The sequence below is a fragment of the Calypte anna genome, chromosome 20 (genome assembly GCF_003957555.1).
Source record: "Calypte anna isolate BGI_N300 chromosome 20, bCalAnn1_v1.p, whole genome shotgun sequence".
Classification (NCBI taxonomy): domain Eukaryota; kingdom Metazoa; phylum Chordata; class Aves; order Apodiformes; family Trochilidae; genus Calypte; species Calypte anna.
Genome location: NC_044265.1, coordinates 5,674,622 through 5,744,006, shown reverse-complemented (window position 1 = coordinate 5,744,006; position 69,385 = coordinate 5,674,622). Strand labels below are relative to the sequence as shown.

General features: G+C 49.2%; 4 protein-coding genes across 5 annotated transcripts in view; all 4 read right to left on the bottom strand.

Moving 5' to 3' along the window:
• MYBL2 (MYB proto-oncogene like 2) overlaps positions 1-3,760 on the bottom strand; it is an 11,747-nt gene extending 7,987 nt beyond the window's left edge. The window contains exons 1-6 of the mRNA XM_030463281.1: positions 3,664-3,760; positions 2,924-3,017; positions 1,706-1,777; positions 1,231-1,323; positions 592-812; positions 259-442 (exon numbers count right to left, since the gene is read on the bottom strand). Coding sequence (XP_030319141.1) covers positions 259-442; positions 592-812; positions 1,231-1,323; positions 1,706-1,777; positions 2,924-3,017; positions 3,664-3,683 — 684 coding nt within the window. The 5' untranslated portion in view covers positions 3,684-3,760. The remainder of the gene's footprint in view (positions 1-258; positions 443-591; positions 813-1,230; positions 1,324-1,705; positions 1,778-2,923; positions 3,018-3,663) is intronic.
• A 5,933-nt stretch (positions 3,761-9,693) lies between these two features.
• IFT52 (intraflagellar transport 52) lies at positions 9,694-19,326 on the bottom strand. Its single transcript, XM_008506271.2, has 13 exons — positions 19,003-19,326; positions 18,077-18,164; positions 17,687-17,816; positions 16,737-16,812; positions 16,578-16,649; positions 15,599-15,725; positions 14,623-14,709; positions 13,873-13,941; positions 13,022-13,176; positions 11,915-12,002; positions 11,266-11,374; positions 10,608-10,753; positions 9,694-10,033 (listed from the first exon to the last, which is right to left on the bottom strand). Exons 1-13 carry the CDS (start codon positions 19,119-19,121, stop codon positions 9,986-9,988), a joined length of 1,314 nt encoding a protein of 437 aa, XP_008504493.1. The 5' UTR covers positions 19,122-19,326; the 3' UTR covers positions 9,694-9,985.
• Positions 19,327-20,821: 1,495 nt separating this feature from the next.
• Positions 20,822-38,384, bottom strand: SGK2 (serum/glucocorticoid regulated kinase 2). 2 transcript variants are annotated; one of them, XM_030463283.1, is made up of 16 exons: positions 38,334-38,376; positions 35,434-35,543; positions 34,792-34,935; positions 29,680-29,749; positions 28,440-28,497; positions 27,599-27,648; positions 26,942-26,999; positions 25,846-25,929; positions 25,406-25,537; positions 24,853-24,965; positions 24,281-24,317; positions 23,638-23,724; positions 22,148-22,243; positions 21,725-21,880; positions 21,249-21,338; positions 20,822-21,051 (listed from the first exon to the last, which is right to left on the bottom strand). In XM_030463283.1, the coding sequence occupies exons 3-16, from the start codon at positions 34,841-34,843 to the stop codon at positions 20,896-20,898; spliced, it is 1,239 nt and encodes a 412-aa protein (XP_030319143.1). In that variant the 5' UTR covers positions 34,844-34,935; positions 35,434-35,543; positions 38,334-38,376; the 3' UTR covers positions 20,822-20,895. The 2 variants fall into 2 exon arrangements, with proteins under 2 accessions (XP_030319143.1, XP_008504494.2); XM_008506272.2 differs by lacking the exon at positions 35,434-35,543 and having other exon boundaries at positions 38,334-38,384.
• A 4,963-nt stretch (positions 38,385-43,347) lies between these two features.
• On the bottom strand, positions 43,348-45,741 carry SLC32A1 (solute carrier family 32 member 1). The gene is made up of 2 exons (XM_008506273.2): positions 45,364-45,741; positions 43,348-44,535 (listed from the first exon to the last, which is right to left on the bottom strand). The coding sequence occupies exons 1-2, from the start codon at positions 45,739-45,741 to the stop codon at positions 43,348-43,350; spliced, it is 1,566 nt and encodes a 521-aa protein (XP_008504495.1).
• Between the last annotated feature and the right edge of the window lie 23,644 nt (positions 45,742-69,385).

Genomic DNA, 69,385 nt, shown 5'->3' with positions numbered 1-69,385 from the left:
AGAAATCAGTCTCCAAGTCAGACTTGATGCTGGGATTGGCAAGATAACAGCACCAGCAAACTGCTGTCCTCTGCCTAGATAACACTTAGGCACATGATACACCCTCTGGGCTTCTGGAGGGAGAGATCTCCCAAGAGTCAAGTGCCTTCAAGACAACCAGGAGAAGGCACTGACTGTCTGTGTAGGTACCAGGCTGTAGCACAGGCAGAGAGAGGTAGATGAACAATTCTGATATGCACAGTAGAGCAGGGGACTGACCCTGCTGCAAACATCCTGTTGCAGTACTCGGCTCCCAGCTTTTGTTCCACTTTGGCTTTCCTTCTCATCCACCTCCACAAGCAAGTACAGTGACTTGGACTCCTTAGTTTCATTAAGGAAGCCTCCTGTGTCCACCTTCCTCTTGATGGTGGAGTTCCAATGATTCTTCACAGCATTGTCAGTCCTGCGGAGGAAGGAGAAGAAAGCGGAGGTTACCACTTACAGCAGCCTTAAAGCACAGCTAACAGCTTCTACATGCTCTCCAGCCCCATCCTGTGAGCCAAACACATGGAACTCCACAGGCCACCCATCTCTGAAGCAAAGAGGCCCTACCTGCCAGGCAGCAGCTTGGCAATCTCTGCCCAACGATTCCCCAGGACTTTGTGAGCCTCAAAAATGATGCGATCCTCCTCCTCTGTCCACGAGGACTTCTTCACCTCAGGGTTCAGGTGGTTATGCCAACGCTCCCGGCACTGCTTCCCTAACCGCCCTTTCAGGTGCTTGGCTATCAGGGTCCACTGTTTGGTGCCATATTTTTTAACCAGTTCAATTACCTTTGAAGAGAGGGGGAGGGAAATGAGGAAATGGAATAAAGGAGGGGAAGGTCAACAGAGTCATCTTCAGGCTTTGCTCTTCATCTCTCTTAGGAGTGGGGAAGGGCAGACAGAGAATGGCCCCTCAGGGAAAAAAGTTGGAGGGATCCAGCACTGACAATCAGGTGTGCCAAGACTTGTCAGAGCAATGATTCAGCCCAATGTCTGAAAGAGGCTGTTTCCACACAGCCATTCTGCCACATGGCACCTGTGACTGCAGACAACTGCTCACAGAATGTGGGCTGGAGACTGGCAGGTGCACCAGGGGCAGAGAGGCCCAGATTTAGAGACTTACGTCCCTTCCTGAGCAAGGGATATGACACCTCCATCCTCTCTGCAGTCACAGACCAACACTCAGATTCTCTCAGCCCTAATTCACCTTTTGGTCTTCCTCTTTGGTCCAAGGGCCCTTAACCAGGTCTGGATTCAGCACCCTCAGCCACCGGTACTGACACTGCTGGTCACTGCGGTTCTGGGGAAGGAATGAGAGTGGCCATGGGTCAGACCAGAGGCTCCAAAAGCCCTAAAGCAACAGCACTGTCCCCCTTCCCAAAAATCTGTCCCACAAGAAAGCCTGCAGAAGCACACGGAGAACACAGACTATGAGCAGGGCACTGGGCACACACAGAGGAACCTCAGTTCCGCAGCCCAGCTCCAACAGACTTGCCCTGGAAGGCCTCAAGTACAAGGATGGTATCTCCTGCTCTGAGGGAACACAACTGCATAGACTACCCTGGGACAAAGTCCCACTGGGCAAGGTGCAAGGTGCTGCAGAGACACAGAGAACCAGCAACAATGAGCACAAGAAGAACATGCAAATACTACAGTGCCCAAGTGGGCAAAGTGTCACTTACAGGGAAGTGACTGGCCAGGAACTTCCAGTCATTCTGCCCATAATGTCTCACTAACATCTTCAGCTGCTCATCCTGCAAAGAACAAAGACATCCACTTTCACACACACAGGCACCCCTGGCCTGATGGCATCAAGAAGTTAGATATTTTGGACTGTCAAGGTGTTTGTTGGGAGTTGTTTTGCTCTCTGCATTTGGGGGAGGGCTTGCACCGCCCTCTACCAGCACTCCTGCTCCAGGTGGGCTCCACGAACTGACTGGTTCAGGACTCTACCAGGGCAAGCTTCTACAGTGAGTATAAAACAAGAGTTGAGTACAAAACAGAAGCTCAGCTGCTGTAGTCACTCTCAGGCCTGACTCAGCTCTTTGGTCCAAACTTCTTGCTTATGCAGCCTCCAGCCCCAGTACACCCCTGACCACTCTGTCTCCAAGCTCAGCCACAGGTTTCGCCTGGCCAAGAATTCTGACTGGTCCAAGTGTATCACCACTGGCCCAAGTAACCTCCTGCTTTTTAGTGCTGCTGGGCCTCCACAGCATTTCTTTCACAAAACCTGCTATAGCTCAGGTTTGTGTGGTCTTCCAGTTCCCAAAAAACTGCTATTCGTGTCCTTGCCTGGGTGCACTGGCTAAGCAAACAGAAGCATGAAATAATTCCCTGCCCAATATGAACACAAAGCTTTGGTCACTGCATGAAGACCACCCTACTTGGTGTTCATACCCCAGGGGAGACAGGATATTTGGTAGTTTTCACACAGAACAAGGATGATGGAAGAACTGGAAAGGGGGAAGAGACTACCCCAAATAATTTCAGGCTCCCTGGCAGGATGACTAAGCCATGATCCCACAAGTCTCAAAGCTCCCTGTTTTAGCTAAAGATGGGATTCTGTGCAATTCAGCTTTCCAGAGGTCATCTTCTGGAAGCCTTCTTTGCTCACAAGGGCACTGCAGGCAGCAGATGCCTTGCTCAGGGTTCAGATGCTAAAGTGGCTGGAGTTCTTACTCTCCAGGCCACACTTTATACTCCCCAGAATCTCCTGGGCTCATGAAGACTGCAGCTCACACCAGCATAACAGATAAATGGTCTCTCCAGTAGCAAGACAGCAGAAGGGGGTGTTGTGACCAATGGGTGAGGAATGGGGTGGAGGCATCCAAGCTTCAGGTTCCCCAACAGATGCCTAACCCAGAGCACCTCCCCTCAGCCCGTGCCAGGCTCTCACTCACCTCTTCTTGTGTCCACTTGACTTTACACCTTCCATCCCGCTGCTCCGGCACATCCGAGTCGGTATCCTGGCAATGGAGCTCATCCTGCTCCTCCCTTAAAATGAATGAACAAGGATTACAAATTCTACCTCTGATAAAAACGCAGCAGTGAGAGAGAGAGAGAGCAACTCACATGGTGCAGAGCTCCAGAGAGCAGCCTGCAGGGAGAGCTCCAGCCCCTCAGACACCCCTGGTTTAAAGGGGTCCCCTCCCCCTCAGACTCTCGGGGCGTGTAAGCAATCCCGATGCTGCCCAGAGCAGGGCAAGCCGCGTTTCTCTTGATTTCTGCTCCCTCCTGTCCCTCTGGAAGGACTCTGCACGCAGGGGGTGGCCCCATCTCCCCTCCCCGCAGCCCTCACCCCGCGGCCGCACGGAGAAGGGAGGCGGAGGAGCAGCGAGGGCCCCGAAAGGCTCCGCACCTCACCCCCCGGGCACAGCCTTGTCATCCCCCCGCTCCCCAGCAGCCAAACCCAGCCCCGCTCCCAGCTCCCGGACAGAGCCTTTCCAACGGGCACCGCCGAACGGGGAGCCCGGGGGTGCGGGGCCGCGGCCCTGCCCCGCCGCCCGCCCGGAGAGCGGGAACGCGCCGGCCGGCTGAGCGGCGCGGCGGCCAAAAGCCCGGGGGAGAGCGGATGCCCGGCGGGGGATGGTGTGCGGGGTCGTCAGCGGAGTCGCTCTCCCTCCCGCCGCCCCTCACTCACCCGCGGCTCCGTCGCGCCATGGCGGGGCCGGGAGGAGGCGGCGGCGGCGGCGCTTTCCTATCTCGCGCCAACGGCGCACCCCGCCCGCGCGGGGCCGGGCCGCGCATGCGCGATACTGCCTCCCGCCCGCACAAAGAGGCGCGCGCGGGAGGGCGCCCGCTCGCCCCGCCCCCTCCGGGACAGCCGGAGAGGACCCACCCGCGACATCCCCGCGACCCCCAGACACACCCCCTTGACACCCCCTCTCGACCCCGAGGCAGCCCCCCCCGGGATACACACACACCCCGACCCGGAGGCACCCTCCGATCCCGGGACAGCCCCCCCCTTACACCGGGACATCCCCCTTGAACCCAGGGCACCGACCCCGGGACAACTCCCCCGACCCTAGCAAGGGGCAGGGGGAGACCCCCCCGGAACGCGGCTCTGGGCAGTTCGGGGGGGTCCCCAGCACCCCCTGGAAGGGGGTTGCTCCTGCCACCAAATTGCTGTGGTCATCTCATGCCTCATCCTGCCCTCCACCCCCATCCCCCCCCGTCGGCAGGTGACTGCTGTCAAAATGGGGCAAATAAAGCAAATTGGATGCAAGCAGCGCGCCCCGGGAGCAGCTCTGGTTCCAGGGTGCGCTATGGGGTCCCCGGAGGGGGCAGAGTGGAGAAGAGGCGGTGAGCAGGGAAGGTCTCAGCTCCTTCCCCCGCCGGGCAGTGGCGCTGTCACACCACGCAGGGACAGGGGAGCAGCTGCCCCGGTGACAGTCGGCCCCGGACAGGCCCGGTTTGGGTTCTGGTGTCGGCATACAGCACATCCACCCGCTGTGCCCCTACGGGAACCGCAGTGCCCACGTTCAGCCCGGGTGCGTGTATGCTCCCGACCACCATTTCAGAGCAAACGCCCCCAAACTGAATCAGAAAGCGGAATCATTAAGGCTGGGAAAAACCTCTAAGATGACCAAGTCCAAGCATCAACCCAACACCACCACATCAACTACACCATGACCTCAAGTGCCACGTCCACACCCGTTTTTTTAACACCTCCAGGGCTGCTGACTCCACCCCTTCCCTGGGCAGCCTGTTCCAAGGCCTGACAACTCTGTCAGTAAAGAATTTTTTCCTAATACCCCATCAGAGAGAGATGTCACCTTCCTGGGGACCCTCCCTGAGTGCTGTGTCCAGGCAGGAAGGCTCCGTGTGTCCTCCTAAAACAGGAGCACAACCCTCCCAGGGCTGTCAACCCTCCCCAGGGCTGACCAGCCCCAGCAGGACTCAGTTTACCTTCAGCTGTCACCTATGGCACCCAGTCACTGTCCCTGTGCTTAAAAAGAGGCAATAGAAACCCCTCCCTCTCCCAAACCAGCTTAATTAGGAAATTAGCCCCTTAATTAACCACCAGGCATATAAAACTGCTATAAGCACCATTTGCAAAAAAAAAGGATCAAGATCTCAGAGGGTCTCTATAGAAGCTGAAGTAAGTAGCACTTCTTAATTACTCCTCTTATAATGTACTTTTTAGTTCCCTAGTATTTCTCACACACTAATTTGCTTTAATTATCTTTAAGGAAAAAGTACCTTATACTTTTAAAGAGGACAGAAGACTCCCCTTCTAGGCTGACCATACAGCCTCCCTCAAAATCAGAAAGCTTTTCTCTCTGCTTTTAATATGCTGAGTGTAAAAATGATTTTGGAGAACAGGAGCTGCCTTCCCCTTCCCTGACTCATTCCCTCTGGAGGTGGCTGCAGGACAGCTGCTGACTGAGCTGGTGGGGAAAACCTCCTCCCAGGTGGAGAAGGAGTATGAAGGAAACATGGTACATGGCATGAGACCTGCCATGAGGGCTTGACCCTAAGGACCTTAGTACCTACCCCTGTGGGGTCCCAGTGGGACCTCACAGATGAGGTGAGGTTTATGTGTAGAACTAAAGGTAAAATAGAGCTACTCCTCAGCCTTTCCCATCCCAACCAGAGCCTGACTTTAGAGCCAACAACTCCACTGACTGGGGTTAATGGCCCTCTGACTCAAGGAACATAGATAAGTGCCCTATATCTCTGGGAAAACCAGCTCCATCTTGGTACCACTAGTAGATGGAGAGGTTTACTGAGACTCTACACCCAGTACCAACAATAGTGGGATAGAGGCTGAGGCTGAATAAATACAGCTCTAGAGAGGCTCTGTGATGACCTCGAAGCAGCAGAGAGGCCTTGGTGCAAATTGTGGTGATTTAGAAGACAATGACAGGCTGGGTGGCTACCTACCTGTCCTGGACCCCACCCAAGTCCTTGCTCTCCCAAACAAGACTGAGACAGGATTTTGCAGAGAGCAGTCCTGCCACTCTAAATTTGCAACTCATTAGTGAACAGTAATGAACAATATCAGGAACATTCTGTTCTATTCTAACAGGAACATCCTGGTCTCCATAGGCCTGACGTGGTGGGATTCTGCACCATGCTGTCCACCAAGAAGCACGGTACCAGCATTGTCACCATAACGGAAATCCTAGAAAATGGGTTTGTGGCTGGGGCCTCCAGCCATATCCATTCTCCTCCTGTCCAGAGCTATTACATGGACTCTAGCAGTACCTCCAAACCAGACACCTGGGAGCTTCTCATGGACTTGGATAACACAACAAAAGGCAGTTCCCTGTGTGTTGTCAAGCAATCGGAGTCTCTGAGCAGCTCTGTGAAGACTGAGCTACACAGCCTGACCCAGGGCACCTCTGACCTCAGCCTTGTCTGCTTCTGCAAGACTCACCAGAGTCAGGCAGCCCTGGACCTGTCTGGTTTGCCTTGTGAGCATCTCAGCAGAGCTGTCTGCCTGACGGATCTGGTGTCACAGAACACCTCAACGCCATGCAAGAAAGAGAAGCATCCCAAACTGCTGGAGAGCCTGCTCTCCAAGAGCTCCGAGCTCACCTGTGACATCTCAACCATTGGGAAGACTTCAGCACCCAGATGGGAGATCTCAGCAATCAAAGCCTCCCTGGATACCAGCCTGTCCCTCGATGTGAGCACTGAAGAGCTGAAGGTACTGGGATGCTCCAAACTGGACACACCACCCCTGGAGACCTCCGTAGTAATTCCTTGGGCTTGGCCTGGAGCCTTCAAGAGGTTGACCCATAGGTCTAGCACCCTTGAGACCCAGCTGAGTGATCCCGATGCTGTCCCTGTGTCTCTGCACCAGGCTCCGCAGCTGCTGGGCTGCGGGATGCTCGGGGATGCTGAACCCTCTCTCCTGCCCTGAGCCAGGGGCTGCCCTGCTGCGGGCACCGCGTGGTTGGAGCTTCCAACCAGCGGCCCTCGAAGCGCTCTGGGGCACTGCTGAGGGGGGAAGCTCCAGCTACGGTGCTTTACCCCTCCAGGCTCTGCCCTGCTGGCTCCCTGCTCTCTGTCCCCTCTGTTAGCGCAATAAAAGCTCCGAACGCCTCTCTGCCTCCGCTGATCGCACCCTCCGAACCGCCCGGCCGACGGCTGAGCTCCGAAGGACGCGGGCGCTGGCCTGGCGGGTTGGGAACCCGCTGCCGGTAACCCGCCCGCCGGCAGCCGCCATCTCCGGCGCTTCCCAGCCGCCTCGGGGCCGTCAACTCCGAGCTCCGCCACAACCCCCCCAACCCCGCCACAAGATGGCTGGGCCGGGCCGAGCTCCGGGCGGGGAGCCCCGCGGCAGCCACCGCTCCGCCCACCCGCCCCCGGTACCTGGTCCAGGGGCCCGGGGAGGTCTCGGCGAGGAAGGGGCGCGGGAGAGCGGCTCCGGGTCCCGGCGCTGGGCCATGGCGGCTGCGGCCGCGCTGCCGGGACCCGCCGGGATCCGCCGCTGCGCAAGAGGAGCCGCGGGCAGGGAGTGGGAGGCGGAGGCGGGGATGGGGATCCCGATCCCTCTTCTGGCGCAATGGGAGAAAAACAGTCTGGGATCGTTGGGAGGGGAGCAGAGCGGCTGCCGGCAGCACGACCTTGGCCACCCCCACACACCCTGCCTGGATAAAAATCCAGGATTCGGGTCCTGGTCCCGGCTGCAGGAATCCGGGACAGCGCTTGCCGGGTGACTCTGCCCGCTCAGCGGAAAAGGAACGAACCCACCCCACCTCTTACATCTTCGGTTCTCCTGCTGTTTGAGGCTCCCATGCTCTGCCACTTGCTCTCCTTTTTTTTTCCTCCTTAGTCAGGGAGAATTGCTCGTTAAAACCACACTCCAGGGCATTTACAGTTTGCTGAAGAATAACACTTTTCCCTCTTCTTTCAGGGATAAAATAAGAGATGAGAATTGATGTTGCATTAGAGCACAGAGACACGAAAGAAAAAGCAGCAATAGTTGCTGGGAACCAGATTTTGTGAATTAAAGCAATAATTTCATTAATACACAAACTCCATGGCCAGCTGCGTGCTTAACCTTCCACTGGCACAGCCTCACTTCTTGAAAGCCCTCACCCACTTTTACTCCTTCAAAATTATCTCAATCAGCCCTAAACTCATTTATATCCTCCATGTGTAACCAATCCATTAGTAATCAATTGGTAACCCATCCAGTTACCAAGTAAGCACTTCTGTTTACAAAACAGTTTAAATAATTCCAGAGGTCCAAAGGGAAAGACAGATGCAAGCTATTGTCTCCACACCTATTTCACACTAGTTTCTGGCCAAAAAACCCCCATCCCTTCGGTGGAAAAAACCAACAATCTGTTCTTTTACTTCAGCTGTCAGAGGCAGAACAAGCAGTAAACAGGGAGCTGCTTGTATTCTCTGCCTGCTCAGATGATTTCTTTCCAAACCATGTTACAACATCAGTAACAGGTGACAAAACTCAGAAAAAAGACCCAGAAAAGGGAAGTAAAGTTTGATGTATAAACACAATAAAACAATACAAACCAGGTCTACAATTAGCAGAGGATCACGCGGTTGTTTGGTTCAACCAAGGTCTGTGCCAGCTGACTGATTGCTGTTGATACTGCAGAGGAAAGATTAGGTTTATTGTGTAAATCCTTAGCTGGAATGTACACAGCAATGTGTGACAAACACAGTCGTGTCCTTAAAGAAAAAACACACAAAAAAAGGAAGAAATTAAAACTTCCAAAAATGCTGCAGTGTAAAAAGAGATACAGCCACTTCTGCTAACATTATAGGACCACATCTCAACTGGTCAGTAACTTAGCAGGGGCTTTGGGGCACCTTGAGAAAATCCTGCAACAAGTTGCCATTCAAAGTATGAAGCAATGTAAACTGAAGAGATTATTTGTGGCATAAAAGATGAATGGATCTTTTGGAAAAAGCAGCTTTGATGTTAAAACCATGGCAGAGCAAGACAAAGCACAGGTGCCTGAGTGGGGGAAGAATTTATGTTTCAGTTTTGAATGCCAGACTGACATTCAAAAAATGTTGTTAAAGAGCAATCTCACTGAGTTGATATAAAAAATATTCCTTGCAAAAAAGACAAGTGGTGTTAATGATGTTGGCAAACCTTTTCTTCTCACCACCCATATCTTTGACTCTATTTTTGCTGTGCAATGAGCTTCAATGTTTCACAATCAATGACCTTCACCTGAATTTCCATTCCTGTGCATTACCCTGTTCACTGTCTCTGGGTAGATATCAAATAACTGTGAATAATACTCCTGAGTTTCTGCACAGTATCTCATTTTCTTTATAATCACCCATTAAATCTTAAAAAAGTATTTTTTATCGAAATGCTTTCCCTTCTTTAAAAAATTATTTATTTTCAGTCTTATATGAAGCAGCAATCTGCAACAATGTCATTATTGCTTACTGTTAATTCTCCCCCTCCCTTGGAAGAAATGTTTTTCTTCTACAGTAACAAACCCACCTATCCTTGCTTCTCTGGCAGGGACACAAAAGGAGACTGCCTCAAGGTGACAGATCAGCATATCTTCAGCAGTATTGAGGGCTGTGTTTTCTATTCCACAGATCACAAACCAAAATAACAATATTTTCCACAGTGCAGTTAAGGGCTACGTGTACACCAGGAGGACTCACAGTAAGTCTTAACACAAGAAAACAAATACTCAAGCCAGAAAGAAGGACCCAAACCACATTTTCTTAGTATAAGACTTTTTTTCCATATATTACAAAATTACAGTTTCAATAAAGAAATAGAAAAATAGGAAATTATCTGGAGAGTGTTTGCAAAATACAATCACTTCCTCAAAAGGCATTAATTATCCAAACTACCATACATAAATGAGCCAAACATTCAGTGAACTACTGAGACAGTCCCAATCAATGCACTGAACACAGAGGTTGGAAAAAGTGATAATAATTTAAAAAAAAAATTGAAAAATACGTCTGTGCTGAAAGGTCTATCTCAAACTGGGGAAAGCCAGGTCTCAGTTACCATTCTGGAGTCCAGCTTCACTCGTGTCAGTATCATGTTCCTAAGGTAAGAGAAAAGGAGAAAGGAGAGGGAAAAAAAAGCCAATTTTAACAATGTGGTAGAAGTACCAGATTATTGTTGTAACTCAGTGCTTTGAAAAACAGGGAATACTTGTTAGCAGAAACAGCTGATCTGCCAATATGCTCCAAACAGACTTTCAAGCATCAAACTTACTATGAAGAATAATCTCAACATAGTACTGCTTGTGAGTAACAAGGCTGGCTTCAAGTTGGCTCTGCAGCATTAGGAAGCACTGTGAACATTTGTGAGGGCTCCCCACTCTTACACAATGCACCATTCATGAACTGTATTTAGCTGAAATTACAGAAGCTACACTAACATCTACTAATCCCCCAATTAAAATAAATAAGAGATTTAACAAATTGAGTACAATCTAGAGAGATTAACTGTCACAAGCATTCTCGATCAGCTTTCACTGGTCTAATTTATTTATTAACAGTTATTAACACATCACTTTACCTCTTGCCAGTGATAATTGTAGCTGCTACAAAGATCTACCAGCCCTAGTGCTGATACTACCAACTGTTCACTTGTAGTTCTGTTATTAAAAATACCTGATTCAGTTTCTTAAACTCAACCACTTGGAAGAAGATGTGCTCCAGAATGTATTTGGCATCTTGCTTCTCCTTCGGGAGTTTGCTTGTTACTCCTAGGATATCACCACATTTCCGTACGTAAAACTCCAGGTCATCATCAGTACCTAAGGAGCATCCCAAGGAGGAAAGCAGTTGAGTATCACACATACCCATATCAGCTGGGCAAAAAACTACAAGGAATTTCATTTGTTGTTGGCATTCTGGGAGGTTAAATTCCATAACTAAGCTCAGTGGAGTAGCCACAATCTATTCTTGCAGCTAGTACTTTCTCATCGTTTCAGGTTTAAGGTACATTTAGTATAACCTTAACATTCTAACTTCAAAGCATATAAAAGATCTGAAATACATCAGCAAAAATGTGCAGAGCAATTTAGGTGCTATATAAGGAACAGAAAGTGGAAACATAATAAAATGTCAAGTAACAAAGAACATAAAATGTCTTGGTACACAAAGCCATGTTCTCAGTTTCCAAGGCCAACTTATTTCTTGACCCAGGATGAGAGCAGTGGATTTTCACAAACAAGGCCCATCTTTTAAAATTAAAGATAGCACAATTTTTCTCCCAAACCCTGGACTTTACATATAAATGTGTAAACAGTGAGTCTGCATCACTTACATTTGTTTGTAATCTCTGCAAGACGTGCTTTCTCTGAGGAAAAAGTTTCATCCAAGTCAAAAAGCTCCAGAGCGGGAGGAGCCAATTCTCTGAAAACAGGTGGAAAAACCTTGAAGAGAAGAATTAACATGGTTTCTTGCCAAATATTTTTCTCATACTTTACAGATCTCTAAGACAACACTTTTAAACTTAGATTTGGACTTAGATTGGACTTTTGACTGAAGGATATGGGAATCAGAGGAGTGGGAGGGACCAGCTCCTCCCTAGCAGCAGCCAGTGCTCCTCACACCACAGGAGGTTTCTGGAATACCACACTCTCTTCTCACAGTGGAGGCTGATCCAGCAGCTCACAGGACTGACAGCAGCTACTCAGCTCAAAGCTTGCACACACAAGGCACACCAAGCTCTCTAGGGAGTTGTGCTATGGTACTAGATGCTATATTTTCACACTCTTGTTAATAAAAAATAAAAGCATAAATAAGTGCTCTTTTCTAAAAGACAGGCCCTGCAATGCATTTGACTCTGATGAATTATTAACAGCATTTCTGACTTTTTTTTTTCCTTGAAAGAACTGTGGAAATGACACAGGGCAGTTTTACATGAAACAAAAGAGTTCTCCATGTGCTGTATAAGCAAGGACATTACTCACAGCTGGCTGGAGGACAGGTAGTGGAGTCTCAAACTGAGGCTGAATGAGTTGGAGGGGCTCATGCTTCACATTAAGCTGTTCATAAGCTCTGTGGCACAGAAAAAGACCAAGAGTGAGAGAGACAACAGCCACTTCCACTGGGATGCAATGAAACATACAGAGATGAATGCTTATGAAGAAACCAGGATCACCATTAAACACAGTCACAGCATTTAAAAAATTGGGATGTCTAATTTAGAAGGACCCCAGAGAATGGCATATCAGTAGTCACTGACTTCTACAGAAGCAAATTAGTTAAATTGATGACAGAGAAGAAGATAATGGTGGATGGATATATGAGATGACAAAGAAGGAAGTCACACCTCAGTTCTGCAAGTAATTTTGAAAGGGATGAATATGCATAAGGAAAAAGTGATCCAATTAAAAAAGAACAGACCTGGGATTTCAAAAAGGTTTTCCAGGAAGTCCATAACTTAAAATTATTTTAAAAAGTTATTTGTTATGGGATGAGAAGGGAGATCCCACTAGGAATTCACATCTAGCAAAAACATAAGAAATACAGAGTAAGAAGAAAAGAATGTCCACACAGAGTAGGGTGTCACAGAATCTGTGTTCAGACTGCTGTTACCCAACATGTTCATACATGACCTGGGTAACAGAGGTGTTATGAGGGACAGAGCTGCCAGCAACACAAAACTGGTAAAACTGAGAAGCAGGTAAATCTCAAGACAAAATTACTGGGGGATGCAAAGATGAATGAAATGCAGATTGAGTAAATGCCAAGCAATTCAAAAGTGGAAAAACAACCAGCTCTCATTATCAGTCCAAAATACCCAACATCACTGTAGACAGGTCTACTAAAAGTAGCAGTTCATTGAATTTGCAGTAGTAAAAAAAAAAAGAAAAAAACCTCAATGTCAGAAGACAGTTAGAAGAAGCAAGAGAAAACATCACTGTCACACTGTGCAAATCAATCCTCTGGTGTTTCCATATTCAGAATGCTGCCTACAGCTCAGTCCCTTCTGACCTTAAGCAGACAAAGTTACACCAAAACAGAAAATGCAGAATACACAGTGGAAAAAGAAAGAAATAACCAGAGGTGCTGACTTGATAACTGAAGGGAGGGTGGCTGTATCCAGATGATAAAGGGATGTATCAAACAGCTTTGTGAAGTCTCTTGGGATCTCATCTCCTTCCTGCAGACAGACTCGCAGCTGCTCAGACAGTGCAGCTGTATCTGGGAGCATGGTATAGTCTGAGATCTGAACACACACAGGTACACACAATGATTAAAAAAAAATACCCAACGATTCACACAGTCTATTTCTAGTTTATATATTGCCTAAAATCACATCTAGAAATAATTAGTTCACTGTTTACCAGGTATGACCCCTTGCAGTGCAGTTCTGTTCCCTCTGTTGTAAAGTTACCACGTGCATGTGGTGTTTGGACTGCTGTTAATGCTTCTAAATTACAAGTGACAGCTTCTTGACCAACTGTGCAAGACTTGTTCTTTTGAGGCACACAGAGTATGCAGTGTTATCACATATGATATTTCTAAATAAAAATAGCATTTGCATACACCAGTTTAAAAAAACCAACTGAAGTTGCACAGGTTGGTCCCTACTCCCACACAGAAAATCTGCCTTCACTTCATGGATGTTTCTCTTGTTTGAGGACTCAAAGTGAAGTTATTACACTGGAGCAACAGACAAGCTCATAAATATGGGTAACATGAAAAGAGACTTTGACAAATGAAATCAGATTGTGAGCAGCTATCTAGGGCTGACAGAGATGCAATACCATTATTTTTTATGCCTAATCCATCTCTCCACGCAATCTGAGACCCTGCAAAAAAACCAGCATCCATCAAACTGTTAACCATTTAGTGCAAAATAGGTGGTTTGCCAGAACTGGTGCTGCTGGATCACACTATTATTTACTTCCTTGTGACTTACCTCAGGGTCGTCCATATCCATCTGGTTTAAATGGATATCTGATGTTGTGAGCCATTGGAAAAGCACATCCTGGAGAAGGACAAAACAATTTCAGGGGGTTCCAAGTCATATTATTACCTAAACATTCACATTAAATATTCATATTAAAACTTAAAACAGCATACCATGAAAAAGAAAAAAAAGAACAGATAATAAATCAAATATCTAGGGAGAAAACACAAACTTCATTTGTATTTATATATGGAAGCAATAAGAAAAGGCAGCGAGCAGACTTTCTGTGAAGTGCACACTTTCAGGAATGCCTCAGCAGGAAACTCCTCAGACATTACACACAACACTTCAGAAACCACCTTACAATCTCCAGCTAACAGCAGCTACATATGTAAAGGTATATTAGTAATCAGTAGCCATAATCAAGCACAAAAAAGCTAAGAAAAAGTAGTGAACAAAAACCCCCTACTGAGTATTTAAATATTAACAACAATAAAGTGGTGAATGGAAGTAGAAGCTTTTCAGAGTCCTAGAACATTAATAATAAACTGTATCTTTAAAAAACTCCTTCCTGTTAGTTCTGCTCTAACAAATCTCTCAGGATGTTAGTATTCTGTTTGAATCCATTTCATAGCTGTCTTGCTCAAAAATCAAGCTAGTGAGCTGGGATTGCTTTGTAAGTGCTGTGAAGATCCACTAGAGTGTTTTTTAAAAAAAAAACAACACAACACAAAACCCAAACAAAACCAACAAACTTACCATGATTTTACTGTTTTCTTCTTTATCTAAATATTGATCACTGAACATGTGGGAAGATCCTAGTGCTGCCATCTTTCCACCTCGACCCTATCAATAAAAAGTACAATTCAGTAAAACATTCTTCCAAATCACAGGTTGAGGGGCAATCATTAATGGTGTCTAATTACAAAGTGATTTAAAGGAACAGGACATTTTGGTTTAAGTAATGGCAAAAGCAGTTTCAAGCTCAAAAGAGAGCTTAAGTATTTTAAGTGTATATGCTCTTACAGCTCAAAAAGTTACTAGAAGTACTGATTTGCACTTCCTAAGACTAGACAGACAATTTGCTGGCAATAAAAAAAAAACAAAACCCAGAGAATACCATCAACAATAGCTGCACATAGGTTATTTTTGCAGAAAAAAGAGCACTCTCTTTTCAACCAAGTAAAAAAGAATTATGTGAAACAAATGCATTATTAACTTCCTTCATCCTATTTTCCAGTGTTCAGAATGCAAACCTAGAGGCCAGTGATATATCTGCCTGTCAACACAGCACATCTTCATGCCAGGGAATAAGAGAAGAATTTGGTTGTTTTATGATTTGTAAGATGAAATGCAAAGTATGCAGGTCAAATTTAATTCAGCTGAATTAAAGATGCATGAAAATGCCTTCATGAAGTCTTTTTGGAATTCTTTGACAAGATTATCCATTAATCCTTCCACAAGGAATTGTAAAGTTTTAAGCAGAACAAGAAGCCCTGTACTGCTCCCTGCACCAACTGTGAACCCCAAAGCAAAATACAACCATGAAGGGTGCTGTAACAAATTCAAAGATACAAAAAAAAAAAAAAAAAAAAAAACAACAAAAAAAACAACCCCTCCAGAGTTTGCAGATACATCAAAAATAGAAGTGGGCGTGTAAGTATGCCCAGCAAACACACTCAGGTTTTCAGTGGGGTGACAGAGGAATGCCTGGCTGTTACATGCAGATTCCTACCTCGTGCTGATAGAAAGCAAGAACAGGCCTGTTGAGTGGGAAGCAGACAGATCCTGTTGACAGAACAGCCACAGCTGGTTTCATCACATTCAGTGTGGCACCAAATGGATACACAAAAGTGAGGGCTCTGCAGGAAATACAGAAACTCTGCAAGTACCTGCATGTCTCAGCTACACTGGACATGTTTATAAACCTCAGTCTGTGGCCTTAAGCTGCAAACTGGAATTGTGCCCTGGTGGTGGGATGCCAAGTGCTTGGTTTCAAAGAGTCAGATCATGCTAGTGGCATGTCAGTCTCTTTCTACAGATTCTCCCAGGTTGACAATTTATCTTAAGTAAGACAAAGATCATTCCTGATTTCTGTTTGCACAACTCCTGTACCTGAGAGACAGGTGGAGGTACTTAACTCGCAGATAAATATATATTCTGGAACAAAACTACATGACCTGTTATAACACTTAAATTGTAATCATTGTAATCAACCACATGGTCATTTATTAGTCTACAAACTAGCTGCAAGGAAGAATAAAAACTTTTATAGTTATTTACATAAAAGCTGTATTCTTTTCACTCCCCTGCATCTCAGAGGGACAGAAAGTTAAAAATTACAATAAATGCCTATCTTACCCTTGATTAAGACTTTAAAAAAGATGTAGGTTTGCTCCTGCCTGCAGCCAAACACCCCATTGTCTAGCAGTTATTCATATGTGCCTTGTTTAACCAAATTCACATCCACGGAGTGAGGCAAGAATGATCTGGTCAGGAGAGAAATAATTCCCTTCAAAACTTAACACTCCTGCTCCTTCACTGGTTATCACTACTGAACAGATTCTCCTTCCCAGATATAATCTCAAGAAATTGACATAAGAAATACATTAGAAAACCTCAACACAAGCACAACTCCTGCCAGATTAAAAACCTGCTAATTCCAAGTTATTCTGAATCTTTTCACATCAGCTTCCTCCAAGGAAAGGACTTACTGTGAGTCACGTCCACTTCCATCTTCATCTATTGTCTCAAGCAGTGTTCTTCTTGCAGCTTCACTGATTCCCCTACAAGATGTTGAAAAGCTGAATTTACTGAAAACACTGTGGATTGTAAGAGTTTACTGTAAACATTTATATACCCCAACTATTCACCTATTCAAAACTCCATCAGAGATCAGTGCTTCCTTTGGGTGGTGGTACTTGTAATACACATTTCGTACTACAGCATCTTAAAGAAAGAAAACAAATAAGAAGTTTACATCTTATCTAATCAGTGTGCTTGATGTTGCAATGACAAACGAGTTCAGGCCTTGGATTCACTTGGTGTTGGCTTCTAACACCACATGGCATTGGTTCCCAGAAGAATTTAAATCAACACTCACCAATTTCCTTTCAGACACACAGATACAGAGCAGGAATGTATTTGCAAGTTCAAATAAAAATATGAAAGATAAAGCACTCCTCAAAGGCCTCTACAAAGCAGAAGAGGAAAAAGGATGACCTACTTAAAAGAATATGTATCAAATTTTACAGGTTCAAATTCTTTTTATATACAGCTTCCAAACCCACAATGAATCCAATACTGTTGATGCAAAAAAACACATGGTATAGAAATGCCACCAAAGACCTTACAGGTATTTTATGTACACTGAGACACAGCTGGGTTTTTTTTCACATTGGCACTGCAAAACCAAATGAGTGGCACTTTATTGTCTGCTAAAGAAAACTGCTACTGTTCATTCAGGCTGAGTATGAAGTGATTCAACCATTAAAATGCATGGGGAAAATGTCTGAAATTAAAGGCTTTTTAAACAAGAAACATCACTGGAATTATTTTTGTTAGTAAATAATATTAAAACTGACAATTATGGCAAAAGAATGGAGATGGCAGAGTTGTTAACAAAGTACTGTGTCCATGGAAAGCCCTTGGTGTGCTTTGGTATTACACTGCCAGGTACATGTAGATTCCAAGAAAAAACATCCCTTAGACCCAAAGGTAATTTGTGAAAGGCATCTGCTTGGCTTACACTGACAGAGGCTGAATGTGCTCTTTAGATTTTGCTGAAAGTGTTAGAATAAAAGGTATCAGTGAGCCCCATTACCATTATTGAAAACGATCCCATATTCTTCCAACAAGAAGTTGATATTTGTGCCACATTGGGACTCTCCACCTTCTCTGAGCATCACCAGGATGGCTCCACCATCCTCCAGGAATGTCTTCAGAACTGAAAACTAGAAAAGAACAAAGATACAGAAAAAATACTTGTGAAAGAAGCTACACACAGGATTTCAGGAGATTATAATGAGATGAGGAAGTGATTCTGACTGTTTGAAATGAACTTGATCCTATGAGAAAAGCATTCAAATTTGAATGAGTGTAAACTAACATAAAGCAGTACAACTGCAAATTCTTCTGAGCTGTTCTAATTTGCATTAAACAAACCTTGGAAAAAAACCCCAACCTCATTTGCAAATAATTACTGACTTCTTACCTCAGCAGCACTGAACTTCTCTCTTGGCCCTGCTGTAATCCACAATTTCACACCAAACAGCTTCTCAGGTGTGATCTCATCTTTTAAGCTACAAATAGATTAATAAAGAAATGTTATTCTTGGATATAGTCCTGAACCACAACTTCTTTCTTTTTACAGGCCTAGCAAACAAACACAAAGCAAATCACTTCAGTCACTTCACAAACTTTCATCTCAGTTGAAAGTTGACAACCTGAACAAAAACAATCCTTACAAAATTCAACCCATTAAATAGTCAAGCCTCTCTAACAAGGAGCTGTGGCAGATCCAGAACTGGCATTACCCAGCAGAGTTGCTATGAAATTTCGCACTCAGTGAGCTGCCTCTTACTCATTTGTTGTTTCTCCTCTGGACACACTTCTGTAATGACAGACAGACAGCACCACAGACTGATTTCCTTTTACCCCAAACACTAAATCAAGACAAATTCAGAAACTTGTGCCTGAAGCTTCATCCTTATAACTTGAACTTTCTCTTCCATAGATAGCAGTGCTGGAAGCTCCAAAGACAGCGATGCAGAGCACCCAACGATGACTTAATGCCGCAGAGCATAACCCTAAAAGATATTCCATCTTACACCATCCCTTCTCCAGGACATCTCGGATATTCCGTGCAAACCACGCACAATTCCAGCCTCTTTCAAGGACCCGCCTGTGCAGGATGAGCCTTCCCAGATCCTTTTCCCGGGAGATGAAGCCGATCCCCACAGCCTGCCCAGGCCCAGGGTCGGATTTTCCCCATCAGCTGCGGGACCCCCGCCCGCACCTTCGCTCCTGCTTCGGGCAGGACCCTCCCGCAACAGGAACCGCGGCTCCAATCCCGCGCCAGGGCTCCAAAACCAACAAAAACAAAAACTGCCGAGAGTTACCCAGGAACCCACCCCTCACCTCTGTATCTTCCAGCTCCCTCGAAGCCTTTTCCGCAAGGATTTGTAGCTGCTGCCGAGGGTGAACGCCTCCCCTTTGGACGCGTTGAAGACGATGGCGTTCCGCGGGACCCTCTCCATAGGGTTACCCGGGGCTACCGCACCACGCCAGCTCCGGGGAGGCTCCACCGAGACCCCAGCGCCCCTGCTCCCCGGCGGGGGTCAGGCCCGGTGCGGGAGGGAGGTCTCGGTCCGTGGGGAGGGTCTGGGCCCGGGGGTCTCCGCCCCTTTCCGTCCGCAGCCGCCGTTACCGCCCGACACCGCGCGGGCCTCAGGCGCATGCGCGGGGGTCACGGCCCCGAGAGCGGGGCGGGCGGCTCCCTACCCCGCCCGGAATGGGAGGGGCGGGGTTACGGGGTTCAGTAGCCCATCCCGCTGGCTTGGTAGCCACAGGCCCGGGGGCTCGGGCACGGCGGGGGATTGCGGGGGGAGGTAGCGTCTGCTCGCTCGCCCCCCCCCCCCCCCCCCCCCCCCCCAGCAGCCCGCACCTGTCAGGCCCTGTCCCCTCAGGCAGCTCCCCCCGAACGTGGGCCCTGGGGCCCAGTAAAAAGTACAAATCCTGATGACTCCATTAGGCTGAAGGAGGAATTATTTAATTTTAAAAGGTTCGGTAACTTGCTTCATTCAGCCCCAGCCTAAAGCCACCCACCCCCCTTATAGACAGGAGAGAGGAGGCAGGCAAAGTGTATGCACTTTAATATAAACCATGTCAGAGTTTTGATGACAAGTCTGATAAAAAAAAATACATAATTCCAGCACAAGCTTCCCAACAGCGTGAGCATCACACGGCCTTTAGATTCCCCCCGTTTTAACCCCAGGGTGCAGTTGGAAGCTCTCAGGCCCCTTTTTCCTCCCCACAGCAACAAAACGACACTGAAAACACTAGGAAGTGACATTCAACAAATACACCAGCATGGAAATTAAGGCTGAAGAAATAAATAACTGTGGTACATCAGTGAGGGGCATTTCCACCACCCTCCCTGCCCCATCCTTGCAGGGTGCTGGTGTGCCTCAGCAAAGGCAAGAACATGCTGTGAAAACATCCCCCCACCACCCCAAACAGGTTATTTTTGTTTTGGCAAGCAGCTCAGCCCCTTCCCCACACCCATTTTCCCCAGGGTATCACACACACACACCAGCTCCTCCATAGCAGCCCCCTTGCTGCTCCAGCAACATCCCAAACCCAAAGATGGTCCACGTAACCTGGGAAGGAACTGGCCAGCAGGAAAGGCCAGGATATTGGTCAGGATTTAAAGAGCTGTAAGGTGCCTTTGGATCACCAACTGATGAGCAATTTCCAAGCCCAACTCAGTCCAGGATGAGTGGCTCAAGTGGCACAGTTTACTTAAAGGAAAGAAGCCACTGCTGGCTGTATGAAGCCAGCAGTGTATGAAGTTCCCCTCTCTGCTGGGCATGGGGACAAAGCAGCTGGGCAGAGTGAGTTCTACCAAAAAAACCCAAAAGTGGCCAGTTAGAGACATGGCTGTTCATGTGAATGGTGGTATGTACCTCAACCCTAAGTACAACCACAAAGTGAAAACAATTCTGCCAAGTAGCACAAGATACTTGAGAGGTGATAATAATAAATAATAAGTGTCTTATTTTCCCAACCAGGAGAACAGTCATTTAGAGGGAAAACCAAAAGTTGAGAGCTCTGTTCCCTCCCAGCCAGTTAGTGTATTAGTCCCAATTTCCTTAAGCCATGAGCAAAGGACAGTACCAATCCTCTCTCTCAAAAACAAAAAACAAAACAAAACCAAAAAAAAACAAACCAACAAACACACAACCAAAAAAAAATTACCACAACATAAAAACATTCAGTTAAAAACCTGGCTTCTCAAAGCCTCTATAAAACCTAGATGTCCTCTTCAGCTGGTGCATAGGAAAAGCCTAAAAATGCATCTGAGGCACTGGAGCTGCTGGCTGCTAGGTCAGGCGTGTGGGTGATGGAGGCAGAGATGGCTTCTTGGGTGAACTCTGGGTCAAAGTGTCTCAGATCAGCTGGACCAGCCTAAGCCAAGGAGCAGAGAGGCAACACGGTCATTTTGAGAGAGCAGACCCCAACCAACCACTTACATTCAGACAGTCTGAGAGCTGCTCTTCTGTTATCACCACCAGATTCACAGCTCCTAACCCTCAGCATCAGAAGAGATCTGGAGAGGATTCCTTCTGTACCACCACATAACAGAGACCAACAGAAATACTCACCACATTGGGATTAAATGGAGGAGTAATCCTCTTGTGGTACAAGTCATCCCAGTTTATTGGGCTGAAGAATACATGACTCTTTATCTCAAGCTGCATAAAAAGGGGGGAAAAAGTCAGTCTTCTGCCAATCCTCCTTTTCCAGCACCTGCCAGTTGGTTTCATGGCCTTAAGCAAGACTTGGAGCTACCACATACCCGTATAGGGGCCTATATAACAAATTCTTAATACACAAGGGTCATGGTCCAATAACCCCTTGAAGGGAGGTGATACCATCACACACTGGTGTCCTAGCTTGAGGACACACTTTGAGTCATAGTGTTTCCCTTGGGAAACTGAATTTAACCCCACATGCCCCTTTTAGGGAGCTGGAGAGACATCAACCTGCACAGAAACCTTTTTCCAAGGCTGTTATGAAAGAAAGGCTCAGCATAGAAAAGTTTCCTATCCATCCTCCCTTCCTAATGGAAGCAACGTACAAAATCTGTCTTGGCACCCAGTCTCCTCTTCTGGTCCTTGTGAAGAAGTCCCTGGAGGATGTCACAAGCTGCCACAGTCTTGGTTCCCTGAATCTGGAGTGGCTTGTGCAGAATGTTGTCATACATCTGAGACACATCCCGGCTGTAAAAAGGAGGCTAATTTGAAAGAGAGGAGAAGCAGCCAGGTAAAACAGGAGCTACCGTAAGCAACCACACATTGCAGGTCAAAACAAGCCCTGCAGCAAGTGGATGAGGGAGAACTGCCACGTCTTTGTCCAAAAGAGCAATGGTATTATGGAACCAGGCCATCTGGTTCAGGATTCATGCATCTGTGTCAGGTATCATATGAAAAGACCAGCCTCACACCACAACTTTCAAAAATAAATTCTCCACCATGTAGAGTAAACCAGTTTCCAAACTTACCAGTCCAAAGAGCATTTCATAGAGAACAGCTCCCAGGCACCACCAGTCTACTGTCCTGTCATATGGCTGCTTCTTTAGCACCTCAGGAGCCAAGTACTGGGAAGAGTCAGAAGCAAATATTCGAGTTAAATTAGAAGTAAATATTTGAGTTGGGCTTTGGAAACCTGGCTGCAGTTCCAGCTGAGCCATTAGGAAGCACACTGATGCAGTTCCTAATCTGCTTCAATAGATTTCCCACTTGTTTCAGTGCAATGGGTTTGAAAGACACCTCCCCATCCTCCTCAAATGGTTGTTCTGGACTACAGAAATTTCTCCTCCTAAAGAGGACTCGTGTAAGGATTCACTGCTCACCACAGCTCAGCCAGCAAACTCCTCCTGCTCTGACACAGTCCAACTCTAAGAGGCTCCTTCTGCTTCGGAGAAAGCTGCAGTTTTCAGTCCCAGTAAATCTGCCCAAAGCACCAGAACTACCAATAACCACCACCAAGGAGCAACAGACCAGAATTCAAGCAGCCCCCAGAACAAGCACCACATTGAACCCAGTCTCACCCAGAATTCTCTCTGCACATTATCAGCCTCTTTATCTAGGGCAGGAAAAAAAAAAGCCAAACACATACAAAAAACCCAAACAAACAAACAAAAAAACCCCTACAAAACAAAGGTCAAACATTCCTGCCTGGTTCCTGCTGTACTATTGCACAAGTGAGTCCCCACTGAAAGCCATGGGGTGTCACCAGAATTTTTCTGCCTACTTCCATTGAGCTTCAATACTGAAAGTTACCTTTTAATTTTTTTTTTTCTACAGACCCTTCTTCAAGCACCCTGAGACAGGGTAGCAAGCCAGATGTATTGCCATGTCCAAAGTGCTTCCAAGATCCCCAGTTCAGTTAGAAACGGGGGGGGGGGGGGGGGGGGAAGCCTCCAAAAGCCAAACTGGGGACAGGCTTTGCTAAAACCTATCTGAGGTGCAACAAAGAACTGGCATCTCCTCCCCTCTGGGGAGTGCTCCCATTCCTGAGAAGAGCCTGGTCCTCCCCTCTGCACAGGGTGCCTGCAGCTCCTGAGTACCAAGGAGATGCAGAAGAGCACAGCAAGGTCCTGTGTATGTTCAGTACCAGCAGGCTCCTGGTTCTGCAGCTCCAGGGCAACAGAGCAGGCAAACAGCCTGCAAACAGCCTTGCTCGTGAGGTCCAGCGTCAAGGTTGTCTCCAGAGCCACCTGGAGCAGCCCCAGTTTCACAAGACCAAGTATAGGGATCCATGCCCCTGACAGTGCAGCAAATTGAAAGCACCAATCAGGTGCTACAGGTAACAGCTCTCATTCTGCCTTATCTGGACTCCAGCTTCAAGCTGACAACCCCAAAGAGCCCCAAAGGTCCAAGTCAGAGCCCCTAACTTGAGATGCTGAGCAGCCACACAAGTCAGACTCAGACCCAGTCTCTGCAGGTTTTCACACCCCAGGTTGCAGTGAAACCCCAGCACATGCTGTACCTCAGGAGTGCCACAAAAAGTAGAAGTTGTCTCCTCTTGCTCCATTCCTTCTTTGCAGAGTCCAAAGTCTGTCAGTACTACGTGTCCCTAAAAGAAGGGAGAAACTTCAGCTTGTCCACTCTTTCTAGAGAGGAGACAGGATTTCAAAGCATCAACCTTCAACATTGCATCTCATGGATGTTTTAGTTCCCCACTGCTCATCTGCTTCCTCTCTGCCTCCTGGACATCCTGAAGTATCAGAGTCTACATAGAAAGTAGTATCTAGATTATTTTTTTAAAAGTTGTCTACAACAGCATAACTATGAAGAGATCCAGCATTGCTGTGTTGCCTCCAATTTGCCCCAAAGCAAATCTATAGAGAAGTCACCACCCAAGCAGCAGCAGCAACTTGCTCTTACCACCCCTGATCCCTGTCCACAAGTCAGATCCCAGCTTTTGGGAATGAAGCTGAGAAGGTCTCAAGTGTGCAGTTCTGCAGAGGGCTGGCTCATCCCCTCTTGCAGGGCCTGCACAGAAATGCAGCAGTGCACACATACAGAATCCATGCAGGACATGAGGTACAGACCAGCTTGCAGAACCAGGACCCTCTGTTTACAGCCCTGGTGCTTTTAAATGCAGAAAACAGCATCAGCTGTGAATATACCTGGCAATCCAGGAGGATGTTCTCAGGTTTTAAATCTCTGTAAGACAAAGAATGCTGTTTGAGCAGATTTGGCCAAATTTTTAGAAAAACCTTGATCTGAAGGACCATCCACTAAGAACAGGAACTCACAAGATTTCCCAACCCAGTTCACCAAGACCTTCCCAAGTGCAGATTCCCATCACTGTTGGGTATCAGCATATCATGTACGCAAGCAGATAAAGACTGTGCTCATACGGGATCAGATGTTAGCCTGCATTTCCCAGCATGTCCTCATAAAAATTGGGTCCAACAGGCATTTTCTCCCTTCTTGTGAAAGCTTTTACATTTTTTTCATGCAACCATTCTCCTTCCCACTATCAGACTGGGAGTTTTGATTGCCCCTGAGGTTCCATGCAGACATCCTCCCTCTTGCATGGCGAAATCCCAGCAGTGCTCTGCCTTGCCTGGCATAGCTACTCCAGTCCTCCACTTGGCATGGCCCCAGGAGAAATCCTTTCCCTCTCCAGCCCTTCCCACAGCCTGGCAGGGCAGAGCTGGTGCCCTGGCTCTCTCTAGCTACCCACATGCCTTACCTGTAGATGATGTTTAAGGAATGCAGGTACCCAATTGCACTGGCAACTTCTGCAGCATAGAATCGGGCCCGGGGCTCACGGAAGCAACGCTCCCTTTGCAAGTGGAAGAAGAGCTGCAAATGGATCATAAAGCTGATCATTTCTTCTCTGAATAACCAAAGGTTGTCTACAACAAACCTAAAAGCCAGCTAGTTGAATGAAAATCCATTTGCTGCAAGTAGCACACTATCAGCACCAAATAAGTCCAAGCCTAGTGGCTTTAAGCAACTTCTGGAAAGGTGTTTAGATTGCTTAATTTGTCCTCCTTTTATGTCACCATCTTAGTTCATTGTCCCACAACTGGTCATCTACTGATCTTGTTATGCTTTCTGGCTTGCTACAACCCAGAGGCCAATTATAGCTGTAGCATGGCAATGAAGGGTGCACAGAGCTGAACCCTGAGATGTACAGCATGAGTTCGACTGGGACAAAACACCCACATTAACCTCCCTGCCAGTTCCAGATAACACAGAAAAAGACACACAGAGGATTAAAAGCCTGTATGTGCACTCACCTCTCCCCCGTTTACGTAGTCAAGCACAAAGTAAAGCTTCTCAGAGGTTTGGAAGGAGTAATGGAGTCCCACAAGAAAGGGGTGCTGGACATTTTTCAGGAGCACGTTGCGCTCTGCCATGATGTGGTTTTGCTATCAAAAAGCAGGCAAGGCTTTAGAGCTTCAGGCAAGGGCCCAATCCAGTCTGATGCTCATTGCTGTTTTGAAAACAAGAGCTGGGAGGTCTACGGTATCATCCCCAGCTCCAAAAGGGATCCACTCTCTCTAACCTGATTCATCTCAGTTCTTCTCCATTTTCCCCTGGCACCAGAAACCCCAGGTTTAACACAGGACTTGTCCACACAAATGCTCACTCAGCCACAAGACACATCAGTTGCCTTACCAGGACTGCAGATACACTGCCCACTATTTGTAGAAACAGCCCAGGAGAGCAGACATACCTCCTTTTTCTTTAGGATGGTTTTCTTGTGCAAGACTTTCACAGCATAAAAAGTGCCATCACATTTGCGTTTGGCCAGGAGAACCTGCAACAGAGAGCCCTGGTCACAGGTTCCAGTCTGACCTTCTGCCACTGGATTAGTGTTTCCTTAGGACAGCCCAACATTCTTGTGAGTGATTATGCACAGACTACAGCTTCAGAGGCTCAGGTACAAAGTTTTAAAGATCAGCCTCCACCCACTGACTTTCCACCACTTTCTCATTCCCAGAAAAGGGCACAAGAGGTCTCCACATCCATCTCTTTCATACCCAAAAGGTAGGAGTTTTGGAAGACATGGAGATAGTCTCACTTAAAATTGGTCCTGACGGTCTCACAAGGTAGAGAATTCTCTAGAGATCCTTTGCCAGCAGGTAAAGTCTGAAGCTTATTTTGAATCAAGCTACTACTCCTCACCATCACTACCCTGAGCATGAAGCACCCCACCCTTCTGTCCTTGGAAATGCTGCAGAACAGCTCAAAGTAAGACTTGACTATGAAAACAGCAGTTTTACAAAGACAGACAGAGAGTTGGGGTTATTCAGTCTGGAGAGGAGAAGGCTCCAAGGAGACCTTATTGTGGCCTTCCAGTATCTCAGGAGGGCTACAAGAAAGCTGGGGAGGGACTTTTTAGGATGTCAGGGAGTGATAGGACATAGGGGAATGGATTCAAACTAAAGGAGGTGAGATTTAGATTAGATATTAGGAAGAAGTTCTTCACCATGAGGGTGAGGAGACACTGGCACAGGATGGGGTGGAAGCCCCATCCCTCTCTTGAAGTTTTTAAGGCCAGGCTGGACAGAGCTCTGAGCAACCTGAGCTGGTGGGAGGTGTCCCTGCCCATGGCAGGGGGTTGGAACTGGGTGATCTTAAAGGTCCCTTTCAACTCTGACAATTCTATGATAAAACCCTGTCAGTTCTCATCTGGTTTCAGTCCCACTCTGGCCAAGTCCCTGTGAAGAGGTACAAGCAAAGGACACAGCCAGAAACTTCTTCAGTAAGGAAGTCTCTTTCCAAGCTGCCTCTAAAGACCTGCAGCCCACCGGTGCAAATCCACTTACTTTTCCAAAGCTTCCTTTGCCAATAACCTTCAGGAAGTCAAAGTCTGTTGGCTTGGCACTGTTGGGCAAGATTGAAACAGGTTAATGTTTCTGTGAGTAAAACATGCAACAGCAACCCCACCATCAACATGGATTTTCCTTCTTGGAAACACGAGTGCTTGTGAAAGGGATTAAAGGGCACTGGATGGGTGATCCTCACTCCCAGCAAGCAGGGAATTCACACCCTGGGTGGGTGCACCCAGCAGAGGGTGAACAATCCCTCAGCAACACCCCTGCTGAACAAGGCAGGAGGGGAAAGCATGAGTGGGGACCAAGTGGCACCTTCACGTGGGTAGGGGGGAAATTATCCCCATTGCTACAGAGAAGATGGGGAGCCAGCTTTGACAAGGAAGCTCTTCCCTTGCCATCTCTCAAGAGAAGTGGGACAAGGGGTGCAGACATGGGCAGCAGGGGATGATTATGGGCACAGGGACCAACTCCAGCTCTGTGTCTTGGAAGCTGGCACACTGGTGGCACACAGGGTATTAAAAGCCAAGTAATGGAATTGTTTGGACTTTTGCAGGCACCACCCATGGGAAAGATGGAACCAACTGCACTCCCCAGTCAGATTCTTCACTACAAGCTCCACACCCTACCTGGCTTGTGCAGAGAGCTTACTTTGGGTTAGCAGAAGGTCCAAGGTTGATGTTGTCTGTTGGTGTTGGAGGCTATGGAGGACAACAGTAACATTAGTCCCAAGGACCTCACCCCAGGTTGTGCTTTCTCTTCCCCAACACAGATCCCTTTGAGCAACTCCCATCAGCAAAACCACAGTGAGTGCCTTGGTAAACTACATGATGAGGAAAGGGAAAATGGAGCAATGGTGCAACTAGAGGCTGTACTAAGCTAGAACCTCATCCTGTACTCACACAAAGAGCACCAAGGGGCTGCTTGGCTCCAGACTTGAGGCTTCCAAGTCCTGCTGTGCTGCCACAGAAGAAAGGCACTGCATGGCACAGGTGCCCACAGCAGCACTGAGACAACAAGGCACTCACTCACCACTGCCTCTGCTAGGCAAGGAGCCCTGTGCACAGCCCTGAGACAGGAGCATTCCTGCAAAAGGACATCAGCATCCCCCCAAACCTTGCAGCCCCCTGCCCACTCCCATCAACCCCCAAAGCTGCCAAGTCTGGAGCCTGGGAAGGGGCTTTCCACACACCCAGCACCCCAGAGGTGCTCATCCCTCTTCCCAGTGACAAGGAGGGACATATATAAACAGTCTTCCTCCCATTCCTGCTCCCCTGAAATCTTCTCCAATGCTTCTGGGAGCATTACCCCTTGTCCAAAAGGCGACATGGGGCCTCTCTGTTCTTCCTCTCTACCCAGAATCACTCATAGGGATAAGGTAGCAGTAGGTGTCCCATGGGGCTAAGACAGGCTCTCCTTGCCTTTCTCCTACAGATACCACCCCTCTCCATCCCAAGGGTGAGGGATTGCTGTCTCAGAGCCATGAGCTCACCTGGGTGCTTTTGTCTGGGCTTCGGGAACGATCCATTAAAAAAGCAACTCGTTCAGCACTTGGGAAGAGAAGAACCCAGTGGTGAAAACACAATCCAGGGGAAACACCTTCACAACATAAACCTGCCAAGGACCAGCACAACCCCTGGGGCATGGTCCCCTCCATCACAGGAGGCTCCAGCTGAGCTCTCCAGCTGCCCCCTTGGTAGCACTGCTGCTCCCAAGGGGTGGGAGTAGCACTGGGGGAGACAGAGGAAAAGTGGGTGCATGCTGGCAGGAGATCCAGGGGAAGACTCCTGGGAGGACAAATGATTTAAACAAGCACATTAAAAGCCACAGTTAGCCCTTCATCTGCAGTGGCAGTAACTGGTGAGGGTCCTGCCACGTGGAAACAAGCACAGCCCCAGCATCAGGGGCCAAACAAGGCTGCAGCCCTCCTGACCATGGCCAGCCCTCTCCCCAAAACACAGGGATGCTGCAGCACCCATCCCTGCAACCCAAGGAGTGTCCCCACAGGGAGTCCAGTTGCGTCCAACCACCACACATCATCCAGGCTGGCAGTAGTTGGAAGCTGTTCCCCCAGGCTGGGACAGACCAGGACAGTTTGGAGCTGTTGATATTGCAGGGAGGAGGGGCTGGCCATGGGAATGAGCTGAGGCATTAAAGCAGGGGCCTCACAACTGCTGCTGGGAATGGAGAACTTGGACTTGAATAACATTTGTTGGTCCTGAGCCCTCCTGTTCACTGTCTAGGGATGGATGAACGCCAGAGATTTCTGCCTTTGGTTTTAATGGTTCCTCCATGCAAAAGCCAGTATTAAAGAAATGAAAGAAGTAAAAAAAAAAAAAAAAAGCTCTACACCCTTCTCCCCTGCCCGACAGACCTTTGCCCATTCCCCCTCAGCCCCACCAAACTCTTACACCCCAGGGAAGCTCTGAAGGCTCCCACCTCCCCAACCTTTTCCAAAAGGGGGTGCAAAGACCCCCTCTGACCATCCCCAGATCTCACCTGTGGGTGCTCCCCCTCTCCACCCCCACACATCACCAGGTGCAGACCCGTGGCCATCCCAGAGCCCCCCTCCTCCGTGCTGCCCCTGCCAGGAGATGCTGGTGGCTGTCCCCAGGGCCTGCCCACAGCTGGCCGGTGCCAGCCAGCTCCATCCACGGCTCAGCCAGCACAGGGGTTTGTCAGGCTGAGCCTTTTAAAGGGCTCTCATCCCACTGGGAGGGTTTTGTACTCACTAGGAGCAGAGCCTGGAACCGGAGGCCTTGATGGTGTTTCCTATCCTCTCCCGGCTGTGCTTGATGAGTTCTGGGAAGGAAAGTTGGAGTAAGGAAGCCACCGATCAGCTGGTGGCACCATCACAAGTGCACAGAGGCATATTTGTTCTTCTTCTGACCTTGCTCTTCCCTCCACAGCCACCCTCCTCCTCCTTCCACCCACATACCAAAATAACTGGGAAATTATAGGAACCAGGACAGCTCCCCTCCCACCCCAGCCAGGAGCCCTCAATAGCTCACAGGACAGGGATGAGCACCCTGACCCACAGCAGGTGTGTGTGTGTGTAACGTGGGTTAAATCACTACCATTGATCCTCCCTGAGCCACCCCTGGGTCCCCAGGAGGGACAAGGAGAATGCTCACAAGGAGGAGGTTGTGCTGGGATAAGTCACACCCTTGGCACATCCCCTGCCCCTTTCATTCAGCACTTAATTAAGGACATGAATGAAACCTTTCAGGGCTCTGCAGGAGGTAAAGCCAGCACACACACAAGCAACTTGCAGAAGGACATGCAGTCAGTGCCAGAAGCTGGGATTCCCACCAGGGAGCATCCCTGCTGCTCAGCCCTGCAGGCAGTACCCCCACCCATCATCACCATCACCTCTCATCACCATCACCTCTCCCCTTGCAGAGAGGCAAAGCCCTGAGCCTGCTCCTCCCAGACCTGCCTGAGCTAGGGAAAAGCCTGAGAAGTGCAACCTGTATGGAGAAGTCTCTCGTTCTGCTTGCTGTAGATAACAAAAATATTCTAAGACTCCTTTTTACCCCCTGGCTCAGCCCTGGTTTTGCTATTGAAGGGAAAGAGAAAGAATTAAAACATTCACAGAAACATTTATTCCTCCCCAAAACCACATTAATTCCTCCACCTTTGTAAACACAAGCATGTTGCCATCCTGGAATAGCTCTTCTACAGCCCAAGGACTTAGCAACACCAACTGCCTGACCCCATCTCCCTGAGCAAGGAGTTTGCAGGACAGCAGCAAACTTTGAAGTAAACACCAGCCCGTTCACAGCACCCTTCCCACACAGCTCTTGGGATCTGGCAGGTTGCAGGAGCTCCGTGCTCCAGGGAGCACCCAAACCAGGCACTGCAGCAGTTCTGGGACCTGGGTGCACATTGGTAGCTTGGGTGGCTACCAAGAGAATGGAGCCCTCCATGTATAGGAGTGACATGGAAAGGACAAGGAGTAATGGGTGCAATTTACCCCTGAGGAGATCCCAACTGGACATGAGAAGATTTTTCACTATGAGAACAACCATGCATTGGAATCATCTCCCCAGGGAAGCAGTGGATTCCCCAACACTGGACACTTCTAAGACTCAGCTTGGCAAAGTACTGGGCCATGTCTTCTAAACCATGTTCCTACTTAGAAAGGTTGGGCCAGATGATCCTTGAGGTCCCTTCCAACCTGGAATTCTGTGATGTGGTGAGGAGCCAATAACCAGGCTGTGGTTTCTGCGTTTCTGAACGGACAGGGGAGAAGAAAGGAATTTAAAGCAACTCAAACCATTCACTGAGTGAGCTGACACCATCAGGCTGCTCTGAGACACTTACCTGCTCAAATCCTTTGCCTTGCAGCAGGCAGACAGCACCCAAATGGATCAATCCCCACCTCCTGCCACTGGGCATAGTCCTTATTTCCCCAACAGTCTGGCTCCCTATGGCTCACTAAGCCCTACTGAAGGTCACCCAGTACCTGCCTCAGGGCTGTGTCTGTCCCACAGGCTGGACAGACAGCATGGTCCCAGCAGCGAGACATCAGCCTGATGTCTTGGAGCAGGCATCATTCACTCAAGGCTCAGCACCAGGGAAGATCTGGGCACAGGGGATGGCCAGAGCACACAGACAGAACCCAAACAAGCCCAGGAAGTTTAACACATCACTCAGAGTCCACATGTTCAGCTCCATCAGGTGATGCAGCCTCTTCCTCTCAAATCTGAACCCCTACAAGCTTGGGTTTGGCCCCCAGGGCCAGCTTCCTGCTACCAACACTGTTCTGATCCCAGACTTGGGAGGGGAAATAAGGAGCGGGGCACGGGTGGGCAAGCCACAAATGCATCCCCCTGGCTTGGAGGTACTTGCTGGCAGAGCACCATGCAGGACAAGTTGCTGGCTCTCTAAGGGGCTTGGACGAGGCTGCTTTAGCAAGGTCCCACAACCTGCAGCTGGGCAGGAGCACGGCTGCTGAGCAAAGGCTGCACAGCTCTTCCATAACCACAGCCTGGCAGCCCCTTCATGCTTCCTTCCACCAGCCCAATTCTGCTCCATGGCTTCACTGGAAGTGAAGCTACTCAAGAAGTCCCTGCTGACCTATAGCAGCATTTTCCAGCAAAGCTGTTTCATTAAAAGCACTTGCTGTGAGGCAAGAGCCTCCCTTTTTGCACTGAAGTACCATGCACATTTTTAGGATAAGTCTATCCCCCTCCTGTACCTGGCTCAGGCCACCTTCCCCAGCCCAAGTTCACCTTCAAAGCCAGGTTAGTCTCTGCTTTCAATCTCCTGGACAGGCTTTTCCTTATCACTAACAAACCTTACCCCCCTGAAAGCAAAGATTTCCTGAGCATGCACACGCTGAACAACAGAATCAGAAATAGGTCACGAAAATACACTGGAGTCCTCGGTGATCCATGCCTGGCTGCATCCCTCCCTCTGCCTGCTGGGGCAGCAGGGATGCTCCAGGCACGGCCAGAGAGCATCAGCAAGCAAGTCAAAGAGTTTCCTGACATGGTGTGAGCAGCACACACCAGGAACACAAACCACTGCACCCCACACCTCCATCCCCACACACCCCAACCCTCAGGCCAGAGGCATCCCCCAGGCACCTCCTCCCACACCCCAAAGCTGCTGCTTACAAGTTGGAGCAGTTCCCGCAGCCAAACCCCCACCACCACACACATCCCTCAGTAACATACGGTTTCTTTCCGGCACAGCACAAGCAGCTCCCTCTTCCTTCACCACTTCCCTCAGCACTGACCCACATTCCCACGCTGGCCCAGGGATATTTGCTACAAACCCAGCAGGAACGCAGCGCGTACCTCGCGCACGGAGAGGAAACCTCACGGAGTCGTCATCTGCAGGCTGCCTCCCACCCTGATGTCACTGCTCTCAGCAGCACTTTCCTACCTAACCTAGATTGCAAACCCCTCCGAGCAAGTGCCTCGTCCTCTCCGTGCTCCTGGGAAAGGCCAGTGGCCAACTCGGGAGGCAAGGAGGGCCAGCAGGTGATGTTTTGAAAGCAGCACAACCTCCAGAGGGGTAGGGTTGGGAGAAGGGCACCCAAGACAAACCACAGCTTTCATCCAGCAGAGGGGCTGCCTGCAGCATCGTGGCGGGATGCCCCAGTTTCAGCTTGGAGAAGGAGCACAGGGGGGGGGGGGAAGGAGGACTCCAGCAAACAGATGCTTTTACTGGAAAAAAAAAAAAAAAAAAAAAAGACAAAGAAAAAGCAGCCCAAGCTCATCCCTGCTACAGATCTAAGAGATAGCTCCAGGCCAGCACTGAGCTCTGCTTCTATTTCCACTAAGACACTACAGCAGCCAGCAAGTCCAGGAGGAGGCAAGGAAAGAGTTCAAGGGACTTTTGCACTTGGAGAAGCTTTTGTACTGTCCTCTGCAGGGCTCCTGGCTCATCCAGTTTTCTCTTGAGGATCCTTTCCCCAGGGACACTGCAAACCAGAGCAGAAACCTCAGCCAAGCAACCCTGACTCTGGACAAGCTGCAGCCCCAAGGCAAACAACCCTCTCTACTTCAGAGAAAACTACATGCCAAGCTGGCAAAACCAACCAACCAACCAGCTAAAGGTAGCTAAAACTTGGAAGCCTTTGGAAAAAAATAATCCCATGAAAACCAAGAACAAAGCATCAAACACAGACCTGGGAGCACATCTGTCAGCAGAGGCTGTGTCCTGAAGCATGGGAAGCAATCCACAGCTGGTGAGCACAGACACCCCTGGCTCCGCATCCTTGCACCAGCCCACCCTTCCATGGGCTGCCCTGGCAGAGCAGAATCCCAAGGATTTTCCCTAAAACTCCCAGGGGAAAAGTTCTGTTTCCTCCAGCAGTTCATAGAGCCTATGAACACCCCCACCTCCTCAGGGTTAGCAAGCCACTGCTGCTGGCTGCCCTTTAAAGAGAGCAGGAAAAGCTCATCAGCTGCAAAAAATAGAGACACCTGCTAGATATAACCAAGGAAGGAGAATTTAGGTGTGGGTGGTAGTTCTGGATGAGGAGTGAGGGGTGCAGGTGGTAAGGGGGAGTAAATTACATCCTGGCTGGCATCTCAGGTGTTCAGAGTGATTTTCTGTATGTTAGTAAGCTGAAAATTTGTCTGGTGTCCTGCAGTTTGGAGGAAGGTCAAAAAAGTCATTTGGTTCAGGTCAAATCCAGAAGAAGCTGCTCCTTCCAGGGTCCTCCACCACCCCTGGCAGATTGCAGCCTGGGGTAGGCAGACCAGAGCTTTGCAGCAGGAGTAAATGCAAACATAAAACACATGGAGGAAAAAACCTGGTGTGGGAGGTGATTTAAGGGAACAGAGACTAAGCTTGGAGCAAAAGGAGACATTAGAGGAGGGCTGGTGTCTCCTCTCTCTCTTCATTAAAAATAAAGCAAGCACTTCTCCCTACTATTGGCATTACCTATAAAATCTCCTTCCCCCACACTATGGCTACCAGGATGAAAACACCTGAAACATCTCATGTGCTCATTGCCATGTGTAACAAGAGAAACAACGTGTTGGTTGGAATATTGGTCTCTCTCAGGTCAATGCCTGAATTTCTTTTGCTCATTCAACATCCTTGCACTCAAGCACCTCCTCTGCCTTCCCCCCTGCAGGTCCCCTGGGAGCTGGGCTCCCTGCAGCACTTGCTGGGAAGGGCTCCACCACCCCATGCTGTCAGCAGACCTCCACAGGGAAGCCTCAGAATGTTTTAGGTTGGAAGAGACCTCCAAGATCATCCAGTCCAATCTGACCAACACCATAAGCTAACTACTACACCGTGTCCTTAAGGACCACAGCCTCCTCCATGTCCTCTTTGTCCCCAGGGGTTAGTGACACCGTAGCAGGCAGGAGCATTACCCTTTGTCTTCTCCAGAGCAGTGGAGGAAGGCTCCATCCAGGCCAGGTACATAAAGCCAGGCAAAATAGTCCCCTCTCCTCCCAGCTGTCCAGCAGTTGTCTCTGGGTGTCCTCGGGATGCAGAGCACGTGGATGTGTCCCCAGCTGCAGAGTTGAAGGACACAAGAGTCAGGGAAACAAGCCCTGGGGTGCAGTGCTGGGACACGGGGCAGCTCCCTGACCCTCACCAGCACCCACCCAAGCTCAGTTTGGTGGGGATTGGGGTGCTGGGTCACTGAGGGTTCTGTCACCATTCCCATGTCCCTCTTTGCATTTTTCTGGCCAGTGCTTTGGGACTGTCAAGAGGGCACTGGATGAGAGCTGGGTGGTGCTGGGTGCCTGTTTGACTTCTGCCCAGCAGAAGAAATTCAGCCTACATTCAGATTTCTTCTAAATATTCTAAATATCTAAATTCAGATTTCTGCTCTCAGGAGAGGATCTTGCTGTTCAATGCATTTGAGGTGCTGAGATTCATTTTGTCTCCCTGTGCCTGGGGTGACTGCCCCGGGGACCAATGGCTCCCTGGCACAGGAGGGGATATTTTCTGGAAGCACAGATGCATACAAACCACCAGCAAATCCCCAGCATAGCAGAGATCCTCACCTGGGGGTTCACATCAGATGCCACCAAATGCCTGAGGCAGCTGCAGAAGGCTTTGCCCTGGAGAGCACCATGACTCTCCCTGGAGAGGTGTCTCTGGCAAGCAGTTGTCCCTGCAACAAGGGACAGGAGTGGGACAGGAGTGGGACAGGAGCAGGGCAAGCCTGCATCCTCAGCCACATCCAGCAGCAGCTTTTGCCCATGCTGGGGCACATCAGTACCAGGCTGAAGGGGCTGCCAAAGGTGGGAGGGCTTGCATTCTATGGGTCTGCAGGGACACATCCTTACAGGTGCTGCAGACATGCCATGCACTGCTGTCACCAGGACTGGGTTTGGTCTCTTGCCCTGCCCAGCACCCAGCAGGCTCCTAAACACAATTCAACAGTTCTAGAAAAGCTGGAGACCTCCTGGGCTGGGTATTGAGTTTTGCTGGGGATGATCTTCTGCATGGGGATGGTGGCTCCCTGCCCTCCAGAGCACACCTCTGCCAGGAAAACTTCTGGCTGGACTTGGGTCCAGGGGTGATGACAGCTCTAGGGTGATTTAACCCCTTCAGTGCAGGTTTCCTGGATGGGCAGGAGAATCAGGCAGAGTGGGAACAAACCCTGGCTGCAGAAAGATGATTTTCCAGCTGTACTGGCATAGTTCAGAGCCTCTGGACATTGCCTGTGCTTGGAAACATTTTCTTTTTGCCCCCAAGGGAGGAAAGATGCCTTCACTTCCCTGAGCCCTGCTTAGGGTCAAGGGGTTTCATGGCTCCAGAGCTGCAGTGGCTGATCCTGGTCCACCCATGGCTAGTGCTGCTCTCCTTGGGGAAGTCACATTTGTGGCTTCTCCAGTCTGAAACAGATCAAGTGGACAATCCAGCCTGTTGCCACTGCAAGCAGAGTATATAACACTTTATCTGCTGTGTATATATGCTGTTTTACAGGGAAATGTGTACTCTCTTAATCTCCCCAACTAGCCATAACCATAAAAGTATCACTGCCAAGGAACCACACAGTCCTGAGCAATCAGAATTGCAGGGAAGGGTCCAGCTAAGATTAAAACAAACATTTCTCTGGAAAGCCAATTGCCATTGACCTGCAGAGAAAGGTGACCTAAAATGTCTGGCTATTCAGTTACCTCTGTTGGGTAAGGAATAGGACAGGGATAATAAGGTCTTAGCCTGCTTCTTCATTTTAAAAGGAAAGTCATAAAACCAAAGAGGCTTCTGGTGACCAGTGGGATTCTTTAAAAGTTTGGGCTTTTTTTTCCCTCTCTGCATTTTTCTCTTCTAAAAGCCAAGGCTCTGCCCAAGGCATTGTCCTTGATTTTGTTAAGGAATCCCACATGGCTGCTGGGAAGTTTCCATGTTTTGGTAAAAGGAGCCAAGAAGAGACAGCTCAGAATCAGGTTTTAATTCTGAAGGACAACTCAAGGGGGTTTGAGCAACACTTGCAACTTTCTGTGACTCGAGTATTAGGTTGCTTGTAAAGCCGTCACAGCTTTGGAGGAGAAAATGTCTGACGTTATTATTCCAAAAAAACTCGTTAGCTAGGATTTTATTCTTTACAAGTAGTTTTTAAGCAGAGGCACCATCTTACTGAATAAATAACACGAAGCTGGAAGCAGCCTGGCTGTAAGCAATGCAGCTGCCAGGCCTTGTTCTCAGGGAAGGAGCAATTCTCCAGCTTGCTGTCCTCTCCTCCCCAGCAGGACTTCAGGACACATTACAACCTATGTTTTAAAGCATTTTCTAAAAAGAAAACAACTGTTTGGTGAGTGCCTCTTCTCTCTCACAGCACAGTCAGCCTGACTCAAGCTCAAGCCCAGCATGTGACCAGCCTGGCAGGGACAAGGGCAGAGCAGCAGTTTCCCAGCTGGATTGAGCAGGGTTTAGCAGCTTGGAGATGGCTCAGAGAGCCTGAAAACAGACCCCTCACTGCTGGCACAGTGCTGGGTTTGATGGGAAAGCTTGTGGGCAAAGCATCCCTGGGAATGCCTCCCCTCTGCCCTGCTCCATGCCCATGAGCTGCTGGCTCCAGCACTGCTGGGTGGGATGCAGGTTTTCACCACTTTTTATCCATGTGTGGAACCTGTGAGGCAACTGGTGCTGCCTTGGCTGGAGATTGTCTCCAGCAGTTGGATATACTGGGGGCAGTGGGCAGCCCAGTCCAAGGTGGGTCAAGTGCTGCTCAAGGTGATCCCAGGAGCTGTGAGCTCTGCTCTGGGATCTGCCGAGCCCACCTCTGTTCCCTTGCTCTGATTCTGATCCTCCCTGTCCTGCCGGGCAGGGGCAAGGGGCTGTGTGTCACAGGGATGCCAAACACCACCCCCAAGCTTCTCCAGGCCCAGCCTGGCCACAGAGATGCAGCCCAGGAGACCACAGCCAAAATGACCCAAAATTTCTGGTGCAAAGCTCAGCCTCGTGGTGCTGGCTGCAGCACAGCCCAAGCCTCCTCTCCCTGTGCAGGTGGCTCAGGGACATGGAGGGACACACACACGGTCAGGCACCAGCTACATCTGCTGATCTGCCAGCTCCTGAAATTCCTCAGGCTCAGAAGCACTTCTGGCTGGTGCTGGGCTGCAGACAGGAGCAAGGTGGTGGAAGCTCCTTGTGATGGAAGTTTCCTTGGGGAGGCACAGTTGATGAAAGAAAATTTTTAACCTAGCACATTGTTTCCAGAGGGAGCCAGGAGGCTGCTTGTTTCTTCTCTGGATTCCTCCACAACTGGGAAACAAATTCACTACTGGAAATCAAACCCCCTCTGCTTCCAGCTCCTGTCCCTGAGCCAGACTTGGGGCCCTGGCAGCAAGGACCAAGTTGTTCACAAGAACTTCTGCTCCAGCCAAGCAGGTTCTGGAATATTTTAAGAGAAGGAATAGTCATGATTATCCCAGAGAAATGAAATTGGTGTTACCTGAGGGGAGGCTGGGGTCCAGGGCTGGGGCAGTACCGGGGTCCAGGGCTGGGGCAGTACCACACTCCAGAGCCTGTGCCGATCGCCCTCCCGCTGGTTTTATTTTGGCAATTCGGTCTGAAGGTCGAAGGGAAAGTCCGAAGGAGTGGCTTGTGGCAGGAAGTAAATGATTACCCTGCCACTGAGCTCCGAGGGGACTGAGGCACTCGGAGCTGGGTTGAGAGAGGAAAATCCTCCCCTTGGGGGGGATTAGAGGGTAGCTCGGTGGCAGGGAACTGCAAAGGGTCAGAACAGAGTGCTCTGTTTGCCAGTGACTCTAGTGGGTCACATGCCAGGTCCCAGCAGAGGTAATGAGGCATTGGTCACCCCCCAAACACCAGTGAGAGCTCCTGGATGTGTGACCCATTGCAAGGAAGGAGCTGGGCGAGGTGCTGCCTCATCCCTTAGCAGCACTGCAGCCAGGGTGGGAGATCCAGGGGCTTTTACATGCTTGAACTTTGTAGCTGTCCTACAGCCCCACTTCTGTCTCCTTTGTGACTCTCCTCTGGGCCACATGTATTCAGGAACAAGCATATGAGCAGCCATCGAGGATCAAGCCACACAGGAACATCAGAGCTGAGCCCAGAGGACTCCTCTGAGAGCCAAAATCTACTGCTCTCCATTCATGGCCTCCATTCTTTCCTCCCCATTTCTTTTCCTTCCTCTCTGCAAGTGCCCAGCACCAGCAGTCACCACCCCTGCCCAAATAAGCTTGATGGTTGAGGATGCTGGAGGAGTCACTGCTGGAGCCTGCTTCTCACACGAAATACAAACTTCATATGCAGGATGTATTTTCTGATTACCTGGGAAGTTTTTTCTTCACCCTCAAAAAGCCCTTGGCACCTGCCCCTCCTGTGGGAGTGGACCCCCAATAGGTCCCACAAGAAACATGAAAGGCAGCACAGTTCCTCCAGCACCTGTCAAACCACTGACTTCTTGCCATCAACATGTGCCTGTCCCACCTGTGACATTCCAAAGCTGAGAGGAGAAAGAAGGGTGTCTGGATGGACAGGCCATTACAGAAGCAAAAAGGTGAACTGAGGTGGGATTTGAATACACAGATGGTAAAAAGACATCAAATCAGCTGATGGACAACACTGGTGCCACCATCAAAACAAACATCTTAGGTTCATGAGGCAAAGACAGCAAACTGCCACCAGAGCCAAGGTCTCTGGTCCTGCATGGGTGGGGGGGAAGGCAGCACCATACCTGTTCTCAATGAGCCCCATCTACAGCATACAGAGAGGAGCAGACTCAGCCCTTCCCTTGCTCCAGCTCCAACCAACCATCCCGTTGGGTCACACAGCCATGAGGGTGCATGAGGATAACAGATTTGATGTTACCCTTGTGTCTCAGGGAATGAACCCAAATAGAGGTCCCCATTGTACTTGAGGAACCAAAAAGACAGAGAGAGAAATAAATCCATTCCCTGCTAGTGCAGAGAGGGCCTTTGTTTGTCTGATTTTCAGAACGAGAAGGTTTAGAGGATTGCTGCAGCACATGACCAGAGGGAATGAAGCTGCAGACAAAAGCCATTTGGAACAGAGATCAGGCTTTGCCATCGTGCTGGCTTTTCAGAATATTTCTGCTTTGTCCAAGTTAAATCTGCTGCTATTTTGGGTTTTATTTTGCTCACTCCACTGCACATCTCCCACAGCACTGGGTTCCCTTACGCTTTCATCAGCATCAGCACAGCATCAAAATGTCTGCAGCAGCAGCAGGCTGGAGGGGACTGCCTGGATTTGGAGTCACAAGGGTTGTACCAACAGCCACACTCCTTCCAGCCATGGGCAAGTTTAGAGGACAAAGCCTGGGCTGCTCTTTCCGGCTTGCGGAGCGGACTCGTTTTGCGAGCTCACGGCACGCTCAGCCCCCAGCACCGGGGGAGGAGCAGAGAGCAAAGCGCTTGAGCAGAACTGACAGCACCAAAGCCCGCCGGGGCTCTCGGGTCAATCTTAGGCTTTACCACAGCTGGAAACTGCAGCCAGCCGGACATTGAGCTGCCCTGTCACCCCTTGGGACCCTCACAGGAGGCACAGGGGAGGCAGAAATGCCAGGCAGAATCCCTCCAGCCAGGCAGGGGCTCTGCTCCCCAGCAAGTAGGGGGCTGGGGGGGCTGTGTCTAGGCAGGGTGGGGGGATTGGGATCACACTCTGCTCTGTGCCCCGAAGGGTGGCAGCAAGGAGCCCTCGGCTGCCCTGACTGTCCCCTCACTGTCACAAAACAGCACAAATAATCTCACAGCCCCAGGCGCACTCAAAGCAGGAGCCGTTTTTGTTAACAAGTGCAAGGGGGTAAAAAAACCCTAACACTGAAATCATTTTAAAACCTCCCCGAAGTTAAAGCTCAGTGAAACTGTTTTCATCATCGTGTACCCTTGAAACAGAGAACCTTTGGCCCCTGAAAACCACAAAGCCATGGGACAGGCGAGTCTGTGAGCACCCTGCATCCAGGGATGCAGCTGCCGACACGGGGCTGGCACTGCGGCATGGCAGCGGTCCTGGCTGCATCCCCCTGCTCCCTGCAGTCCCCGTAGGAAACACGGAGACGAAAGGATCCTAAAACCACAACGGACAAAGCAGATGCAAACCAAAAATGCGCGGAGGAGTGCGTTAACCTTGCGGGGCTCCTCAGCTCTCCACTTACTCCCAGGGTCCGAGGAGGCTATCTCAGCCCTACACAGGGCAGGGAGAAGGTGCGCTGGATCCCCTCCTGTGCTGCTCCCTTCTCAGCACCCTAGGGAAAAAAAAGGTCTCAGAGCAGAAGAAAAAGCAGCAGACACCCGTAAAGGGAGAGTTCCTCGTCCAGCTGCACTGGCCGGATGGTCTCCCCGGGTCGGTGGTCGCTGAGCTGCCGCCGAGGGACCAGGGGACCCCCAGAGCCGGCCTGAAGGGAGAGTGGGGGGGTGGTGGGAGTGTAAATTCGGCTGCCGGAGGGGTGGGCAATCTCGGATCACCTGCACCGGGATGGAGCACCGCTGCTTACCCCCAGAAAAGGAGCACAGCAGAAAGAGAAAGGCGACCCGTCCAGTGGACCCCCACTACGATGCTCCCGGGCACCCCACCTCCCTGTCCCCATGCGGAATAAGCCCCACAGGTCCCCTGCGTTTTCATTTCGGAAGCTGCCCGAGAAAACACTCGAAATGCCGTTTTCTCCGGGAAGAAGCATCGCCCCCTTCCTGCCCGCAGCCCTTTTTCCCCAGCTTGTGCCAACCCCCTCCCACCCCCATCGAACCCGGTACCGCAATGCGGTCGGTGGGCAGCTTCTCCCGCTCGAGGGGACAAAGGAGACCCCCAGCCCCTAAGAGGGCTCCGCAACAATTCTGGGGACAATTAGAGGATCCCCACGGGGACATCTGCTGAGTCGGGGCTGGGGGAAGCAGTGCCGGTGGGTAGGTGGGTCACCCGCCTTCCCCACCCCCCTTCTCATTCCCGTCGTGTAGCGAGCAAGCAACGAATTAGTTGTAGGGCTTTTAAATCGGTGTAAATCGAGGAAATTTCTGTCACCGGTGCGAAACAGGACCAGCCCCCTGCTCCGCACCTGTGGGCAGGGCGGACTGAGTTTGGTTCAAGCCAGGGGATATCTCCAAGCCATTATTTCGTTTATTTCCTTTTCCCTTCGCTGTGTTTGTTTGGTTCAGCGGGTTCTTGGTTGTGTTGTTTTATTTTTCCCTCTCGTTCACAAGAGCAAAAATTTCGGGTTACATCTGCAAACTCCATCCACCTCTGGGGGCTGAGCACGACTGGGTGAAGCAAAGCTGGGAGAGGGCTTCAAAGTAGCACACCCCCCTCCCCAGCTGTAGGATGACTCGCTCCCGAAACACAGTCCTACCTCTTGCAAACAGTTTAATCCCACCATCGGTGACAACCCCTTCGATGCAAATAGGAGCGGGGAGGGGGATGACCCCCCCTGCGCCCATGCCCAGCTCCTCCGAGCTCCCCTGCACCCGCACGAACCAAGCCAGTTTCATCAGCTATGTTTTCTCTTTATTGTTCGATATATTTATGTACCACATTATATGTTAAAGATAGACTTTTTGTTTTTCCTGATATACATTTTTCATCTTATTTACCACAATGACACCACACGTACATTGGAAACAGCTCCACGGATCTGGTAGATTGCACAGTAATGAATTGTGTCGTAGTTGTGTTCCTGTATCCTGAACGACGTCAAATCCAACAATATATTAATAATTTTAATAATGATTTTGGTCGTTTCGGTTTTTTATACTTTTCGTAATTTAGGAATAACGATCGTCAAAAACAAAACAAAACCAAACGAAAGTCACCAAGACGTGGACTCCAGGTCTGCGGTTTCAACCAGAGGTGAATCCTTGTACTGCACTATCCCTCGGGGTGAATTCAGATGGAAGAATTAAGCAGTCCTGACACCTAGGTGACTACGGTGTAAACATTGCAGGTAATTGGCAGCGCTGGTCATCAGCTGTTGCTTGGACGTGTTGGGTTGGTCGTACAATCTGAGTCTCGGCTACCCCCATCTCACACAGTGTAAAACGAAGGTCCCTGCTCCCAGCACCCGTGGCTGGTTTGCTTCTGTCTGTGAGAGCAGCAACCCAAACTGGTGGGGTCGGCACCTGTGTTTCAGGTCCTGAAACACTGAATTGCATATCTGTGAGGAGTATCGAAAACTGCGACTGTTTCCCAACAGGTCATTCATGGGGAGGGGGGCAAGCTTCAGGCAACGAGTGAGGAGATAAGGATGGGGCACCAGATAAATTCCTTCAAAAAACTCTAACCAAAAAAATATATTTAAATCTTAGTTGATTTAAAAAGACAGCAGGACGAACACTTTCATCTCTTCTTATTTCCTTTAGTTCTCAGATTCTATGATATAGAATTTGTTGGATGCAAGTAACGAAAATAATGACTCTTTCCATTAAAGGGATGCAGAATTATTTGGCTATGCAGACGTTCGATGTGATTTTCTTACTGCAACTGGCTCTGGCCTCTCCCTAGTCTTCAGCATTGGTTCTGAAGGCCTCTATGAGGCCTTCTAAAGAATGGATGAACCCAGAGACGCTGCAGATACCACCTATAACAAAAATGGCGACATCAAAGAAGACATGGTGCCACAAGAGCTTCCTCCACAAGAGTTTGAGGTGGAAAAGACTGGGGAGCAGGAAACAGAGCCCTGCGCCTGTGAGGCTCCCAGTAAGACCCATCAAGAGGGCAAAATGAGGGACATAGATGGCCATGAGTAGGGTGAAAACTACCAGGGCACATCTGAGGGTGAGTCCCCAGGATTTGAGCCGCCCATCTCCCCCGTAGCAGTTGGGGAAGAAAGCCCTGTTTCCATCTTGGAAAAGGGACCGCTCCAGGACTTCCACAGCTGCAAAGAATGGCAAGGGGTATGAGAGCAAGGCTTTGGCCACCAAGAAAATGTTGACTACTGCCCTGATGGTGGATGGTAAGTTGTCTGTAATGACTTCCTTGGTGTCATCAGCCCAGGTCAGATAGGCAACCAAGGCAAAGAGTCCCTTAAGGATGCAAGCTGCTATGTGAGTCCAATTCATCATGCAATGAAACTCCTTGGGGTTCTGCATATTCCCCTCCAAGGAAGGCAGAAAGATCTGGGAGGTGTAGCTGAAGACAATGATACCAATGGAGATGGGAAATTTCTTCACATCAATGTAAAACTTGACTTTGTCCCAGGCCCAGTCGCGTGCCCTGGAGAGGCAGTAGGCAATCACCAAGATGTTAATGACAAAGTGGGCTAACGTGCAGAGCAAGCTGAATTTGGAGACTGCCTTGAGGTTCTTCAAGAACGCACAAGGCAGGAGCACTGCCGTGGCAATGATGGACCACGACTTCTGGGAGACGGGCAGGTTGGGGAAACTGTTGTACATCAGGTTCCCACTGACCACCACATAGAGAATGCAGGTCATGACCAGTTCAATGATCTGAGCCACGTTCACAATTCTGCCCCCCAGGGTGGGGAAGCGGGGGGCGCAGCACGCATTCGCTATGTCCACGTAGGAGTCTCTCACCCTGACTATCTCCCCATCCTCGTTCTCTTCATAAAGACAGGCAATAAGGATTTTCCCAGTGTAGCAGCAAACCACTGCAGCGAAAATTATTAAAAAGAGTCCTAGGTATCCACCATGAAGGATGGCATAGGGCAGGCCCAGAACAAACATTCCCTAGAAGGAGACAAAATGGAAACCGTGTTGCTCGTCTCAGGGAGGGGACCAGCAGGCTCCCGTCCCCGGGGCACACGCAGTCGCACAGTGCCAGTCACATGCCCGCCCGCTCTCCCCGGGCTCACCATCACGCCCACGCAATCGGTCACACAGTCACGTCACGCAATCACGGCCGCACATTGTTACCGACACCCCCTTGCTCTCTGACGTGCCACCCCCATCCCGCTCCAATCACACCCGCACCATCTCACCCCGCAGCACCCAGGACACCGGTTTTGGCACCCAGGCTTTGCACCAACCTCTGTTCCCAGTCCCTCTCTCTGCACCAAGCCCCCCAAAGCCAACCCCCCCCCGGCACAACCCCACCGTCTGTTAGGGCGCTCCCTGGATTCCCGGTCTCCCCCCTTCACCCCCTGCCCGACGGGGACACCGGCCAGCCCGGCCCAGCGGGGACCCCTCCTCGGCTCTTCGCCCTTCTCCGGGGGCGTGGGGCAAGGAGGAGATACGGGCCTGGGGGGAGTTCCCTTTCCCTTTTTTTTTTTTTTTTTTTTATTATTTTTCTGCCCTTTTGAATTTTTTCTCTATTATAAATTTCTTTTCCATTTTGTTTTTTTGTTCGTTTGTTTTCCTTTTCCCCTTTTTTGCCTTCTTTCCTCCTTTTACCCCAAGTGGGACTACAATCATCCCGGGGCTACCAGCCAGCCGGGCGTGGGGTTGGGAGCAGGGAACGGGGAGAGGAGAACAGGCCGGGAGTGGGGCACGGGGAGAGGACAACGGGGCCGAGAGCAGGAAACGGGTTGCGCTCCCCGGTGCCAGTGGTGGCCGTACCTGGATGGCGTTGGTGACATTCCATCCCGCCTCCCAAGCCGTGATCTTGGGCTTGCCCTGACCGGAGAGCTCGGAGCAGACACCCCCTTCCTTGGAGGCGGAGGGCGGCAGGGGCCCGGTGCCATCTCGCTGGTAGTGGATGTCCCCTTCCAGGGGGCTCTCGCCCCCCTCCTCGCCGCCCTCCGACTTGAGGATGTCCATCTGCAGCCCTTGCCGATGCTCCATGTCCAGGTCGTCGCAGTGGGCGAATCCCACCGCTTCCTCGTCTGTGGCCGCTTGGAAGCCCATCCTGGCGAACATGCCGCTCACCTTCGCCTGGGACTTGTTGGACACCGTGGTGGCCACGTTGGAAAGCTTGCTGCGGAGGAGGGTGGCCATGGTGGCTGGTGGGAGAGCTCCGCTACTCGGGGACCCTTAGAAACGGACAGACCCGACGGGGCGGGGGAGCGGCGGGCGGCACCTCAGCTCCCGGTGAGGGTGGGCGGCTGCGGGGGGCTGCTCCGGGCCGCTACCTCCGTGTCCCGGCGTAGGGCGAGCGACTCCCGGCCGGGATGCCCAGGGGCATGACACCGCTGCGGGGAGCTGCGGGCCCGCCCGCCCCGCCGCCCGCTCCGCGCTGCTCCGCGCTGGCTCCGCTCCTCTCCGCCGACCCTCGCGGCGGGATCGAGGGGCGAGTAGGGAAGGTAGGGGGGGGGGTGTCAGCACCCAGTGGCTGTCAGCAGACGGTCAGCGCAAGCCCCTGGCAGAGAACGCACCGTCTCCATCGCAGTGCGCCCACCTCGCCGAGAGAAGACGAAGAGGGGAGAGAATTGCTGCATTTCTGGGGGAGGTACCAGCCTCCCCGGCCAAGCCCTGCCCCTCCCTCCCGCCCCATCCCCCCTCCCCACCCACGCCCGCCGGGCCCCGCCAGCAGCGCCGCAGCGCGGACCCCCCCTACCCCCTACCCCCACCCTCCCGGCTCCGCAACCCCTGCGCTGCCCGCCCTGCCCTACACCTGAGCCGCGGGGCCCCCGGCCACCAGCCCCCTCCCCAGTGTGAATAAATGAGCCTCATTGAAGGGGCGGACAAGCGGCTTTCCACCGGTGCTCAACGGAATTTTCCTCCCCGCGCCCCCTCCTTTTTCTTTTTTCGCCCCCCCTAAACCTGCGAGCCCTTTGGAGGCCGGGGACAGCAGATCCTGCCAGAGCCGCGGGGCACAGCGGGGTGGGGAAACCCGCTCCCGGGGAGCAAAGGTTCAGCTCTCGGTAACGACTCCTGTGAGCTCCAAAAACGGAGTGAAACCGGGTCCCGCTACCGGCCGGGGCTCGCAGCTTCTGTTCCCCCCCCCTTCTCGGACCACCCCGGCGTCGTTCTGCAGCTGCGGGACACTGGCATCAGCGGGGATGCTCGGCTGCTGGTTTCTCCTCTTAGTTCCCCACCATCTCGTGTAGTCTCTTTTCTTTCCTTTTCTTAATATTTTTCTCTCTATTGTTTTAATTTTTTTAAAGTCAGGATATTTTCGTTTGATTTCCAGACTCTTATAATTATTTGTAATTAAAAAGCCTTACGATTTATTTTTTTTTTTTTTTATGTTTCCGAGGCGAGCAGCTGATACGGCAAACAACGGCAATCAGAAATCCCTGCCTTGAGTTAAGCAAAGACACACACAGGGGGGCAGGGGGAGCGGTGGCATTTTGGGGTGGTGTGTGAGAGAGCACGTCCCCCTCGCTGCGAGGAGATCGTTTGAATCGCTTATATATATATATTTATTTATTATATTTATTTATATATGTATTTATATACAAACCAGATGTTCCTTGAAAGGGGGCCGGGGGAATCTGTGTTTCGTTTGCTGCTTTGGAAGGTAAAAAAAGACCAATTGTTATTTCCTACAGATAAGCGGAAAACCCGGCACTAAATTATTTCCTAATTTCGTTGATGAGTGAACGGGGCGGGAACACCCGGGCTGCGGTTGCAGGTGGGATGCGGCATCGAGCAGAGGTAGGGGAGGAACCCCTTCAGCTCCCAGGAAAAACGGTTAAACACTATCTTTTTTTTTTTTTTCCCTACCAGAATCCAAAAGGAAATTGGGTGCAAAACGGCTGAAGTGTTTCGAAACACAAATGTTAAATAATATCTCCAGTGACGGATTTACCCCTAAGGAGTCTGTCTGCCGCTCCTCCTGCTGGGGTGGGGGCTGCTGCGGTAGACAGCCCCCCAAAAATGGGGCTTTTTTTCTCCCAGTCGTTCCTGTGCGGGGGGAGGAAGGCGGCGGAATGAGGCGCATCCTTGGCTTTCTGGGGAATTAATACATCTCAGTGCACAAATAGGTCGAGAAAGCCGAGGGGGGCATGGTTTTGCCCCGGGTTTAGCAGGGTCCTGCCAGCAGCCGCGTTGGGGGTGGGGGGGTCCTGACAGGCGGGATTAACCAGGGAAAATTAAAATCACCCGGAGGAGGGTGCGGGGGGCTCGGGCCGTCACCACCGTCCTCTACTGCAGCAGCCGCCGTTTCGCTTTCTTCACGGTTCTGGAACATGACTGCTACGATCAACACCTCGGGGGTTAATTCAGTGATTTATTTGCTGTTCTTCCCCTCCTCCCCCCCCCTCTCCCCCTCCCCCTTTTCTTTTTTTTTTTTTTTTTTTTTTTTAATTTAGCCTAAGACAAGTTCATTGTCAAAGAAGACTTGAAGGAGACCTGTTTCTGGAGGCTGCAGGGGGCATCAGGGAGGAGGAAACGAAAAATCACGCAAAGAGCTGTCTGGTGCGTTAATATTTTCCTAAAATGCTTTGGCATATCCCTTTCCCCGCCCCAGCACCCACAAACCTCGGTTCTGGCCCGGCTGGGAGCCGCGGGGACAGCCCAAGCCCCCAGCCAGTCCCAGTGCAGCTCCTTGCCCCCTCACCAACACCCCCCTGAGCACCCCTCGATGCTGGGGAGGGGAAGGGGGCCCCGACCACCCCATCATGTCGAGGGGGGAGGTGACGGGCTTTGGGCTATTTGGTGACCGTCCAGCGGATGCTGGGCTCGGGAGACAGGGGGAAAAAATAAAATTAAATAAATAAATAAAAAACATCTAAAAAATGAAAATTCCCAACCCAAATTTAAAAGTCTCACAAAATCAGACCAACAACAAAAGGAAAAAAACCCCAAAACTACAGGGAGATTGAAAACAAACCCAGCTTCGTAAGGCCGGCGCGGAGAGGGGTTCCCCCCAGCTGGGGGTCCCTGCGTGGGCCCTGGGACTCCCCCGTCCCCGTCTGCCCCGTTTCTCCGGGTGGGGAAGCCCTGGGGTCGGGGATCGATTTTCCCTCGTGCTGGATGGTCCGGTCCCCTCCTCGTCCCAAGGACCCCTCACTGTGACACCGCCGTCAATCCCCGGCTGCTGCCAAGCCTTGGCGGACACTGAGGCGAAAACTGTGGGGGGGTTTACCCCCCCGTGAAGGACGGAGTGAAGGACGGGGGTTACGGAATGGACAGAGAGATGCCCCAGAAGCTCCTGTATTCCTCGACCCCTCTGCAAACCCTGAACTCCTCAGCATCCCCTTCTCTTCCCCCCCTTCCCCCCGTTTTAACGCAGGGAGGCTGAGCCCGCCCCCGCCGTCTTCACCTCTGCACCTCGGAGCCGCCCCCGCCAGCACCCTGCTTGGCTGGAAACACCCCCGGCGGATTCTCCTGCCCTCAGGAAGGCGTCTGGCTACTGCCCCGCTTCCCAAGGAGGGAGAAAAAGACCTCCTGGAGCAGCGGCTGGCAAAAACATTATTTCAAAAGAGAGAGAGACCCCCTCGAACTTCTACCGGTGGCTCAAACCGGGAATAAAGCACAGAGAAAGGGGTAGGGGGGAGAGAGACCAGAAGGAAGAGGCAGAGAAAGAAAGGGAAGCGAAGTCCGGAAAGATGGAGAAGAGGTTCGGGGCATTTACCTCTGCTTCTCTCCCCATCGCCGCCCGCATCTCCGCCGGGGAGCTGGAGCAGGGGTTAGGCTGGAGGAGCGGATGGATGGACAGACCGACGGACGGACAGACGGGTGGAGGCAGCCGCGTTACTTGTGGGCTCCCCCTGAATCCTAATTAACCCAAGCAGGATAACGGTGTCAAACCTTATCCAAAGGTTAGCGGCTCTCATGGGGGCGTTTGAGCTGCAAATCATTTCAGATGAAGCTAAAAGGCGAGAGCCAGCCTGCGAGGGAGCCGCAGCCCTTCCCTCTGCCCGGGGATGGCGCTGGGGGGGCGGGGGTCTGGCACTGGCTGCTTTCTCTGCAGCCACTCTTCGGGGCTGGCTGAGGGTCTCATATCTCCTCGCTCCCTGAGCAGCTCCCTGCTCCTGCGGGTAACAAGCTCGCCCAGATCCCCCCCCCATCCTCCCCGGGCACCGGCAGATCCAGCTGGAGGAGTGACTGTCTTATCTCCACAGAGCAGGTTCTGGGGGGTTGTGGCTGGGTCTTCTGATTAATAATCTGGGGGAAAAGAGGTATTGCTGCTCAAAAATGATGTAAGGAAAGCTGGAGAGGCCAATCCTGGGTTGGGGGTGCCTTTCTGCAGTCCTCACCAACAGCTTGGTGGCAGTTCCACAAAGCTGTGATTATATGGGAGCAGGACGAGCATCATTGCTGCTCAGTCAGGCTACCAACCCCTCCACGGATATGATTCTCGGGCTTTGGTGGGCTGTAACCTCCATCAAAAACACTTTTTGCAAATCATGTCTGTAGGAAAAAAGGGGATTTGCAGTTCCTGTGGGGTCAGCTTCATCCTCCTCAGCAGCACCTATGAAAAGCGTGGGTGTCTGAATGCAGCCGTGTAAACCTCATGCCTGCTCAGCCTCCTTACTTCTCCCCACACCCCTAAAACCCTCTGAGGGGCATGGACAGCAGAGCTGCCAGCTGCAGGAATGGGAAGGCCGGGGGGGCACCTCCTGCCTAACCAGCTGAGAAGCTCCCCTGGCTGCATCTGCCAAAGCAGCAGCCTCCCCAGAGCAGACCCAACATAGATACTTGCTCTTGAAGGAGAATCCATCCCTCCCGCACACATGCCAACCTAGAGATGTGACCCCAGAAGTGGTCCACCTTGCCCCAGCCATTACTAAGAGAACCTCCTGAGTTTCTTGCCCAGGCCCTTACCAGCACAGGAGATGCACCAGCTCACCCTCTGCTCTCCATCACGAGTGGCTGCTCAGCAGCGAGCTGCATCCCAGCTCTGCCTCCCCGTCCCCCCTCCGGCACCGCGCAGGGGAACTCTGACAGGATAATAAAGAGTTGCACAATATACTATAAAAAGGCAATTAGATAAACTGCTGGACTGGGACCAGCTCCCGTGACCCAGTTAATAGCTCTGGGAATTTCAGGAGGGTAGGGAAGGGAACGGCATCGGGGGCAGCACGCGGTGCAGGACGAGAGGTTTTTGGAGGGGAGGAGGGGCTGCGGTCTGCACCCTGGAAACACCCCTGAGGAAGGAACCCCAGCACAGCATCACCAACAGCCCTGCCTGGCTTTACACTTGCTCCTTCTTGCCCCTGCTCCGAGCTTACCGTCAGCATTACGGGCATACAGAGAGTTCTGGCAGAAGCTGAGGTTCGGTTCGTGCTCTGGATCTTGAGGCTGAACTCGTGCAGTGTGCTTGCTGCTCAAGACAAAAGCAGCTTTAGCCAGCATGACAGATACTTTGCGGTAAAATAACCGTGGCAGAGTAAAATCCAAAAGCAAAGTCTCCAGCAGAAAGCCCGCACTTGATGGCCCCTCTTTATTTCATTTTTTTTTCCCCGAACACAAAATGGCTGCCTAAATTATAGAGACATAAAAAACAGCGTATAAAGGGCTGGGAATATCACAATTTTAGACTAACGCATGTCACAATAAGAAAATTCACTTGAAGGATACATGAAAACTATAAATAAAAGCTTCTGGATTAAACCTCACTATTCATAAAACAGATAACTAGTCCTCTGTAATTTGGGAGAGAGTTTGTACATGAATTTTTATAATTTTCATTTCCCAGAAGGGAAGAGCCCTGATGAAACATTACAATCTATAAACTAAAAATTAATTTGCAATTTGACCACAGTCAAATAGTCTCAAAGACTATTCCAATAAACGGGAATTAAATCTAACTCCCAGTTTGTCTTTACTGTTGAGAAAAAAATCTTAAGTGATCATGATTGGTTACTTGCAATGCCAAATTCCCAGCTCACTGTGCAAGTAATATTGTTCCCACAAGCTTTACAGCATTTTATTTGACTTAATATATAAAGCTTCATCACTGTCATATTAAATATTCATATACGTACGTGCTCTTGTATTTCATAGGAAATTATTATGGACTAGGAAAGTGCATACCTCATCTGTGCCAACCTTTTAAGGTCAATTTGCAAATAAAAAGCAACTGCTACAGTTAGAGATTGTAAGTGCTGCTTTTCAAAATCAGATTACTGTGCTCTGCCTCTCCACATTGGTTTTGTTCCTCCAGCCCTGAGTATCCTGAGTATCCTGAGCTGCTTGGCTCGGGCAAGGGACAAACACTTGCAGTGTCCCTGCCTTGCTCTGGTGACCCCAGTCCTGCACAGTGGCCTCTGGACCCAGCACCTGACTCACCTCCTCCTCCTGTCCCATACCTGGGCGTATCCTGGCTGGGAAATGATGCTGCAAAGCAAGAAAACAAAGATAATGTTTGCTGTAATGTATGGTGAGTGTTCTGTACAGGAAAATTCTTCCTAAGCAGCCCATGCTCAGTATTGGAGAGTTTTTATTATAGTTTTATGGTTTTATTATAGTTCTATAATTTTTATTTTCTTATTTTTTTTCTCCTTCATTTTGTTTTCTTAATTTTATGTAATCTGTGAAGGACCTCTTGGAGCAGAGGGATGGCACTGGCAGCCAGCTTGCTTTTGGAGTATTTCTTGTCAGGAGGGCTCAATCTCAGCCAGCTCCATCCCCTCATCCATTTTCCTTCTCCACTTTGTGTCCCTTTCTGATAAAGGCAGGGTGATGACACAGTTACTCACATCTCTTTGCAAACAACCCCCAGCCCCATCCAAAACCCAAGATGAGCAGATTGGGAAAGCCTGGCCCTAGCTTTGTGATATTCCTGGCGATTCAGCAGGAGGCACAGGCTTGTCCAGCTTTTTTTAACAGGACCTTGCTCAGTACTTTGGACTGACACAAGCAAGAGACACCTAAGCCAGGGAAAAACTGCAGTCAGGTCACTGAGCCCTGTCCCTACATCCCCAAAGAGCCTCATCCATGGAGGCTGCTGTTTCCAGGGGCAGGATTTGGATGTGCAGCCCCTGTGTGCTGATATCATCAATCACTTTGGGTTGTTTTCTTTTACCAGAGACCAACAATTAAAGCCACATAAAGGATACAGTCAAAATCTGAGGCGAGAAAAACACCGTGGGAGGCTTCTACTGTGTCATAAGGAAAATTAAAAGGCACGATGAGGCACGTCACTGCTGGATCTACAGGGAAAAACAGCTCAGCCCACAGCAGCACTGCCAGTGCCACCAAACCTTCTGCTGGAGAGGAGGAGACAGAAACCCAAACCTGCTGAGAGACTGGGGCTGGTGGGTGAGGACCCACTGCTGCCCTCAGCTCGGCTTCCTTTGCTTTGCAGTGCAGGCAGCTCTGTAAAAAATAATAATTAAAAATGCAAAGCAAAAATAAAATAAATTTTAAAATATATTTTTTCTTTTTTAGCTCCACAAATGTTTTTTTTTTTTAATTCATTCCACTTGGAGCAGGTGAGCACTGCAATGCACAGCTCTGGGAAAACCCCCTGTAGCCCCAGCAGGGTGAGAGGTCCCAGCAGCCCAAAAGGCAGAACCAGCCAGCCCTGTGGAACTGGGGTACAAGGAAATACCATTACCCACGTCTAATATGAGCAATAGAGAGCCTGCTTATCCCTTGTGTGGCTCCAAGGTAGCAGCTGATCCTGGTGCCTCCTGCTCCTGCCAAGCCTCTGCTCCTGGCTGCCAGGGAGCTGCAGATCCCTCTGTGGGCAGCACGGGCTCCAGATCCACAGCACGTGCTCATTTTGGGCTAAATGCAGCATTTCTATAAACTGTATTAAATACCCTGACCTGGAAAACTCTCCTGTCAGCATTTCAGATTAGGAAAATTGGGATATTAGGAAAATTATTGTGCTCAGGAGCAGATGAGCTGTGCTGCAGGAGCATTCCCTCCCCAGAGGCTCCCAAGGGGTCCCAGCCAGCACCAAAGGGAGCTCAGCATCAGCCCCATAAACCAGCTTGTTGCAGAGAGGCTTTTCTTCTCTCATCTAATGGACAGAAAACAAACATACTTGGACATGACTAAAATTATCTCTCGCCAGGAGACAATAAGAAGGGAACAGACCATGAGCTGAAATCAGAGCTGGAGCAGAGGGTGTATTTTTGGTGACACTGCAGCACAGCCTTCAGCTCTGCAGCTCGTGTTGACTCACAGCAAGTAGTGCAGCAAAACAGAAATTCCATCTCTTACCACTGCCCAAAACCTGATGGGAGCTTTGCCTCAGGCTTCCCAACGAGATGCTCTGCACCAGAGAGGGGATGAAATGGGCCCGGGAGGGTGTAAGGAGCAGGCAGGGCAGGGCAGTCTTCTCCCTGGGGTTTGCTTGGTGGCTGCTGGCAGCCTGGAGGTGTCTGGTTCATGTGTGTTATGGGGACAAGTTTTGTGCCTTTCCATCAACTTAGTTTAAGGCTCTGAATTGAGAGGAAGGCAAAGGAGATTAAAAGTATACTTTAAAATAATAGTGCCTGGCACCCTTCCCTGCCCTCCCCCCCCCCCGAAAAAAAAAGTATAAAAATATGCACACATGTGCACATCTGTACTCTGCAGGACATGCAGCTCCTTGCTCTTGCAAAACTGCATCATGCTCCCAGCACTGGTGTTTTGCCTGTCAGATGTGGTAAAGGGAGGCCTGAAGACAGAGGTACAGCAGGTACACACATCCAAGTCCCACAGTGCCTCCTGCAGAAAACAGCAGTTAAGCTGCTGTTCACCACATATAGAACCTTCAGCCTAAATTCTTTGTACAAGAAGAAATTCATTCGCCCCCATGTCAGGCATCACACCGATAATATCTCACTCCTGAGCCTGTGTCTTTGTCACAGCAGCATCCACTTCATGCTTTGGTCATTAGCTCTGATTCCTTTTTAAATGCTCTGCTATTTCAGCCTGAAAAAAAAATATATAAATATATAAAAGTTTGGGTTGGGGTTTTTTTACATTTTCTTTTTATTGCACTGACCTTCAAAACCCATCACAGCAACCAGCCCAGGGAAGCAGTGATCACACAGTACCCTGCAGTACTCTCTGTGCACTAAAGCATCATCTCTGCTCACTCTCTCCAGCCTCGTTGGCTGCCCCAGGCTCAGAGATGCTCCTGGTGCCACTGAGGCCATTGTCACTCCTCCACTGAGCACACCACGAGCCCAACCCAGCATGGTATAACTCTGTGCATGTCCACATGGCATGGCCTGGCTGTGCCCAATGCTGGTGACAGCTCTGAGCAGCAAGCTCTTGGCCTCTCCATCACCATGGGACATCAAGACTGAACAAGGCCAGGTTCTCAGAGGATGTCTTAGGGGACCACCCTGAATTTCCTGGCCAGCCTGGCTTGCAGAGTTTCCTTGGCAAGGTCCCTGAAGGAGGAAACCATTTCCCAGCTCCTTCAGTCTCCAGTTCTGCTGGAAATCCCAAAGAGACAGAGGGGGAAGAGTTAATTGGTTGCTCCATTTCTCTAAAATCTTGATTGATGTCTCCATGATAAAACAGAATGAAGGGCAGAGATCCCAAAGCACGGAAGACACAAAACCAGAGCTTTGACTCACCAGCATGTGCCACTATGGTCTACCCATGCCAGCCCTCCTGAGAGCCAGGCCCCACTGTTTTGGGCCATGTTCTGGGCTGACACTGAAAGCCCATCCTGTAACCACCTACATTAAAGCTGCTTTTGGTTGGATCCAAACTGTTGTAGTCCTGCCAGTGGGTGTCCACCAAGACTCCAGGTACCACTCCAGCTCTGCACAGGGATCCAAGGGTCTCTGGCAAGTACTATAACCAATCTTTTAACCACCTTTAACACTTTTTATCTACATATACCTCAGTTTAGACCTCTGTAAATGCATGCCAGAATATTCATTTCACAGGAGAGTCTTAAGCATGGTCAACACCTTCAAACTTTGAAGAGAAGGTGGCCTGGAAACTGGAGAAATTACTATTAAACAGCCATAGTAAACATTTTGGCATCATAACACTATCTTCTTTTAATAGAAAAGTACTTCTTAAGCAATTAAATTAATTTGGTTTATGAAAAAAAAGAGATTTGGAGAGCATAAAACCTCAGGAAAAGAACAGCAGGGAAGGGAGCTCAGTGATTACCTCCCCCTGCACACATGTAAACTGTGGCTGAGATAAATTGATAATGAGACTGAAAGTTTCCACTTCTCCATGGAGCACGTCAGAAAACAGACTGAAAGATGACTGCAAGCCTGGGAAAGAAGAGGGCTCAGCAGTCTGAAGGCAGAACAGTGATCAAGGAACTCTCTTCCAATACAAAACCACCCAATCCTCTCTACCTCACACCTAATATCTGTCCAGATTGCAAAATCATTAAGGTTGGAAAAGATCTCTGAAATCATTCAGTCCAACTGCCAGCACCTCTGCCTTCTCATTTGTATTTGTACCCATCAGTCAACTCTTCTTGAGGAAATTCAGTCTTTAAACTGATTGATTTTCCCTCCATCCTTCACCACCACAAGCCACCTGGAAGACACCACAAGAGTCACCTTTGAAATCAGCTCTCAGAGCAGCCACACAGCTGCCATGTTCCAGCTCTCTGGGGCAACACAAGAGGTTACAGCAGGCAAGAAGTCCCCAGTACTGAAAGAAACTTCTTGAAAGCACAATTCCAAAGCAGGCAGGAGTTCAGAGCTATGTTCCCAGGAGCTCAGGTGGTGTCCTTCAGGGAGACAAGAGTGTCCACAGAGCCATCACTGGGGCTGAAAGCAGGGAAATAAGTCAATAATCAGGTAATCAGTGGCTTTTTTTTTTTTTTTAATGAACCTGTAGGAGGAGGATTTCCCCCTTCAAGTCCCCCTTTTGCCCACAGCTCATCTTTCACTTTGTCAGGCAATTCCCCCTGGCCAGCTGCAGCCGTCCTCACTCCCTTTTCCATTACACACTCGGCTGAGCCGAGGACGGATGGGCCCCTGGATTCCAGGGAGAAGGTAATTAATTGACTTTCTGCTCTCGTTGCTATGCGGCAAAGGTGGAAGCTGCAGCAGCCCCAGTTCAGTTTTAATCCTGGAAGATTGGTCACAAATGGCATCGTTACGGAGCTGCTCAGCTGCCTGCAGTAACCATGCTGCCTCCACCATGGGATGAGATGGGTTGGGATGAAAAGGAGCCATGGTCAAGCCACCAGCCAGGGATCAATATCTGCAGCTTCTCTCCCAGGTGATCTTCCTCCTTTCCACTACCCTAAACCAAAGCTCCAGCTTGGGCAGAGATCAGAGCTGTCACCACTTTGGTGGTTGGTGTCACCCCACCAAATTAAAAAGAGCAATTAAAAATATATTTTTATATTTATTATTTTATATAAAAATATATTTTATATATTTGGAGCAATTAAAAAGAAAATAAATGAATAAGCAAACAAATTAATAAATAAGTAAAAACAAAAAAAATTTCTGTTTTTGTCCCTGTAGGTTAAATAAGTGGCTGATTCTGCACCTTGCCCAGCTCCAGGGAACACCAGGACAGCAGAGCCACATCCTGGGAGGCACAGACATCACTCAGATCTGTTTCCCTGAGTGATGGAACAGCAAATTCTACCAAAACTTATGAAGAGGTCATTTTTCAGGCCAAAATGATAAAAACTATTCTGTAGTCAAGACAGCAAGACCACTGACAGGAAACGACACAACTGCTGAAAATGTTTAAATTTCAGCTCTAGACCCACACTGGAACTGAATTCCTCTCTCTTCAGCAGCACTGAGTAACTGGAAAAATAAACACATTTTACTACCAGAACAAAAACTGTTAGCCAGGGGAATGCTTCCATTCTGAACTTCATAAAGTTTATAATAAATCCAAGTAAGAGCAGTAGCTTTGCTAATTGTACAAAAACCTCTTATTCTCCATCAGTTGTGTACAATGGAGATGATGATTTTTCAACTCAGCTGCTCTGCCCTGTCTGCTGTCCAAGCACTTCCTTGGTAATTATATTCCAGATTTAAAGCAATTTGGAAAGGAAGAGCTATGCCCAGGGCAGGGGACTCATGGGCACACTGGCATCCCATGGTGCCCAAAACCCTTGCATCCTTGCCATGAACTCCCACTGGTGCCTCCTCCCAGCAGCCAGGGCCAGGCAGGGAATAAAAGGGGAGAACGACTCCTTTTTCAGACCTTGCTGTCAAAGTCCAAGAGGTTTATTGGAGAATATTAATCCAGATAAAAGCTTCTCACTGCACTGGAATTTGGGGAATTCTTCCTGGCTCCCTCAGCAATCACCTCTGCTGCCCAGCCCTGCTGATCTCTCACTTGCCACAGAGTGAAGCTCCAGTCCCACAGGCCCTGCAGTGCTATTTGCCTGAGAAGGTCAGCACAGAACCAATATTTGCCCTTTCCTGGGTCTCATTCAGGATTCGGGGCTTTAGAGGAATTAAAGTATTATTTTATGATCAAATCTGTATATCTTTTTTTTCTTTTTCTTTTTTTTCCCGTTTCCTGGTCATTCTTGGACCTTTTCCGCTGATTCCGTTTGTCCCAATCCCATTTTGCCAGCACACACACAACTGATGTCTTGGTGTTTGCACTGAAAAGTGTTGTTTTCATCTAATTTTTAATGGATGTCAGCATCAGCCTAAGATTCTTCACTATGCAACACTGACCCAGGTTGCCCAGAGAAGCTGTGGCTGCCCCATCCCTGGCAGTGTTCCAGCCCAGGTTGGATGGGGCTTGGAGAAACCTGGGCTGGTGGGAGGTGTCCCTGCCCATGGCAGGGAGTTGGAACCAGATGATCTTTGAGGTCTCTTCCAATCCAAGCCATTCTACAACTCTATGATTTTGAGCTCTATATTCAGCTCTGACAACTTGAAATAAAAGCAAGCCACCTTCAGCAGCAGGATTTCCATAGGTACCTGAACACCAGCCAAGACAACAGCAATGATATGAAGAAGGGGTGAGGGACATCAGGTGAGACCAGAGAAGAAGTCATGCTGTTTACAGATCATTATATTGAGTTACTACAGCAGAATAAATCACCACGTGCCACCCAGACCTCAGCAGCCCACTGTGGAGGTATCCCCAACACCTTCCTGATGTCCAACAAAATTTGTTGGCTTCAAACATCAACTGCTGGAGATCTGGTGGTTCAAAAGCACCTGCAGGTGCCTTCAAGCGCCCCTGTGCTCTGCAGAGTGGGCTAAACCCCACACCCACACCAATAAGCACACTGGGGCTTTTTGTACTTGCATACCTTGTCCTCAGCCTCTTCCACTCACCCGTGTCCTGGGACAGCCCACCCGTGGGAGGGGAAATGTCTGCTCAGCCTCTGCAGCTCTGCATGAGGAGCCCAGGAAACACATTGTGGGAGGATGGAGTTTTTATTAGGGGACAAATCTGGAAACAAAGCAGAGATCCTCTTGCTTCTGATCAGGGCCAGCACCAGATTTACAGTGCCTGGGAAAGCCCCAGCAAGCCCACCTCATTTTGCAGAGGTGCCAACTGCTCTCCCAGGTGGCCCTGAGGTGCCCATCACACCTGGGGGGCTGGGGAGGGGTCTCAGCTGCAACAACACCAGGACTAAAAAGCACATTGATAAAGGGGTCAGCTTCCTGCTCACACCTGGCCCCAGCCTGACAGTCACCTTCACCTTTCTGAAGTCTTTGCAAAGCCTTGAAGGAAATCTCCCTGCTCCTTGAGCTGCCTCCCTCATCCCTACGTGGTGTTCACTCTGAAATTTCATGAAGGGACCTCTGTGTCCCTCTTTCCTGCAAGATGTTTTCCTGTGCTCCCCCCAAACCATGTGGCTGCACAGCCTCCTGGGCAGCCTGTGCCAGGGCTCTGTCACTCCCACAAGAAAAAAACCTTTTCCTTATGTTTACACAGAACCTCCTATGGTCCAGCTCACACTTGTTACCCCTTGTCCTGTCATTGAACATCACTGAGAGCCTGAGTCCACTCTCAAGTGTTTCTATAAGGAATCAGAAAATAACTATTGTATTTTAAATGAAAATAAAGCAATAACATACTTTTCAAACAAACGTCTTCCAACTTCAGCATTTACTGCACTCAGTGGAGCATCCAAAATGATGCATCTTGATACACAGCTCTACAAAATTTAAAGAAAAGGCAGTACCACAAAGCATTAAACTTGTTTACTTTGATCACTGAAGCCTGACAATCTGTAAATTTTAGAAACAGCAAAACCACGAGCCTGGCCACATTTACACCAGCCTTCTGTCCCCCACTCAGTGTAGCTCCACAATCTCCTACCACTATTAGGTCACCATTTGCTGATAATTCCAAGTCCTGTGCCCTCTTTTCCATCACCATCTCCAAGGGATTTCTCTGTGTCACCAGCACCACTAAAGGCATCTGCACAGCAGCTCTGCTGCCCCTTCTCCTCCCCAGCAGTTTGCTACCAGAAACCCCAGTACAGCTCCCAGGGGCTCTCCAAATTCAAAGCTAAAAGGTGTTTTGCTGTTTGACCATTTAACACCTCCCACAGATGTCATCAGCTTTGTATTGCCAACCCCTTTCACCTTTCCCTTCCCCTCGGATGGGGACAACTGGAGCTCGGGGGCTGCAGGACCCTGACCCGACACCAGCAAAAGCTATGAAGAAAAAAATAGAAGAAAAGCAATTTTTATACATTAAATCAGGAAAGAGAGGTCAGGACAATTAAGGTGTGGCTCTTTGTTCATATATAAAACACCATCCACATTAATTCACTTTAAAAAAACACTTTCTGGAATCCAATCAGAATCTCCCCAGAAGTAGCTTGTACCCATTACCTTGTTTTTTTCCATGTGACTCCTTGGAAAAAGGGAGTCTCCATCTTCTTGGTAGCCCAGAAATGTTGCAGAGGAGCAGATTCAGAGCCATTTGTTTGTGCTGCTGACAAGCTGCAGGGCATTGTTCTGATGGGCCAGGGGATGCTCCATGTACACAGAGCAAGGGGCTGTGATTGTGTAGATAGGAGGCCTGAAGCTGCAGGAGGCAATGGGGGATTATTCCTCACCTTATCTCCTTCATTCAGGGGATGTCAGCACTTCTGCCATTCCCTGAGCTGGCAGGTCCCAAAGGACCCATCTGCCCGGGCTGCTTTCCTGATAAGAGAAGCTCCATCCCCTACATTTGTAGCTTCACTCCTTACACACTTTTGCATAAATTGTTCTGCTGTGTTTCAGAGATCTAAGGAGATTTAGAAGAAACCAAGTGCAACCCATTCTAATGGAAATGCAGATATTGGCTGCTGGGATCACAGCAGAGAGCAGACCTGGAGGCCTGATATTTGCATGTCCCACTGTGAGGTGCAAATCAGTGCTGAACACCCTGATATTTGGTGGGAAGCAATATGAGAGTTACCCCAGAAAATAATGTATTTGCACAAATAGGTGTGGTGCAGGTTTCCCTCCCCACCTCCCCCTTCCCTGCTTGTAAACAGCATGAAGGAGATTTAGTTTAAGTGCTTGGAGATGCTCCATGGAGCAGCCCACTCCCAGGAGTACCATTTTCCCTGTCTTACCTGTGAAACACCCCCAGACCAAGTTGGAGCTTCTAGGTTTCCTCCTGCACCTGCAATATGTGTAATTAATCTATAAATAAAAAGCAGAACATTTTAAGGTAAGGTCACTCATTTCCCTGCACATTCCTCTGGCCAAGGTGATTTCCAGCATCACTGACTGGGACATCAAAACAACAAAGAAAACAAACTATGAAACAGAAAGCCATGTAGGTGTAGTTAGGGAAATACAAAACTTTTTTCCTATGCATATATGTGCATAGGAATATTCCTCTTTTTACCCAGAGATATTTGTCTTAGACCACAAAACCCTCTCTGCTGCAGGGGAGCTGAGACACTCAGCTTGTGCAGACTGGGACAGTGGAGATGTTCCTCTTGCATCAGGCAGGATCTGTATTTCTAAAAGTCCCTGTTTGGCACTTAGCTGCAGGATAGCCAAGAAAAAGAGAGAGACAGCAGAGAAGTTTCCCTCAGCAAATTTAATGGGTAACATCTGGTTCCCAGGTGTGGCTCTTCTAGGGCTGAAGCCCCAAGTTAGCAAATGTCATACAGATAAAAGTCAACATCTGCAGCATCAGCTGCATCTCTTTCTTTATGAAAGAGAGAAAATGTGACATTATTCTGGAAAGTGAGATGACCAGGTCTCATTTAAATTGGAGCTGATGCCTGGGGAAATGTACATTAGAGAGCAGTAGTGGGGTATTTTCTCCTTTGAAATCTTTCCTCTTTGTTGCAAATAAAAGAAAAGCAACTTTTATACATTAAATTAGGAAAGAAAGTCTCAGGACAAACAAGCTGTGCCTCTTTGTTCATAGATAAGAAAACATACATATTCATTCACTTAAAAAAAAGCACAGCACCCCCCCTACACTTTTTTCTATGTCTCAGCATGCCCATTCAAGAAATGGGAATGCCAAACTTTATTTTATTCACAGGTTTTGGGGAAGGAGCACTTTTTTATTAAATATTTTGATCTCCACCTTTAAATCACCCTTCCCTCTGCATTCTTTTCCATGGAGCCTCCTCTGACCCCACTGCAAGAGGTAGGAGAATTCCTATTGCCTTCAAGGGGAGACAGATCCAGCCCATGGGGAATTTCAGACTTTGTTTCTTTTCTACATTGCAGGCTTGTGTGGTTAAGAATTGGCTTATTTTCCAGCCTGCTAATGTTTTCAATTATGGGAAGCCCAATTCAATATCTCTACCTGATTGGGAGGCAGCAGGAGTTGGCTTTTTGTGTTCTCTGACCTAGAGCTGACTCCATTTGCTGCCTATCTGACTAACTGGTGAAGCAGAAAATGCACACAATACAGCACAATTAATGACAGAGTCTGAGAAACACACCACATCCCAGAGGAGAGGAAGGAATTAGGCTCTTGCACAGTGGAGGAGTTTGTTGATGATGTTTTTTCTATTTATAACATTTTAAAGGGCAGGGAGCAGGAGCCAGGCTTAGTAGAAAATCCTGCTTTTTAAATTTTTTTTTTCTAAAATTGGCTTACTTTTTTTGTAAGTTAAAGATGAGAATATTAACATTGACATCAGCTGTGTGGCACTGCAGAGTGCCAAGAGAGGGAGAGGGTTTTTCTGGCCTTTAGCAATCTGCTTCTCTTGGCCAATATGGCAAAACATTTACATAAAAAGAAAAACACCCCTTGAAAATAAAAGTCAGGTGATTCTACTGTGTTGATACACTGCCACCAAAGAGGATTTTGTGGCAGAAAAGACATGAAGGACACTGTAGTTTCACTTTTTTTTGTTTTCAAACTGGACCAGAATGACAGCATCACCCCTACTTTCATCTCAAACACCATCTCTAGTGGCTCACACTGGAGTCAGCAACCATTCATCACCATCTACCCAAGAAAAAAGGGCAAACCTGGTGCTGGGTGTGCTCTCCCAAGCTACACATGTGCAGCCAACCAGACCCCAGGAGAGGTGGAGGCAACAGCTGCCCCCATCACCACCACTGCACCTCTGCCTGGCACAGGGAACACCTCTGGTTGCAGGGGAGCAGCAGCCCCTCAGTTCATGCCTGGGTCTTTCCAACAGCCTGAGATGCAGCTGGAAAGTGCTCTTGGATACAAAGTGCCTTTGGATGCTGTGATAGAACCAGTAAGAGCAGGATAAGCTGGTTGATGTGATGATAACAGAGTGAACACGAGCGCAGGTATCAAAATGAGATGCAACAAGGGGACAGAGCAGATGGAGTTATCCATCCCTATTTACCCTTCCATTCTCTTCCAGGCTACTTTATATTTTTTTCAGGAGCAAATGTTACTCCTGCAGATGTCCCACTACCTATCAGTGGGACACAGATAGTCCTTACTCTTTTTTTTTCTTTTTTTTTTTCTTTTTTTTTTTTTCTTTTTTTTTTTTTCTTTAAACACAAGCTGCCCCATTTAAGTATTCAATGTAGATTTTTACCTTCTCTTCTCTCCCCATCCTGGAAAACTGCCACACTCCCCATCCTCTCCCACAAGAGAAGTCTCCTTAGCAGGGCTGTCCCCACACTCTGCTGTCCTCACTCACCCCTTGTGACACCTCAGCACAGCACACAACCCTCAGGGTGACACTCTGGGTCTGATCTCTGCTCACAGCAGCTCCAACGTAGAGGGGAGGAAACCAAAAACCTCTCTGCGACATCATCACCAGCTACCCCAAGGGGCAAGGATGTGCTAAAAAAAAAAAAAAAAAAAAAAAAAAAGATTGCACCATGTCCAAATTCTATAGAGCCAAGAGCAGTAATAGGTACATCTGCACAGCTGCAGTATTCCCATCTTATCTCTGAAGTGCTTAGTTGTACAGTCAGCTTGAAACACACAAGGTGTAATTTTTTTTTTCCAGTGAAATTCAATATTCTTCAGCACTGGGTTCAAAATCCAAACCCTGTTGGGCTTCAGTTTAAGGCTGGAAGAGCTGCACTGGAGAGAATTCAGACCTCAGGGTTAGGAAGTGGCTGTGAAATATCACTGGAGCTCTGCGTGGGTTCATTAATGAATAGTTTTTGAAAAATAAACATTCTTTGGCTCGACAGCATTAATTTTAATGCAAATACCTTCTGTTCATCCTCTCTGGGGAACAGGCAGTGCAGGCACTCAGTGCCAAGCCAGGGCTGTGATGAGCAGAAATGGACCCTTTGTCCCTTTCAAACTTTGTAGGTTTTGGATATTTTGGCACTGAATTGCTGATTCTCTCCTCTTTACAAGTGCCATGGAGATCTGGAGTTTGTCTGTTTGGTTTCTTTAAATGCTAAATTAGTAATTGATTATTTGTTTCAGCACCAAAAATAAAAATAAAAAGGAAAATATTTCAGAAATTCCAACTCCCCTATAGAACATTCCTGCTTTTCTGCACTTCCCAGCTGCTTGTTAGGAAGTCTTCTCACTGGATCCAAGGGGCAATACAGAGCCTTGAGAGCTTGCAAATGGTTTCTAAATTGACATTTAAAAACCTTCTTTTTCCTAAATGGGAGAGGCTAATGAGGTTTAATTCCTTGGAAGGTTAGCTACTTCAATAAAAAGGTTTTTTCTATTACTAGCAAATAGTCTGGTTTGGAACCTGGTTTTCATACTTAAGTATGTCCTGATTAAAAAGCATTTGATAAAGGCTGTGTTTTGTCATTCAATAAATTAGATGGAGTACTGCTGGAGCAGGTTTTAGTTGGTAAACATTCAAAGGGAAGGACAGGTGAAATGGAATAAATATATGTAGCTGAAGGCCAAAATGTGAGTGTTCCTGCCAGCAATTTTCATAAGCTCAGAGTGCTAAAAAACCTACAGAGTGTCTTAGGAACTACTGAGCAGCAGCAGCAGCAGCAGCAGCACCAGCACCAGCACCAGCACCAGCACCAGCACCAGCACCAGCACCAGCAGCACCAGCAGCACCAGCAGCAGGGTCTTGCTCCCACACTAAAACCAAGAATAAAATTTCAAGATTTCAATACACAGACCTTAGCATGACCACCCCTGGCTGGGTTGGCAGACCTCACATTGAGGTCCCACTCAGTCAAGATTCCCATGGGCATCAGTAGGTAAGGAACCAGTAAGGAACCTGAACATTTAGAAGGTGGACAAGCCTGTTCCTTAGCAGTTAATAAGGGGAAGCAAGAAACAACTCCTCACCAACAAAACAACTCCTCACCAACATTTGGCTGGGCAAAGGGATTCCTGATGCACAGGGAGAGGAGAAGCCCTCACCTGCTGCTTCCTCCAGGGTCATCCTGAAGCTGTTGCAAATCCCTTACTGTCTGCCCCAAAATAAAAAGGTGACATTTTCAGGGGGGAGTTAAGCAGCTTTGTTCAGCCATTCTCCAGGCAGGGCAGAACAAGTTATTTCACTGCTTTCCTGCCCCCCCAGCTTGGAGGGAATTGTTCTCCCTCACCCTCAGTTCCATCCTTTATAGAAAAGGATCCAGAAGGCAGGAGATTTTTCCCAGTTTCAGGATCAGAAAAGGTGGCACTTCTGCTTCTTGCCACTTTCCTGGAGAGGGAACCTGGAATAGCAAGTAAAGGGGATGGGGAAGAGAGGATAAAACCTGCTGTCCCCCTGAAGGAACAGTACCCTGGAATATGGCTGAGCAAGCTGGACATACTTCAGCTGCTTATGGAATAGAGAAAAGCCCCGAGGAGACCTGTGAGGGGGGGCTGGAACCCTATCAGGAGAAAGGACAGACTTGAAGGAAGGATGACAACCTGTGCTGGGGACCACAGACCCCAGGGGTGCCCCTCACTAGAACCAAACATGGTCCATGCAAAGCACTGGAGCTCCCTCCCAGGCAGACTGCAGCTCACTGCCAGCAAGAACAGGGAGAGACAAAGGGGGGGTTTGTGTCCCCTGTGTCCCCAAATGACAGCACTGCTGCAGGGGCTGAGCACAGGTGGAGGGAATGGCACAGCTGGAAGAGACCAACCCTGGAGGGATGGTGTGAGCTCCCAGGCCTGACCTGTGCTCATCCTCCCATGGCCATGGGGGTGCTGGGTGAGTGACAGGGAGGGGTCTGCTGGGTGTCACCCCCTTCCTCATGCAACTGAGGAGCTGCAGAGGAGAAACCCAAAACTTGAAGCCTCAGGAGTGAGATTTATTGCTTTGTTAATAATATCCTTCCCATCCCAACCACCCCGGAGAGGTGAGGAAGGGCTGAGTGGCTTTATCTTTATTCAGTGCTGTGGTCCTTCTGGGACACTTGAACGTGATTGCATCATTTTCGGTGTCAGCTTTGATAAGATGTTGATTGTGTTTCCCCGGGTGCCGCTGGCAGAGGACTCCCCGGCAGCCGGGATGGATAATGGGAACTGACTGACTGGGATGGATAATGGGAACTGACTGACTGTCTGCAGCCAGAGCCCTCCCTTTGCCTTCCTGCTGCAGCACATTAACACAACAAATTAACATTGTAATTGCCTTTTAACTTAAAAAAAAAAAAAAAAAAAAAAAAAAAAAAAGAAGATCAGAGGCAATGACCCAAGAGAGAGCTTAGGAGGGCAGGTCTGTGGGTCTCTGTGTCTCTGTCTGCACCTCCCTGGGTTTCTATTTATAGCCAGCCATTAAGTTATGCTAATAAACAGGCAACTGCAGGGTATGGCAAATCCCTTGCTCAGGCACAGAAAAAGCACTGAGTTAAAAATATTCAGCTTACCCAGCTCACAGACCCGGTGTGACTGCTACCAAACCACAGGGATCTAGTCCCAGCCTTGTGGCTTTCACTGAGTTCTGCTCACACAGCAGAGCCCAAGCAAAGGTGTGGACAAGTGGCATATAAATATATATATATGTACATCAAGTACAGGATAAATAAACCAAGGAAATTCAAACTTAACTCAGACTTAATGAATTACTTTGGCAAAGGACTGCTCGCTGCAGTTCAGAAACAGATTCATCTGGGAGAAATCCCTTTTACCCACACACCAGCATGAGGCATCTGCCACCAATTTCTCCAGAGCAATTGCATCAAGAACAGCAATGACTGTAACTTTCCCCCACACAGTGGGTTGTTGAGATGCCATTTTCACATCCATGCAGCAGTTTCTGAAGGGGATTGCATCAGGTCCTCTCATAACCTACATATTTAATCAGATTATCCAATTAAACAATACAGCATTAAATGAAAAGTCTGCTGCTCCCTCAAGCATTTCAGGGAAAGCTTTCATTGCCTGTGCTTGTACTTAAAATGTGCCAGCAGCACCATTTTCTCCAGCTAGTTTTAGGTACCCAGACATTTGTAACCCACCCATCACTAATTTCTAGATGCCAATCCCTTGTTTTCCTCATCAAATTACAGCAGCGATGCCACGTTAACTGACCAAGTCACAGAGCACACAGAAAAAGTTTTATGTTTCCTAATTGTGGGCAAACATAAGATGAAAAAAACATTATTTATCACAGGATTTTTGTGGGGAAAGAAGGGGAGTCCCAGAGAAGCACAGGGGGGACTGTGCCAAGCAGTGTGCAGTGAAAGCTTCCAGCAGGGACCTGGTGAGGCTGGGGAACCTCTGGCATTCCCTGCAGCTTTCCCAGCAGCTGGCAGGATGGGATGGTGTCAGAGAGATCCAGTTCTTGGGGCAGCTCATCCCTGGCCATCCCATCCCATCCCAGCTGTGACACCAGCTCTGCTGCATGAGCCAATGGAGCAGGACCCAGAACTCCTTTGTGATCCTTCCCTGTTCCAGGTTTGAATCATTCTGAACCTTCAAAGCAAGGATATACAGGCAGGGAAAGACCTTTTATCAGCACTGAACAGGAAGTGCTGGAGTTTGCAAATCTCCAGAAGGTTTTCATTTGTAGAAGGTTGACAGAGCTCTGCTGTCAGAGAATTTATCACAGTAAATCCCACAAAGACAGCTACACCTCTGGTTATTTTGCCTGCTGGTCCCCATCTTGGTAAGACATGTTGCCCTACTATCCATTTACACTTTAATCCCATGCCTCCAAATAATTTATTTTAGCAATGATTAAAGAGGTCACAAAACTCTGCTGGGAGGAGCCACAGCACAGCAGCTTCTGGAGTGGTGGAGGAGGCACCACAGCAGTTCAGCAAATACAAACTCCAAGTACTGTAACACGGTGTGTTCCCAAGGGCAAAATCAGGGAGAAGTGACAAATCCGATCTAGACTGAGCACCCTGAGCAGACTGGCTGAGCACAGCACCCAAGATCCCCCCAAAAAGCAGTTGTGAGGATGCCAGAGGGGCAGCTTTGCTCCCACATCCAGGCAGGGCCCCATCACGAAGCTCTGATGGTGAACATTGGGTCCTGCCAGCCTGGCTCTCCCACCCTGCCCAGGCTTGGGCAGGTTTGGCAGAGCAGGTCAGAGGCCCAAAATTTAGGCACCAGTTGCACCACAACCATATGAACAGCGTGGGTCACCTGTGTTTGCTGCTAAGAAGTCAAACAAATGATTCCCTGGCCACTTTTCTCCATCCTCAACATTAAAAGGTAATAACAATAATAATAATAATAAATAAATAAATTAGTTTGGTTAAAGTATCTGTTCTTTTCCCTACCACCTCATCCCTGATGTACCAGGTGAGACCCTCACCCCTGCTTGACAGCTCCGGGACATTCCCCAGCATCCCAAACCCCCCCCCCCCCTTCCTCCAGAGGGCAATTGGGTGGAAAGGGGGATATTTTGCACTCATTAAAATTTCATTCTATTTTTAAACAGACGGTCTGGCACTTGAGGAGCTCCCCGGTGAGAGAGGGATTGGCAGTCTGGGGCAGAGAGAGCAGAGGCTGGGGCTGGGATGCAGGAGGTGTTGGAGGCAGCAATCGGAGGAGCAAGGGAGATGCTGCCGGCACAGGCAGGGGGTTGGCTTCTTGCCAGCCTGCTCCAAGCTCTGCAAAACAGCGGAGTTAATAACCTCAATTAGAGCCCAGCCTCTCGGGGGGAGCTGATGGTGCCTCTGTTTATCTGAATCCCGATGCAAAAGCAAAGGTTGTTTTCTGTCTGCAGGGACGGATGTTGTATGGACTCTGGAGAAATAAGGGAAAGAAAGCTCACTCAGACTTTCTTCCAAAATTCACCTTAAATGCTGTCAGCTTTAATTCTGGCTCTGTTGGGCTCCCAAATATTTTTATTTGGCAGCCAAAAGGCATTAAGTCACCTGAAAGGTGGCTACCAAGGGTTCATCCAGAGGGCTTTCAACCCTCACCCCCTGTTGTGGCTCTGCCATGGCCATGCATGCACTGAGGCACTCATCACAAAAATGGGGATTATGGCTTTTGGAAGAAGCTTGGAGCTATTCTGTAACAGTATGTGGGGACTGATTACCAGAAATATTTATTTGCTGAATGTATCAGTTAGCCA

What these genes read in the sequence shown, in the direction of transcription:
- IFT52 (XM_008506271.2), bottom strand. Translation starts at nt 19,121, where the DNA reads ATGGAGAGGGTCCCGCGGAACGCCATCGTCTTCAACGCGTCCAAAGGG. An exon ending in TGGGATCGTTTTCAATAATG is followed by an intron (nt 16,813 to 17,686) that starts GTAATGGGGCTC and finishes TCTTTCTTTAAG; the next exon opens with ATGCTGTAGTACGAAATGTG. An exon ending in TCTGATGGAGTTTTGAATAG is followed by an intron (nt 16,650 to 16,736) that starts GTGAATAGTTGG and finishes AACATCTTGTAG; the next exon opens with GGGAATCAGTGAAGCTGCAA.
- SGK2 (XM_008506272.2), bottom strand. Translation starts at nt 34,843, where the DNA reads ATGTACCTGGCCTGGATGGAGCCTTCCTCCACTGCTCTGGAGAAGACA. An exon ending in ACATCCTCCTGGATTGCCAG is followed by an intron (nt 23,725 to 24,280) that starts GTATATTCACAG and finishes CCCTTCTTTTAG; the next exon opens with GGACACGTAGTACTGACAGA. An exon ending in TGGGTGCCAAGACAGATTTT is followed by an intron (nt 21,339 to 21,724) that starts GTACGTTGCTTC and finishes CTTTTTATGCAG; the next exon opens with CTTGAGATAAAGAGTCATGT.
- SLC32A1 (XM_008506273.2), bottom strand. Translation starts at nt 45,741, where the DNA reads ATGGCCACCCTCCTCCGCAGCAAGCTTTCCAACGTGGCCACCACGGTG. An exon ending in ATGTCACCAACGCCATCCAG is followed by an intron (nt 44,536 to 45,363) that starts GTACGGCCACCA and finishes GTCTCCTTCTAG; the next exon opens with GGAATGTTTGTTCTGGGCCT.